The sequence below is a fragment of the Balaenoptera musculus genome, chromosome 16, assembly GCF_009873245.2.
Source record: "Balaenoptera musculus isolate JJ_BM4_2016_0621 chromosome 16, mBalMus1.pri.v3, whole genome shotgun sequence".
Classification (NCBI taxonomy): domain Eukaryota; kingdom Metazoa; phylum Chordata; class Mammalia; order Artiodactyla; family Balaenopteridae; genus Balaenoptera; species Balaenoptera musculus.
The window spans coordinates 62456856-62527666 of NC_045800.1; the positions used below are offsets into that span (position 1 = coordinate 62456856).

The 70811-nt window shown below is 49.0% G+C and overlaps 1 protein-coding gene across 3 annotated transcripts; it reads right to left on the minus strand.

Moving 5' to 3' along the window:
* Positions 1 to 731: 731 nt before the first annotated feature.
* On the minus strand, positions 732 to 43016 carry CHST3 (carbohydrate sulfotransferase 3). Of its 3 annotated transcripts, XR_005016903.1 has the most exons (4): positions 41816 to 42401; positions 8267 to 8488; positions 1707 to 6870; positions 732 to 1129 (listed from the first exon to the last, which is right to left on the minus strand). XR_005016903.1 is itself a non-coding variant. In XM_036829433.1 (3 exons), exons 2-3 carry the CDS (start codon positions 8422 to 8424, stop codon positions 5577 to 5579), a joined length of 1452 nt encoding a protein of 483 aa, XP_036685328.1. In that variant the 5' UTR covers positions 8425 to 8488; positions 42412 to 43016; the 3' UTR covers positions 732 to 5576. The 3 variants fall into 3 exon arrangements, 2 of the variants coding, with proteins under 2 accessions (XP_036685328.1, XP_036685326.1); XM_036829433.1 differs by lacking the exon at positions 41816 to 42401 and adding an exon at positions 42412 to 43016 and having other exon boundaries at positions 732 to 6870; XM_036829431.1 differs by having other exon boundaries at positions 732 to 6870.
* Positions 43017 to 70811: the final 27795 nt, after the last annotated feature.

Consider the following 70811-nt stretch of genomic DNA (forward strand, 5'->3'; position numbering starts at 1 on the left):
ATTTGCACTAAGTTGATATGACTGATACAGCAATGTAATTGCAAATTTAATTGTAAATTTCTTAGCTGAAAGGGTTCTTGGCAATCTCAGATGATTTTTGAGATTTTGTTGAAGGCCAGATGAAATCTTAAGCACTCTTTCAACATGTGAAGTGAATCAATGCACAGTTGCTCCGAGTGAGAGCATTGCCTGCCCTTTCAACTGACTTGAATCCATCCCTAAACGGACTTTTTTGGAACAATGCTTGTCAACTACTAATTACACCTTTCATTCTAAGGGAAACTGGGGTACAGATTAAGGGAAGTGACTTGCCCAAGGTCACAGGGCCAGAGAGTGGCAAGGCTGGGACTTGTCCCCAGGTCCCCTGACCTTTAGCTAATGTTCTTGTCCCTGCCCGACAATGCCTGGGTATTTATCTCTCAGACCTCATCCTTGTAGCCAACTCCAAACAGTTATCACCAGCTCTGCCATTCTGGTAAAAGAACATTCATCACACCCTCTGCACTTAATTGTGCTTCCCTTGTGCCTTTCACCCCTCAAGAGTAGGCAGTTTTTCTGACCTGCTTCATGCTGGAAGTTACCCCTTTCCTACTGCTGCTAATTTTTTTCCCTGTTACTTTTTTTCCCCCCTATTCCCCTCCCCACTCCAGCTTTATTGAGATATAATTGACGTACAAATTTTCCTGTTAAATTTTTACAACCCAATTGCTGCTGAGAATAAACGCAAAAAAGAGGACAGAGACACTTCAGATTCTGCTCATTGCGCGTTTTCATTTTTAATTAAATAAATCAAGTAAGCCATCAGGTGATGGGTTCACATTCTGTTCTGCAGAGAAGATCCTGACTGGTGGTGGCCACCAGCTTTCTGAAGGCAGCCCCTGTGTTTCCAGGAGATTGTAGCCACGACAAGAACATCTGGGACATTGATGGCAAGGGGGCTGGGAGCAACATTGCCAAGCAGGCTGAGCTACATGTTACACATACACACGTGCGGACACATATGTACATACCATGGCCACGAAGGGGTATCCTGTACTATGCGGCCATGACACATGACAGAGGGCCAAAATTCTTGGCAAAAAGAGTTTGCAGGAACCAGGAGGGAGCAGGGGAGCCAGGCAGACTTGGCCTAGAAAGTACAGATGAAAGGGAGACTTTAGGGGGTGACCAGTTCAAGCCCAATGTTAGAAGAAGCCAGGAACATAGGTCATTTTATCTGACAAATAAATACAAATAAAATACCTGGTCTGCAATATGAGCTAGGCCCTGAAGATGGCACCATGTAATCTTGGAAACACATAACTAATTAGTCCCCCATGCACAGTATGGAATGACAAAGGTCACAAGACCCTAGGATCTTGAAGTTCTTAAGACATCTGAGCTGCCAATTCTGCTTCATCCTTTTGAGGTAAAGAGCAGCTTCCACTCTTCTGAAACGCTGGGCAGTTGAAAGGCCATGTGGCTACATTCAGGAAACCCTGGGCCGCCTTCCTCCCTTCTAGCTGGACCATGTGCTAGGAATCTTCACAGGCAAACCCATTAACTTTGGAACTCAGAGGACGCTCCTTTAAATTTGTGCAGACTAACAAGATCCACTTCTTGGAGCTCGTCAGACTGCACAAGTTTAAAGAAGGAGCATCCTCTGCAGGCACCTGTTCCCCCACCCCACTCTCCCTGCCTCAGGAACCCATCCCTCTGAGACCCACCTTTGCTTTCAGCCTTTGGGGATGGGAGTGGGAGAGGACTGCCTTGGGGACACAGCCATCCAGTCTTCTGCCCCTGTCCTTCATAATCCAGGGCCTCATAGTCAATCAGGGCTGGAAGAGACCTTCAGGGTCAGGACCAGACCATCTGATGCTTACATCTCCTGTCTGCTCTCTAGGCCAAGCATACGTCTTCTGGGACAGGGACCTCCTGGAGCTCGTTCAGAAAGCAGAGGTGGAAGGGAAAGATGTTCTTGTAATGGGTTGGTTGGGTCCTCTGCTCTTAAGGGTTTGGTCAGCAGCTGCCCCATTAGACCAGCCTCTGGCATAGCTCCCAGGCTGAGGGTGCTGGCAGACAAACATTTTTTTTTTCCTGTTCATTTAGTTACTTATTTTCAAATGAGTGCATCACATAAAGGGACAGAGGGCTAGAATTTGCTTATGTCTCTCAACCTTAGTAATAAGTTGGTGATAACCTGCAAGGGCCGTACTACAGAGATCTGCACATCTGCTTCTTCTTTTTCCCTCTTCATGGGACTCAGGAATCCTGCCCCCCCAAAAAATCCTGCTCCCAAAGACCCTTCCCCCCATGTCCTCATCCACTCCAAGGTTTATAAACAAGGCCCAGAGGAGAAGCCAGGAATGGGCAGCAGTGGCGACAGCCTGAGGGTGTTGGACACTGCCCTGTCTCACCAAGGCCTGGAATGTTCTGAACTATTTTTATAGGCTGGGCTAAAGAGGTCTTCATGAAGAAAAAGAAAAACGAATAAACGCTCATTGCTGAATGAGCCTCTTGTTCCGGGGAAGCTGGCGGCGGGCGGAGGTGAGGCCTCAACACTCCCTCTGTCTCCAGGCAGGTGGGTGCTGTGGAGGGGAAGGCTCATGGGGGCCAGAGGGAGCAGAGAAACCAGGGCTGGCCTTGCTGGAAAAGGAGGCACTAGCTCCCAGCTGGACCACCTCCCCTAGCGCAGCTCTCTGCTGAAAACCCCTCATGTGTTACTCCAACCAGGTCCCATGGAGTGTAGAGTCAGTAGTGATCCCTCCTTCTCCTCCCTAAACCCCAAGGGTTCCCAGAGCATTGCTGAGCCCAAGGCAACACTCTCTTGAGCTGTGTCCTATTTCAGATACCTGGACAAAGATAATATAGCAGGAAGGGCCTTACTGTCACATCTTCAAATCAACAAGAGGAAACCGAGCTAAAAAAATACCCTGCGGCCATCGTGACTCTCACGCTCTCAGTTTTGTCCTCTCGTGTATTCTGAATCGTCTTGGAGTGTCCTTGTATGTACGAAGTGAATGGTTTCTATTATTATTGTCTTTTTTGATTTGGGTACAGCTTTGAGTCCATGCAAAAAATAAAATATTTTCTGTCTCTTCTTTTTCACAAAATAAATAAATTAAGTCAACCTGCAGTGTACAAATTGTTAATGTCCTGAGAAGTCCCAAAGGTCCATTCTCGGCATAGTCCTCAGAGCTCAGGGGTGGAGGCCTTGGCCCCAGAGGCATAGGAAGGGAAGAAGGAAGAAGTCTGCAGTCCACACTAGGAGGGCTCCAGGAACCAGAAAGGGCCTTGGATAGAGGTGCCTGCCCCCTACCACCCCCAGGTGGGGAACAGTGGAGGGAGCAGGGCAAGGGCTGGGGAAGAATGGCCAGTACTTCTGGGCCTGCCAGAACCATCCTGGCCCCACTCTGCCCCAGGATCAAGTTTTCAGAGCTGGAGTCCCTTTGGACCCCAAATTAGAGCCATTTCCCGGCACAATTTATTCTTGGAACAGAAAACCTAGAGACTTCCTCGACTGGCTGAATCCATGGTGATGGAGACCCAGCAGCTCAAACGCACTGACTGTAATGGATCCCACAAGATGGCCACTGTCCTCACCTTTTCAAAGGCTGGCTTCCTGCCAGGACACACCCGCCTCTTCCCTATGGCAACACTAGCTGGACCCAGATCCTGTATTTCCCTGCTCCCCATAATACTCAAAACAAAACTCAGCCCTCTGGGCTTGACAATGAGATGGATCTGATACAGAGGTTGTCCAGGAAATCAGAAACAGCCCTTAGTGAACTGCTGATGCTTTCTGCAAGTTCTGAGGTGGTACTGAGTTCTGCTCCCCAGTTTGGGGTAGGAATGGGGGAAACGCTTCCACTGTGGGGACATCTGCTGCTTGGTCATAGGTCCCTGACGCCCCAGGAAATATGTTAGGACCTGGGAGAGATGTTCAAATCTGGCCTCTTCTTGGGGAGGGGGTGAGGATTGCTAATTTATGCTGCCTCTGGACACTCAGCAAAGAACGCCACTGGTTTCTGAGATTTGTTCCACGTGGGATCAAACAGAAAAGCCCGTGGGGCACTGTGGGCTGCCATGTGGCCACCTCGGCTCTGGTCCTTCTGGGGGAAGGCTCCTCCTCCTCTTCCTCCAGCAGGAGCCAAAGTGCTCCCCACTGGTCTTCCCGGCCCCCCTCAGCCCCTCAAGCCCACAATGCTTCCAAGCAGCACTCCTGCAGAAACAAACCTGAAAACACAGCCACAAGAAACCAAACCATAAATAACTTTAAAAAAATAAAAAATAAAAACACTCACCCCATCCCACATTGAGCAATACTCTTCCCAGAGCCCTAAATGAGGAATTCCAGACACTAACCACATAACCATGACGACCAACCATGTGGCTGACCTCTTTCCCCTGTCTTCTCAGGGGATGGGGTATCCTGATGTGACTTCTCCCTCAAGAGCACTCTGTATTTCCTTCTGGGCCTTGCCCCACAGAGGCCTGGCTGGAAATGACAGGACTCACGAGCTGCCTTTTGCCTCCAGGGACCACCGATGCTCCTGCCCGTCAGGCTTGAGGCAGCTTTCAAAACGGACCTGCTCTTGGGGAGCCAATTGAGCTAGGACAGGGCCTTCGGGCTGCAATCACACGAGGGTCAGCCATTCCATTTCAAATCATGCTGCCTGCTAGCAGCAAGGACATGAATGGGTCAGGGGAGGTAGCCACGAGAATCTAAGGTGGGCAGAGGCCATGGACTTGGCAGTTCTGTATCCACCGTTCAGCCTCAAACTTGGATGGGGAACAGGGTCATGGCCCATGACCATATATCATTCCCCCTTCCCCGAATAACTCTAAAAAGGTAACCAGAGGCTTTTCTTTAGGTGTGTGATACAGATAAAGCATAAAGCAACAGGGAAGATTTTGTGTGTGTGTGTGTTTGTGTTTTTATGTTCTTCTGCCTGTGCGTGTGGTGTGAGTGTAGGTATTTGTCTATATGTGTATGTTTGTTCTGTAGCTCTATATAGAGCTAATTTCACCTCTCCCCAGGGACCCACCCAGATGCTACACTGGATTATGGAGAAATTCAGAAACTGAAAGGTTGACACTGAGTACAGCAGGGGGTCTGACTGTGACTAGTCAGTGTCTGAAACCCCTTTCGGTTGTTAAATATTTGTGGACTCTGACCCACAGGGTCTACAGGCACCTATGTGTGTTTCATGTATATTTCTGTGTGTGTATATGTATGTGTGTGTGTGTGAGAGAGAGAGAGGGAGAGAGAGAGAGAGGGAGAGAGAGAAGAGAAAGGCTTGTCAATAGGCTCGGGCCTGCCTGGGCCTGCTCAGGAGACCACAGCCCCCTTGGTCTGGGTTTGACAGCCCTCAAAAGGACCGGCCACTGTCCTGTTCTCAGCGGGAAGCTCCAGGCCCACAGCTGGGGCGGGGAAGCGAGCGGGCTGGGGGCCTACTTCTACAGCGCAGGCGCCACCTACGCCCTGCACGTCTTCCTGCCCACCCCTGCGGCGGCGCTGCAGTCTCCCAGCTGGCCTGGGTGAGGCAGGCAAGGCGGGACTTTCACCAGGAGGGGTGCTCAACGCCCCGGGTCCCCTACGTGACCCAGAAGGTGCCGCGCTCCTGCAGCAGGCTGACGGAGCGGTTGGAGAGTGAGGCGGCGTCCTGCACAAGCTTGTAGCCGAAGAGGCGCATGGCGGGGCCGCAGGCAGCCTGTACCACCTGCGCTAGCTTGAAGGGCATGCTGAAGCGCCACTTCTCAAACTGCTCCGAGGAGTTCTTCTGCGTGGAGTAGATGCCGTCGTGCGCCGCCTGGGTGTTCTTCTGGATCCAGTCCTCCACCTGCGGGGTCAGGGGAATGCCTGCAAAGCGGTACATCTCCTGGGCCTTCTGCAGCGGCCTAAGGGCCACGTCCTCGTAGCGCACCAGCATGTAGCGGCCCCGCAGCCAGGCCGGCTGCCTCAGGCCCAGCTCAGCGGACTGGCGGATGCTCTCACAGTTGCCCTTCAGCCGCTGCACCTCCTCCTCCCTCAGCTGGTCCTGTCCCTTGGCCAGCCACTTCTTCCAGGTCTCGTACTTGTCGGCGAAGGCCACCATGCGGGAGGCTAGCACAGCGCGGGGGTCGCGCACCAGCTGGATGACGCGGAGGTCCAGGCGGGGGTCCTCGGCCAGCGGCTGCAGGAACTCCAGCTGCCGTATGCGGACGGCCTTGATTGCCATGTGCTCCTTGCGGCGGCAGGCCTCGGCGGCCAGCGTCATGTTGAGGAGGCCGCAGCGGCGGTTCTTGCAGGGGTACTTCTCGAAGACCTTCTTGACGAGGGGCGTGCAGACGGGGTCCTCGCAGAGGGAGCGGCTGGAGCCCCGGCGGAACACGAACTGGGTCAGGTGATCCTCGGGTGCCGGGATGATGAAATGCTCCAGGAGGTACAGGTCACACAGGAAGAGCTGCTTGAGCACGTCGCGGTATACCAGGGCCGAGCCCGCGGCGTTGGCGCCGCCCTGCTCGAAGGACACCGTGCGCTCGATGTGCCACAGCGGCTCGAAGAGGTAGAAGATGTTGCCCTGCTGATTGAAGAACTCGCCCACGAACGAGGAGCCCGTGCGGGTGGTGGCCATGAGGAGCAAGTGGCGCCGGGGCGGGGCCTCGGCGGGTGGGCGGGACTCCGGCTGCTGCTCCGGCTCCCACTCTGCGGTCTCCTCCGCAGCCTCCTCTGCCGGCGCCACGCCCAGCTGCAGACTGAGGTTTCGCAGGCGGCTCTGCAGCTGCGTGAAGGCCGAATCCAGCTCACTCAGGGACAGGAGGGATGCGTTCTCGGCCAAGACTAGGGCTGGGTCGGTGCTATTGGCATCTACCAGGGATTGGGGGATCTGCTTCAGTTTGTCCGAGACCCTGTGAGAACAGAGGGATACCGGGGTCAGTGACGGACTGGGGACTCCATCCCCTGTGCCACCCTGAGGAGCATCCCAGGATAATCACCCAGAAGCCGACTTTGAGGCAAGGATTTGAGTGTAAGTAGTTTATTTGGGACTTGATCACAGGAAGAACGGGTAGAGGGGTAGGGAAGTGAGGCAGGGAGGAGAGGAAGTCCATAAGGGTGAGCAGGCTACCCCTGTGGCCAAATCGCTCTGCTGGAGGAACCCCAGGAGATGGGGTAGATAGAACACACCTTAGGATTCTCTACCCAAGGGGTGTGAAGCTCCCAGCTGGCCTTGACTGCGGGCTGCTCCCAGAGGCATTTACTCCCCAGGACTTGTGGCTTGCCAGTGTGCAGGTGGAGAGAATGCCCTCAGGTGGAGAGTTGCAGAAGCTTGCAGTAGGACCCAGTAGGCACAAACTGGAGCAGTCCATGCTAAGGAACCCAGGCAGGGCACTGACATAGTGCCTACTACATAGCCCTATTCCTAACCTACCCATCCTGGTTGATGCTTTCTTGCAGGGGTTGTGCTTGGGAGAGAAGGTCTGTGAAATGTTTCTGTGTCTAGCAGGCCCACTAGCAGGGCCACTGCACACAGCGGTACACTGCCAACTCTAGGGGGCAGCATTCCCAGCGTAGCCGTTGTGAGTGCACACCCCTGGAGTTGAACAGTGCACAACCTGGGCAGCTGAACATGGCAGCCCTGCCCACCAGGGTATCTGTACCAGGACCCTGCCTCACCCTCATCCATGACTTCAGATTGGTATAGGAGATATGCTGTTAATGTGAGGCATCATCCTAGGCCAGGAAGTTAATTAATAGTAATAACCACGGCCAGCAAGTACAGGACACCAACTGTGTGTCAGGCACAGGGCTAAATGCTTTTACATGTTCTTATTTAATCTTTACAACAAGGCAGGCCCCATCATTAGTCACATTTTACAGAAGAGGGACTTAAGACAGAAAAGTGAAATAATTTGTCTAAGCTGTCACAGCTAGAAAGGGCCAGAATCAGGGGAATTCCCTGGCGGTCCAGTGGTTAGGACTCCATACTTCCACTGCAGGGGTCATGGGTTCGATCCCTGGTGGGGGGACTAAGATCCTGAAAGATGTGCGCTGCGGCCAAAAAAAAAAAAAAAAAAAAAAGTGCCAGAATCAGGATTCCAACTCAAATTGCCTGAGTCTGGAGCCCAAGTTTCACAGCTGTGCAGTCATGAGGACATGGGCATGACCTACTGCCTGGGCACAGGAGAGGTCTGATGATTACTGGTTGAGGGATTGCCTTTGTAGGTCGACAGAGAGCCCTATAGCTACCTCTCTGCCCCCACCCACCCCACCTTGATAGGGAAGACTTGTGCTTGCATCCCTCACCTTGATATGATTTTATTTTCCTTTTCAATGAAGACAAAAACCACCACCACAAAAGCCAGGAAAAGGGCATATTTGCTCCTCATTCTCAGGCTGTGCAGAAAGTGTCGGCAGTCCTGGGGCAAAGTGAGTCCTTTCTCCATGGGGAAGGGTGGGGCCATGGGCACTCAGCTTGGGGCCATCACTCAGGACCTGGCTCGTCGTTCAGGTGGGGGACACCTGGTCCTGTGGAGAGATGAGCGGTCAGGACACCCTTGTCTGTAGATGAGAACAAACAGGAGCTTTTCCACCAGACTTTTGGGGACCACAGCCCTGTTGTGCCAGAACCCCAGACCCACTCTCCCAATGGACTATGCCCCAGAGACTTGAAATGAGGTCATTCAAAATACCAATGAACCTTCTGATTCGTCCATGTCACTTCCATCCTCACTTCCTTTGACCTCACACATGACTGAAAGGCAAGTGGATGAAAAGAATACTCCTTGCGATAAACATGTTTGCAATAGCAAAAGAGTGAAACAATCTAAATAAAATATGATGGAGCAAGCAATGGATTATTATGCAGCCACAAAGAATAATGTGGTGGATCTACTAATGCTGACGTGAATAATCTACTATATATTGGGCTGGCCAAAAAGTTCGCTCGGGTTTTTCCATAAGATGTTACAGAAAAACCCAAATGAACTTTTTGGCCAACCCAATATGTTATAATTTTATGTATAAATAATGTATATATATATTATAGATAAGCAAGCTGCAGACATAGTGTGTTTATATAGGATAGGGTTTCTTAGCCTCAGCACTATTGACTTTTTAAAAAATTTTTATTGGAGTATAGTTGATTTACAATGTTGTGTTAGTTTCTGCTGTACAGCAGAGTGAATCAGTTATACGTATACATATATCCACTCTTTTTAAGATTCTTTTTCCATATAGGTCATTACAGAGTTCCCTGTGCTATACAGTATGTCCTTATTAGTTATCTATTTTATATATAGTAGTGTGTATATGTCAATCCCAATCTCCCAATTTATCCCCCCGCTTTCCCCCTTGGTAACCATCAGTTTGTTTTCTACATCTGTGACCCTATTTCTGTTTTGTAAATAAGTTCATTTGTACGCTTTTTTTATATTCCATACATAATCAATATCGTATGATATTTGTCTTTCTCTGTCTGACTTACTTCACTCAGTATGACAATCTAGGTCCATCCATGTTGCTGCAAATGGCATTACTTCGTTCTTTTTTATGTCAGCACCAATAACATTTTAGATCAGATAATTCTTTGTCGTGGGGATTGTCCTGTGCCTTGTAGGATGTTTAACAGCATCCTTGGCCTCTACTCATTAAATAACAGTAGAATCCCCTTTGCTCAGATGTGACGATCAAAAATATCTCCAGACATTGTCAAGTGTCCTCTGGGCAGGGGGGAGGTGCAAAATCATCCCAGGTTGAGAACCTCTGATGTAGTATGATCCCATTTGAAAAAAAAAAAAATTAAGGGAGAGAAAAGTGGACTGTGACACAGTCACAAGGCCTGTAACAAAGGGACGGGTAGGTCAGGAGAGAAGGGTGGGGTGAGTCTTAACGTTTGCTGTGTAACATTGTGCACTATTAGAAATTTTACCATGCAGATGTATAATTTTTGTTTTTGTTTTTTTTGGCTGCGTTGGGTCTTTGTTGCTGCGCGCGGGCTTTCTCTAGTTGCGATGAGCGGGGACTACTCTTCGTTGTGGTGCATGGGCTTCTCATTGCGGTGGCTTCTCTTGTTGCGGAGCATGGGCTCTAGGTGCGCGGGCTTCAGTAGTTGTGGCTCGCGGGCTCTAGAGCGCAGGCTCAGTAGTTGTGGCACGTGGGCTTAGTTGCTCTGTGGCATGTGGGATCTTCCCGGACCGGGGATTGAACCGGTGTCCCCTGCGTTGGCAGGTGGATTCTTAACCATTGTGCTACTAGGGAAGTCCTGGATGTATAAATTTTTAAAAATTAAAGGTTTTCCACCATAGCATGTGAATTCTAACAAAATCCTTCACATGGCCTCAGCCTTCAGGTCTCAGCTTTGTCAGGCAGCTTCCCTGGGATAGGTTAGGGCCCCCTCGGCCCCGCCACAGTACAAAGACTCCCTTTGGCACCTGAGACTTTGTCATAAAGCAGGCCCACTTGTAATGACTTGTTCAATGCTGATCATCCCTTTGTGGAGGGCGGGGAGTTTGTCTGGGTCCCTCATTATCCCTTAGCACTGGGCCAGGCACACAGGAGACACTCATGCATGGCTGCTAAATGACAGAATGGTTAAAGGAATAAATGACTCTTAACGCAAAGTGTATATATTTTTTAAAGCTGGAGTAAAAACACCATTGCCCATTGGAGCCTGAATCACCATTTCTTTCACTCGTCCTCACCATCACACACACACTGTCCCGTACCACAAGCCCCAAGATTCCAGCACAACCTCCTCTTCCAAAAGTCTATCCCTTTCTCCACGAGGACCCTCATCCATGGGAGACAGTCTGCTCCAAGTTTGGAAAAATCTTATTGTGACCTTGTGCAGGACATCCAGGACCATCCTTCTTTCTGGGAAAGATGGATTTCTTCCAAGCTGATGACATGGGGGAGTGGGAGGGCAGAAAGGAGGGTCCCAGGGCTGTACCTTCATCACACAATGGAAGTGGCTTTAGGGACAGCCAGAAAATCTACCCTCTGGAGAAAGCAGTGAGGCTTGTGAGAAGACAGATGTGTACCCTGGCAGCTGCAGTGGAGTTCCTCAGCTGTGCAGGGCAGAGTGGTGGTGGGGCAGTGGGCAGCTCTCCCTGGCAGAATGCTGGGGTGCTTTGTGAGTGTGGGTAGTTGGAGAGGAGCCAGGAGGGAAGAGGGCTGCAAGGCCAGTTCAAGGGCAACTGAATATTTTTGCCTCTTCCTAATTGTTCTGGGCCATTTCCTATGCACTCATTAAACAAATATTTTCTGAGCACCTACTATGTGCCATTCTAGGCACAGGCAATACAGCAGTGCACAAGCAGACCTGGCCCATGCCCTCATGGGGCTTACACTCTGGTTGAAAGAGTCAGCTAGAAGGATATGGGTAGATGAAATTTATTGAAATTTATAAAGTTACTACTCTATGCCTGGTGTCATGCTAAGCACTTGATTTGCATTTCCTCATTTCACAAAAGCCCTATTAGGTAGCGACCATCCCATTTTACAGATGAGGAAACTGAGGTTGAGAGAGATTAATTAATTTGCCCAAGGTTCCTCCAGCAGTAGCCTGATCACCCCTCCCAGATCTACGTCATTCCAGCCTCTTGATGTTCCACAGTGACACCCCCCCCACCCCCGCCATAGCACATGTGGTTGGGATTTCCAGCTGATGGTCTGTCTGTCTCCCATTCCCAGACTGCAAGTTCTCTGAAGTCAGGACCAGCGTCTAGAATGGCACCCACCACATATCAGCTGCCCAGCAAACCACTGGTGAGTCAACCCGTTGAAGCTGGTGCCTGGAAGGCTGTCAGCATTCATTTGCAGAATGCCGGGCAGGGCCATGTTCCCCATGCACCCAGTTTAGCCTGTGGTGGGATACGAGGCCACCTATCTTGCTGGGAGGGTGAGCCCCAGTACTGAGTCTGCAGAGCACAAAGCGTTGAAATCCTGGCTTTCTTCCCTCTCGGCTCTCAGCTGAGGGTTGCCTGGGTCTGATGATGGGTCTGCCTGGGAAGCAGAAGGAGCTAGGACAAAAAGTCCTGGGCTCTCGTCCTTTCTGCATGTCTACCATGCTGTGTGGCATTGTATAAGTGACTTAACCTCTCTGGGCCTCACTTTCTTCACTGGTAGCATGGAAAGGGTGGTTCCTACTGCATAAAGTTGCTGTGAGGAGCAGGATCTGGTACATGGGAGAGGGAGAAAAGGCAGGTGTGGTCCAGGGGGAGTTGCGTTCACTGTCCTCTCTCTTTTGGGTCTAACATCTTTGGTAAGATTTAGAACTTTGGCTGCCTCGATGACAAAGATCCTGAACCTTCTCCTCCCCTCCCTTCCGGGCACTGTTTCTATTTTTGAGTCACTGTCCCAGCCCCGTCACCCCCCGAATAATACCAGATTCCTGAGAACCTTCACGACATTGCCCTAAAAGGAAGACACAAGGGTGAAAACTCCCTCCAAATGGAACCGCAGGCAGGCTGTTGGCTCCTTTGCCCTGCCCAGGCAGGCTACCCCTAGGGTTAGCTTTGGCAGGCTAGCAGGCAAGTGGGCAGGCAGGCGAGAGAGGTTTAGACCCGGGGGTAGCAGAGGGTCACAGATGCCAGGAGGTCACGGGTCATGAGGGACGAGGACAGGGCTGGGATGGGGGTCACTCAGGTAGAACCTGGCCTGCAGGAGGCCCTTTGCAAGAAGTGTGTCTGTGATATCTGTGACACTGGACAAAACTCTGTGCTACCTCCCTCCCCAAACCTGTGGTGCCCCCCTTACGTAGCTCATGGGAAGAATGAAAAATCTCTTCCTTTTCTTGACGGATGCCATCTCCCAGGGGAGTACTTGATACCTTTCCTCCCCCCAACACCAGCAAAAGGAAATTGTGACAGCCAAAGGAAAAGGTGGTACGTCCCTGCTGGGATGCCAGTGGAGGTCATATTTCCAGGGCACCAGGGTCAGTGCTGAAGAAGGCCAGGGGCATGTGCCAGCCCAGCTCTGCCTGGATGCAGTGGGGAGTGGGGCAGCCGTCCTGGGCCCAGTTATACTCAGTACTCAGCTCAAGTGTCCCCTCCTCCGGAGTCCTTCCCTGACCACTGACCTAATGTTGACCATCTCCCCTCTCCCTATCATGTTCCCTCTCAGCACCCTGCTTTATTTCCTTCCGGGATGGAAATGTGCTTGTTTGCTGCCTGTTTCAGTCACTGGAATGTGAGCTCCCTGAGGGGAGAGCTCTCTGTCTGCTTCATCTTTGTATGCCCAATGCCCTGCTCCATGTGCACCAGGCATAGTAGGTGTCTCATAATTTTTGTAGAATGAATAGATGGATGCCTTTTCCAAAGCACTTAGCCCACTGTGAGATGCTTAATCATTCTAAGTTGATGGAAAATACAAAGAGGAAGAAGAAAAAGCCATTGTTCCCTGGGTGAAGCATATGTGTGCGCTGTGACCTGTGCTGTGGGTGTGCACTGATTATATGCCCTGAGTGTGTACTACAAGCATGGGCTGAGTGGATACTACACGTATATACTACTTGTGTGTGCTACGAGTGTGTACTATGGGCAAACCTTGGCGCTTGGGGCTTCACATACATCAGTCTCTTTAATTATATCAACCCGGGATGCCTTTTTGAGGATAAAGAAACTAGGCCTTGCGGCTTTCAGTTCCAAGTGTCTCCAGCTATGTGCTAACAGTAGGGAGGGCAGAAACCAGCGAAGGCATCCCAGGCAATCTCAGTGAGGGAGCACTGGAAAGAAAGCAGGCTGCGATCTGAGGCCCGAAACTCTAGGCACCAGCTCCCCTACCCGGCTCTCCCCTCGGAGGCCTTTCTGCTCAGGCCTCCCTCGTGACCTGGCAAGGGGCCTTCACAAGAGAACAGTTTTCTACTTGGATGGCTCCCAGGCAGGCCCTGGGCCCGCCGCTGCCTCCCGTGGGGGGGGGTGGGGTCCCAGGGTCTGCTGTGAACGGCGCTCTGATAAGGGATGGGCCCTGCCCGACGTTGCATCAGGCAGCAAAGCTCCACTCCCCTCCCTTGGCTTGCTCGGGGCCAAGAGCACAGTGGGGACTGGGGCCTCAGCTGTGGCAGGCCCTGCTCACAGCCTTTCCACTGGGCAGGAGGAGGAGCCGCCTGAGCCGAGGGAGGCCAGGAGCTGAGACGGAGGAGGCTCCTGGGCAGAGGTGTGAGCAGTGAGGCCCATCGTGGGAAAATTCTGAACTAACTCATGAGCTGCAGCCCTAGGGGGCCGGGAGGCTGCCCCAGCCATGCCGTGTCGCCAGACACCTGGGAAGGGAGCCCTCGGGGGGCTTTCTGTGAGTTGTCTCTGGATCCCCTAGAGTGGAGACGGAGGGCAGGAGCACACGTGCTCATAGGTGACCTCTGCTTGGGGGATGCAGGAGTCCATCCAGTGGCCTGTCCAGGCAAGGTTCTGTTTCACAGAGGGACGTCCAGAGGTGGCTTGGGCTGTCGAGCTTAGTGTCTGACAAGAGAGTAAATGGCCAGGAGCCGTTGGATGAACCAGTGAGAGAAGGAATGAGAGAACGAGGAAGTGGATGGAGGCCTGACTGATGGATGGTCCCCTGCGCAGCCCGGGGCTATCATTCCTCCCCAGGTCCCTCACATCCCAGGGCTCCAGCTTCCTCTCCCAAGAACAAACCATCTAAAACTTCCTTTTGGGCACATGTCCAACCTCAGCCAAGATAGAGCCAGAGTACGTGCTCCAAAGGTGGAGGTATGTGTCACCTGAGTGGCAGTGAGCATCCAAGAACTCGTGAGAAGCTGTGGGCCAGAGCCACGAGGTGGACCACGGGGCTGAGGCCAGCCTGGTGGGCGTGGGGCCTCCACAGACTCGGAGGGAGCCAGCCCCGGCCGGGACAGACCCCGCTGCCCCTCGGCCCCGTTTGGCTGTGCGGGGGTATCGGGCAGCACACTCTCTACCCCCATCGCACACAGCCACTTCACCAGGGCCTGCTCAGCTGTGTGAGACGCACATCCTGTGCAGAACGCTGACGGCTGCGCGGATACGGACCCCGAGAACAGTTCCAGCCTCCCTATCCGCACAGGTACCTCCCGTGCCTCTCACGCTGAACCCTAGGCCCTGGGCCACGTCGGAGCCGACCCACTGGCTCTGGGCTTTCCAGCCCTCGCCCAGTCAGGAGCTGCAGCAGAGGCTGGAGTGCAGGCGGCCCACAGCCATGCAGCCAGGCAGCCTGGTGAGGAGTCTGTTGGCTTGTTTGGAACCGACCTGGACATGGGCCGAGAGTCGTGGCCAAGGATGTGCGCCCAGCTCTGGAAGTCCAACGTGTGAGAAGCGACTTGCGTGTCTCAGCAGACAGGGCTGGCTGAGTAACTGCGGTGCACTGGCTCAATGAAAGCAAGCCAGGCAGGGGTTAAAAACGCTGATGCGCAGCTACAAAAATGGAGCATTAAGTGATGATTCTTTTCACTTTCTACCCTTTTGGATTTGAATTTTTGACAACCATGCACATGTACCACTTTAATTAATAAGCTTTAAAATCTCATCTGAAGCTTAAAAAGAGAAATGTAAGGTTACTTTGGAAGCGGCGTGGAAAATGCATTGGAAGAAGGAAGGACTGGAGGCCGGGAGAGCAGCCTGTCCCTTCTGCACTGGTCCAGGAGAGAGGAGGCAGCCTGAGCAAGCAGGGACGGAGTGGACAGAGGAAGGACAGACGCGTGAAACCTTAGGGAAACCCGCGTGGTGCCTGTGACTTGCATAGCGTGGATGAGCCCTGAGGACAGTATGCTTATGAAGTGAAATAAGCCAGACACAAAAGGACAAATCCCGTACGATTCAACGTACATGAGGTACCTAGAGGAGCCAAATTCGTAGAGACAGAAAGGAGAAGGGTGGTTGCCTGGCCCTGGGGGGAGGGGAAATGGGGAGTTGGTGTTTAATGAGGACATAGTGTCAGTTTGGGAAAATGAAAAAGTTCTGGAGATGGATAGTGGTGAAGGTGGCACAACAACATGAATGCACTTAATGCCACTGAACTGTGCACTTAAAAATGGTTAAAATAGTACATTTTATGGTATGTCTATTTTCCACAGTAAAAAAAAAAAAAAAGAATTCATAAACAATAGGCAGGGTGAAGGAGGGCAACAGAGGACTCCAGGAGGATCCCTGGTTCCTTCCTTGGACAGCATTCCTGTTCTCTGCTGCACCCACAGCGCCTGGCACGTGGCAGGGCTCATAACGTTTGTGAGGTGAATGAATGGATTCATAACTGTGTTTAAGAATTGGCTGAGTTTCTTGTAGTTTCTCTTCCCCCATGTTAGTGAGGAAGATGATTAACATGCCATTGATTTTATATATAGAGAGAGAGAGAGGGAAAGAGACAGAGACAGAGAGACAGACATAGAGACACAGACAGACATTTTGGAAAAGCCTGAACAAATTATACAGTGACTGTCTTGACTTCTTTGCTTTTACATATTGACTTTGAAGCCCTGTGACCTTAGGAAAGGAACTTAAACTTGAGTGGTTTCATTATTTATAAATGGGACACTTACAGCATCTACTGTATACTCAGTGGTCATGAGGAATTCAATAAGATGCTAGTGAAATGCTTAATCCAAGCCCAAGTTGTGATAAATGGTCCTACTAAGGAACCACTCACCCTGTCTTTACAGATGCAGCAGACTCTGTGGCTTGTGACTAGTGGCAAGTACTGGAATGGTTGCAGTGGGGTGGGGGTCTCAGTCCCCTAAAAATACCAGGGTGATAACCTGATCTGACCACAGCTAGAAACACCCCTCAGGCAGAGCCAACATCTGCTCATTTATGGATAGCGTTTGGCTCTGGGCGTCTCATCCTCACTCTCAGCCTCATCTGGGGATAAACTTGCTGACTTTCCCCGTCCCAGGCACTGCAGTCACCTGTAGCCCTGAAGCAGCAGAGCAGCCGGGGAGAGACCCAGAAACACCCCAGGCAGAACCCTTAAGGATGCTCTCTCCCCAGCTTCCTTATAGGCCAGAGCTGCTCACAAATTCCGTACGGCCACGCATCTCCAGAAAGTGCCGAGTGCGCTGACAGGAGTGTAGCTGCAGAATGACAGAAGCCACGGGGTACAATGGACCCCTGCGGAGTAGCCAGCTCCACTCTGGCTGTGGTGAACAGAGGCATCAGGCCTCAGATCTGTCAGGCTGAGGTCAAGTTGAATGCCAGTGGATTTTGCCCCCAGGACAAAATCATGCTGTCAGCAGGGACTCAGGCCAGCAGCCTTACACAAAGCAGCTCGGCTTTCCAACTCTAGCTGTACTTGCCTTCAACTGTGCAAGTGTGCATTTCTTTCGGAAAGGTCCGAGAGAAATCTGTCCTATATACTACCCCACCAATCATGAAAAACATGGCTTTTGCCCTAAAACTGCAGAACGTCAGGATTGGAAAGGGCTTGGAAATTTTCTTATCCACCCTTCCTCATTTTTCATCTATAGCAATTCAGGTTCAGAGAAGGGAAGTGCTTGACCAAGGCATAACTGGATGGTGACAAAACTTGAACTACGACACAGGTCTCCTGCCTCCCAGGTTAGTGATGGCCCCGCCAAACTTTATCACCCTGACTCTCGTAGCTTAGCCCACTCAATAACCTTCAGCACAGGGATGTCAAATAAATGGTACACATTCCACTCAGCAGTCCTATGCCTGGGGCAGACATCACTAATCAATCATTGTCCTCTTTTCAGCTGAGACTAAATGTAGCCTCATAAGCCTTCTCAGTGCAGTGCCAATCCATTAGAGCTGGCATGTGAGATAAAACCAGTTTGCCCCTCCAACTTTACGGGATCCTTACTGGCTACCAAACAAAAGTCCTCACCCCCCTTTAGCTTACCATTCTGCTGTCTGACATCACCCCTCAATGTCAGCCAAATTCCAGGTCTCCTCCTACACAAACCCTCCATTCTAGCACATGTGCCTTGTACATCCATCCTCCAAGCCTTTCATTTAACACATAAAGGCCTTTACTGAACAAAACACCACAGATTACAATTAATGGTGAGGTCACTAAGAATAGTTAAAGCATCAAAATTTGCCAAAAAAAAAAAATTGCTTTTGAAAAGAACTGCAATGGATGCAAGGTTCTTATAATTCTACCTTTCTCCCTCGCTTGGCTTGTGCTTTCATGAACGAGAGTGGAGGTAGTGTTACAGAGAGCCTAGGACACTGCACAGAACGGCTGCCAATCCATTCCACACCACAGCTGGCAAAGATCTTCATACGGCTAATTTTATATTGTTACTCACATGCCTTTATATGTTTTTATGAATAAGAGCCAAAATTTTAAAAGTCTTAGGGCTTTCCTACAAAGTGTTTTTTGGATTTTGGGAAAATTTGGGCAAGTCCATTGGAGTGTGTCTTGAGTGTGAACATAATCTGCCATGGGTATTACAGCAGAAAAAGGTTGAGGCCAATTGCCTAAAGAAACCATATAAAGGCAAATCAAAATGATGCGTGGTGCCACTTTTTCCCATACTATATTGAAGAACCAAATGTTCCATAATATATTGTGTGGGTGAAATTCTAGGGAAACAACTGGCAGAAACTTGGTGCTTAGCAGGTATCCACATGCCCTCTACCTTCCCCAGCCCCTCCTGCAGTTAGGTTGGGCCAGTGACCAGGTTCTGACCTGTGGGGATGTAGGTTAAAGTGATATAAGCCACTTCAAGTCCTGGTCCTTAAAATGATCCCACACATTCCCCAGGTCCTCTCTTCTCTTGCTGTGGCAAGACTGGAGGCCAAATGTTCCAACTAGCTTAATACAAGGTGGAAGCAGCCCAGATACTGAGCCGCTGCTTGGAGAGTCACCCCACCTGCATCAGATGTGATGCAAGTACAAAATTAGCCTTTGTGGTGCTGAGCCACCATGACAGGATTTCTGAGATAACTGGGAAGAGAAAAACTCTCAATGCATAAGCCCAGGATCCCCTTCCTGCTTTCTCCTACTGACTGACATTCCTAAGGAGACTTTCTGCACCGGAGAATGTCCATGTAAGGGACAGATGGAGAGGAGAATTTCTTTTGCTCCCTGGTTTTTTTTCCAATCCTACTGTCTTCAATGCAGAGGATACAGAATTTGGATCGTCCAGGGTGGTCCGCAGTCCCACAGTTTCCTCAAGCCCCCATTTAATCCTTCCTGTTAACAGTAGGCAGGAGCTTTATTCCTTGTGACTCTTCTCTTTTTCACCAGGGAGTTCTGCCCACCATCCAGGCGCCAGATCTGTAGGGGAGGTAGTGGTAGGAGAGAGGGGAGCAGCCTGGGTCTTAGCCCACACTGACTACTGCTATTGTCTGGGCTGATCAATGGCCACGAAGGAGTCCATCTATACCCAGCCCTTGGAGAGGAGAGACGGAGTCTGAAGGTGGGGAGAGAGGTCCAGGTTGTCAATGTCTAACTGCTCTGAGGGCTAGACAGGGGGCACTTGAAATCAGACTTGGTTTGGGTGCCAGCTCTCCCATTTATTCTCTAGTGACTTTTAAAATTAATTAATTAATTAATTTATAGCTGCGTTGGGTCTTCGTTGCTGCGCGTGGGCTTTCTCTAGTTGTGGTGAGCGGGGACTGCTCTTCATTGTGGAGCACAGGCTTCAGTAGTTGTGGCACGTGGGCTCAGCAGTTGTGGCTCGCAGGCTCTAGAGCGCAGGCTCAGTAGCTGGTTGTAGTGCACGGGCTTAGTTGCTCCGCGGCATGTGGGATCTTCCTGGACCAGGGCTCGAACCCATGTCCCCTGTATTGGCAGGCAGATTCTTAACCACTGCGCCACCAGGGAAGCCCCTCTCTGGTGATTTTTTTTTTTATAAGATTTTTTAAAATTATTTATTTATTTATTTATTTTTGGCTGTGTTGGGTGTTCGTTTCTGTGCGAGGGCTTTCTCTAGCTGCGGCAAGTGGGGGCCACTCTTCATCGCCGTGCGCGGGCCTCTCACTGTCGCGGCCTCTCATGTTGCGGAACACAGGCTCCAGACGCGCAGGCTCAGTAGCTGTGGCTCACGGGCCTAGTTGCTCCGTGGCATGTGGGATCCTCCCAGACCAGGGCTTGAACCTGTGTCTCCTGCATTGGCAGGCAGACCCTCAACCACTGCGCCACCAGGGAAGCCCTCTCTGGTGATTTTAAGCAAGGTATTGAACTGCTCTGAGCCTGGGTCAGCCCCACAGGGTTGCTGTGAGCATCAGGTAAGCTTGTGTGAGGCTCTGAAAATAAGGAGGACTGCACACAGGCTGGTCATTATTACAGGTCTGGACCAGTGTGAGCCAGATCCTGTCTATGCTGATGGCACCGTTGGTTTACACTCTGCACGCACATCTCTCTCCCAGCTGGGCTGCAGGCTGCCGCAGGGGAAGGACACTGGCTGATTCACTTTGCCTTTTCCCATGCAACCAGCCCAGAAAATCCTTGCCTGCTGTGGCTTTGCTGCTGCTATTACTACGGGCCAAGGACCCTCCTTTCTGGCATGATTTGGAGGGCCGCTCACCTAATGCATCAGGCCCCAGGCCTAGACACACCTGGATATGGCAGTTGCCAGTTTCAGCCTTCTCAGCTGGGAGGGCAAGTCAATTTCAATTCCTGGGCCAAGGTCGGTCAATTGGAAGTGGCTGCCTGAAGCGTGTTTGAAAAGGTCGATCTCCGCAGGAAAAGAGTGTGGTGACTGCTTGGTGATGTCTGCTGCGGCTAGAGGGGTAGCATGCTGTTGTGCATTTGCTGAATCTGCTTGAGCACTGCTTTTCGACCCTGACAGCGTGTGAGAATTATCTGGAGTTTCAGAAATTGCTGAGGCCCGGGTCCCACACCCAGAGATTATGATTGAATTGGTCTGGGTATGGCTTGGGCATTAATTGTTTAAAGCTCCCCAGGTGATCGAAGATTGAGAGCCGTGCCTTAGAGAGCACCCAGCTTCCTTAGATAGCGCCACCTCCGGGCATCTCAGACAGCAGAGCTGCTGCCGGTGTGCACCCTAGCTCAGCAGCAAGGCCATACTGACAGGAGGGTTGCTGATCTCTTGTTGACCAGGGGTGGATGCCGGGTGAACATGCCAGTATTCTTGTTTTACTTGGGATACGGTACTTGGGAAGCTTTTAGGCCTATGTTTGAGTGGTCCATTTAAAACCAGCTCCCTTATACCGTGGCATACTGCTCAGCAATAAAAAGGCATGCACTACAGATACAACAACTTGAATGAATTTGGGAGGTATTGAGTGAACAAAGCCAATTTCAAAAGGTGACATACTGCATGATTCCATTTATACAACATTCTTGAAATGACAAAATTATAAGACAGCAAAACAGATTAGTATTGCCAGGAGTTAAAGAATGGTGAGGGCAGAAGGGAAGTGGGCATAACTATAATACAGCAACATGAGGGGTCCTTGTGGTGATGGAAATGTTCTGAATCTTGCCTATATCAGCATCAGTATCCTGGTTGTGATATTGCACTAGAGTTTTGCACCACTGGGGGAAACCGTGTAACGGGTTCAAGGGATCTCTCTGTATTATTTCTTAAAACTGCACATGTATCTGTAATTATCTCAAAACCAAAAAAAGTGTAATTAAATAGAAAAAAAGAAAAGAAAACCAGCCGCCACAACAGTAGGCAGGTTTTAAAGAGGTCGTTGGAAAATGGAGCTAGAGGTGGGTGATAAGATGGAGCAGAAATGGCCTTCCTGGGGCAGGAGTGAAGGAGTTGAGTCCAATCTGGAATTCCGAGTTTGGCTTTTTGGAACACCATGGACTGGCCACCCTCCTGGAGTCTATTCATGTGCAAGGACAAGCTTGGGGGCTTTCTGAGGAAGTAAAACGATGAAGAAGCCCATCCTCACAGTAGGGGAAGAAGAAAGACGGGGACAGGACTCTGGAGGGGATGACACGACATCTGACCCTCTCATCAGCTGGAAGGCCTGGTGTGAGCTTCAGATAGGAGAGGAGCTAGGAGGCCACTCGGGAATAGGTGCTCAAGCTGTGCTGCCGCAGGGCTCAGAGACCCCAAGGAGGCCTGAGCAGGTGGGTCAGGCATGGCCTTGAACTGAGGAGATCTGGGCAGCCATACTAACTGTGCCAGTTACCTTGCACTCAAGGGTTGGTGATACCTAGGGATGCCTGGTTATCTCTGAACTGCTCACGGGACCTACCACTGGGCAGAGCAAGCTTCAGGCTGCTTTATGGCAATTCTGCAGCTCCCAGGCAAGAAGGAGGAGGAGAAGGGTTTGAATAACTAAGGTGGAATTTTTGAAAAGTGAATATATTTGGGAAAGTACCTAGTGAGCCTCTGGGTGATAAAAGCTCACATTCAACCAGTAAATTCATTTGCTGAGTATTTGTTCTGGGCAAAGCATGGGAAGAGGCATTGGGAATAGAGGGAGGAAAGGAGTCTCTGCCCTAGGGGAGCTGAATCATAACAGAAGTTAACACCTCTAATGAACCAGGGACTGTTCCAAGCACTTCACACACATAAATATATTTAGTCCTCAGAACAACCCTGTGAGAAAGGTACCACGGTACCTTCATAGATAATAATCACCACCCCCTGTTAAAGCAAGCGGTGGCCAAACAACTTGCCCTCAGTTATAAGGTGGGATTTGAACCCAGGAAGTCTGTCTCCATATCCACGGACTCAACCACTGTGCTGTAGCGGTGAGCGGGCAGATTTAGCCAAAAGGCAGGAGCTGTACAGCAGGTGGGCAGATCAGAGTCTTGGCCAGGACCTGTACCGACTTGTATGACTCTGAACGACTCTCTGGACCGCTTTATATCTCACATTCCTTCTCTAAGACATGCAAGGCTGCAGGAGAGCCTTCGAAGAGATGTGCTTTGGAGGCACTGGGCCACTGCTGGCCTTCCGTGAAATGGGAGCTTACTCGCCACCCCAGACAAGCAGTTGTCACTGGCTGCAGGTGACAATGAGTAGAGTGCTGCTCCTGGCCCCAACCCTGCAGTTCTGCACGGCAGCTGGGTTGCTGCAGTAGGGCCAGATCCCAGAGGCTGAGTGGGCCTGAAAGTCTGAGGCAGCATCATGAAATGCAGAGGGAAGAATAGGCTGGCACCCCATGGGCTCAATTCCTTCAGAATCAAGTCCAAACTCTTCCACATGGTGCTCCACCTGGAAACAGCCTGGCCCACCCTAGCATTCCAATTGGTCGTCACATGTTCCCCCATGCAGCCTCCCCCGCTGGCCAGATGTACCCATCACTAGCAAAGGACACAAAGACAGAACATGGCAGAACTGGGATTTGAATCCATGTCTGTTTGGCTGCAAAGTAGGGGCAGTGCGGTAAGGTGGAGAGAGCACAGATTCAGGGGTCAGATGCACCTGAGTTCCTCCTGTTCCAGCTCTGCCATCCACTAGCTGTGGGACCCCAAGGGAGTGCCTCATATTTCTGTGCCTCGTCTATAAAATACGGTTAGTAATAGCCCTGTATTAACACATTACCACAAACTTTGTAGCTTAAAACAGCACATATTTATTATCTTCCAGTTCTGAATGTCAAGTCCAAGATCAGTTTCACTGGCCTAAAATCAACGTGTCAGCAGGCCTGCATTCCTTCTGGAGTCTCTGGGAGAACCTTCTTCCTTGCCTTTTCCAGCTTCTAGAGGCTGCCTGCTTTCCATGGCTCATGGCCCCTTCCTCCATCTTCAAAGCCAGCAACGGCTGGTTGAGTCTTTCTTAATGCATTACTCAGACCGCCTCTTCTGTAGTCAAATCTCCCTATTATAAGGACCCTGATGATTACACTGGGCCCACTTGGATAATCCAGGATAAGCTCCCTATCTCAAAATCCTTAATCACACTGCAAAGCCCCTTTTACCATGTGATGTAACATGTCCACAGATGTGGGGATTCATATGTGGAGATCTTGTAGGGGGGGCATTATTCAGCCTCCCACAAGCACATACCCCATGAAACCGGATGCTGCAAGTTAAATGCTCAGCACAGTGTTTAGCCAGTAGGAGACTGGTGATGCTTAATCTCAGCTGGGCATGAGAAGCACTTTGAGAGCTTTTACAAAATAGTGCCTGGGATTCACTCCTGCAAATCTGGGGGTGGGGGAAGTGTCTATGCTTTGCAATTTTTATAAGCTCCCTAGTGACTCTGTTGGGTAGCCAGGGTGGGGCTGACTATAATAAGCACTGAATTCATGTCAGCAGTTATTCTTATTCCCACAGCTACTTAGCACTGAGCCTCAGTGCCCAGGAGCTGGTCAATAGATGCTTGTTGAATTAGACTGAAGTGAATCACTCCTGGGGCCCCAAACTACCCCTGGGATGGGATGGGAGGGGTGAGAGGGTCTCTCACTGCTGCATCAGGGCCTGAAGAATGAGGTTCTGTGGGCAGACAGAGGCCTTGGCCTCTGAATCAACCTCACACCCAGAAGTAGCTGCCGGGGGGGCTGGAGTCTTTCCTCCTCTCCGAAGTCCAGTCAAGGGGGCCAACCGGGCAGAATCCAGTCATCAACGGGCCATTGTTAATGGAACAGAAGGGCTCTGTGCCCATTTAACACTTCTCTCCCTCACGAAGCTGCTCCCAGCTGAGGGCTGGCTTCTGGAAAACTGCAGGGCTGGGGCAGGGCCCCAAGGCTACGAAGGGGAAGGGGACAGGGAAGGATTAGGGGTGGGGGCTGAGTCCCCTGGTTGGAGGAACAGAGGCAGCTTGGAACATAGGCCAGTTTCAGAAGTTAGCAGGCTGGAAAGCTCGGTTGCTGATGCGGGCACTCAGGCCAGGAAGAGTTTCCCATTAAAGCTGGCAATCCAGGGACAGTGAAACCCACCAGACCCCAACCAGAGCCAGGGGACAGCTTTCTCCATGGGGTGGTCACACTTCCCCTACCTTCTTCTGTTTAAAAAAACAGAAAGGTGAAATCCACACGGTAAATGGCGCCTTTCATTGCCTATAGAACGGTGTTTTCAAAAGGGCTGGGGGCATTTTATGTTCTGTGGGCTTGGTATTAAGAGGCAGGCAATTCAACCAGGATTGGGCATAAATGTCCTTTTGCCTAGCAGACCTTTTTTCAGCACTTGATGTTAATAGTGAGCTGGATTTCAGGAGGGTGGTGTTGAAGATCCCAAAGACAGTGCCTGATCAGCATTCTCAAAAATGCCAGAGACCTACAATTCTTGTGCTAGCCATCAGCAATTATTATCTGTTGAATACAGAAAATCTTCTGGTAGTCTCTGCCAAGGGAGCACATTGTCTTAAAACATATTCTAGGAGGGTGAGATCTCAAAGTGGGGTCCTGGGCCAGCAGCACCTGGGAACTTGACAGAATGCACATTCTCAGGCCCCTCCCCAGACCTCCTCCATCAGAACCTCTCGGGGTGGGCATGGCAAGCTGTCTTAACAAGCGCTGCAAGTGATTCTGATGCACGCTCAAGTTTGAAAATCACTGTTCTAGAGCCATACGTTTCAAATTTCAGTTGTGCAATCAATTTGGTAGGTTGGACAAGCTTTTATTTTCTTAAAGAACAGAATTGTATAGACAGAAAATATCAGAGTGTATTAAGGATGCGTAATAAGGATACGCACGGGTTTCATACGACTTTCGTTTCAGTGATGTGTGTGTGTGTCTCTGTCTGGGGCTTTGGTACAAAAGATTGAAAGCCACTGTTCTAGAGCCAGAATGTACTACAGAAGGTCCCCGACTTAAGATGGTTGACTTTTAAGATGGTGCAAAAGCGACATACATTCAGTAGTAACCGTACATGAATTGGGGCTAGTGATATGCCGTACGATCAGCTGGGGCTTTCAGTCAGTCACACGGTCACGGTCACGAGGGTAAACAACTGATACACTTACAACCATTCTACACCCACACAACCGTTCTGTTATAAACTTTCAGTATTCAATAAATTACATGAGAGGTTCAACACTCTATTATAAAATAGGCTTTGTGTGAGATGATTTTGCCTAACTGTAGGCTAATGTAAGTGTTCTGAGCACGTTTAAGGTAGGCTAGGCTAAGCTATGATGTTTGGTAGATTAGGTGTATTAAATGCATTTTCAATTTATGATGGGTTTATCGGGATGTAACCTCATCATAAGTCAAGGAAGATCTGTGATTCAGCTGGCTCCCTTTTTGTAATTTGTCTGAATTTAAAGAGGTTTTAAAGATCTTGGCATGAACAAAAAGATTTGTGCAGTGTATGGAGAAGGTGCTGTGACTGATGCAACGTGTCTAAAGTGGTTTTTGAAGTTTCGTGCTGGAGATTTCTCGTGGACGATGCTCCACGGTCGGGTAGACCAGTTGAAGTTGATAGCGATCAAATCGAAACAATAATTGAGAACAGTCAATGTTATACCACGCAGGAGACAGCCGACATACTCAAAATATCCAAATCAAGCCTTGAAAATCATTTGTACCAGCTTGGTTATGTGAATCGCTTTGAAGTTTGGGTTCCACATAAGTTAAGCGAAAAAAACCTTCTTGACCATATTTCCGCATGCGATTCTCTACTGAAACATAATGAAAACGTGCTGTTTTTAAAACAAATTGTGACGGGCGATGAAAAGTGGATACTGTACAACAATGTGGAACAGAAGAGATCATGGGGCAAGCGAAATGAACCACCACCAACCACACCAAAGGCCGGTCTTCATCCACAGAAGGTGATGTTGTGTATATGGTGGGATTGGAAGGGAGTCCTCTATTATGAGCTCCTTCCGGAAAACCCAACGATTAATTCCAACAAGTACTGCTCCCAGTTAGAACAACTGAAAGAGGCACTTGACAAAAATCATTCAGAACTAGTCAACAGAAAATGCATAATCTTCCATCAGGATAACGCAAGACCGCATGTTTCTCTGATGACCGGGCAAAAACTGTTACAGCTTAGCTGGGAAGTTCTGATTCATCCACCATATTCACCAGACATTGCACCTTCGGATTTCCATTTATTTCGGTCTTTACAAAATTCTCTTAATGGAAAAAATTTCAATTCCCTGGAAGACTGTAAAAGGCACCTGGAACAGTTATTTGTTCAAAAAGATAAAAAGTTTTGGGAAGACAGAATTATGAAGTTGCCTGAAAAATGGCAGAAGGTAGTGGAACAAAAGGGTGAATACGTTGTTCAATAAAGTTCTTGGTGAAAATGAAAAACAAAAAAAAAAGATCCTGGCATGAAAGTTCCCTTGCCCCACACCAGGCCCTCACGTAGGTTATTGAACAGATGAGAGGGGCCGCTTTGGGGGCAGACAGCCTCTTTACAACACTGGCCTAAAGCTAAATTAAATTGTGTATTTCCCCCATGTTTATAAAACTTTCTGTCCCTCCACTGCCCCCCTTTCTTTATATATATGCCTAGAGAAGTATGTGGACCAGATAGCTAACCGGTTACATCTGGATGTAGGGTTGAGGGGTGACTTGTTGCTTTCTTCTCAGTATTCATCCATTTTACTTGAATTTTGCATGTTAAACATCGATCATTATTACAAAAATACAGCCATTAGTTAGGGACTTCCCTGGTGGCACAGTGGCTAAACTCCACGCTCCCAATGCAGGGGGCTGGGGTTTGATCCCTGGTCAGGGAACCAGATCGCACATGCATGCCGCAACTAAGGAGCTCATGAGCCGCAACTAAGACCCGGTACAACTAAATAACTAAATAAATAAATATTTAAAAAATAAAATTAAAAAATAAAATAAAGCCACTACTTAAAAAATGTAAAGCCGAGGAGGTCCATCGCTGTGTGGAAATACAGAAAAGGGATTCCGCATTTGCCAAGGCAGGAGAGTGCTGCCCAAAGGGCCACGCCTCCCCCATTCATGCCTTAAGGCTGAGCCCAGACCCCACATGTCCCCAGAGCCCTCCCCCACATTCATAGTGATTCCCTTAGAAGAAGAGCACTGTTCCCCCCACCCCACATCTGTCACCCTCTTAGAAAGCCCTTTGGCAGCTCCAGGTTCTCCCACCAGCCCTCTGGATCCTTACTGCCACCCTCTCCTTCCTTAATCAGATGAGAAAGGGAGGTTCAAAGAAGCTAAGTGGGACTTCCCTGGTGGCACAGTGGTTAAGAATCCGCCTGCCAATGCAGGGGACACGGGTTCGAGCCCTGGTCCGGGAAGATCCCACATGCCGCGGAGCAGCTAAGCCTGTGTGCCACAACTACTGAGCCTGCGCTCTAGAGCCCGCGAGCCATAACTACTGAGCCCACGCATCGCAACTACTGAAGCCCACGCACCTAGAGCCCGTGCTCTGCAACAAGAGAAGCCACTGCAATGAGAAGCCCACACACTGCAACGAAGACCCAACACAGCCAAAAATAAATAAATAAATTTATTAAAAAAAAAAAAAAAGAAGCTAAGTGACTTGCCCAAGGTCACCCAGCAGGAGGTACAAGGCCAGGATGTGAAGGGCAGGGTCTGCTGAAGGCCAGTCTCAAGGACAGGGCTCTCCTGGCAGCATTCTTCTCTGCCTTGTGCCATTTCTTATCACTTTCCGCTTTATATTAGAGTTAATGTTTGCTGTACGGCACCTGATGAATATGTTGGGAAAGAAGAAAGGAGGGGAGGAGCAGGGAGGAAGGGAGAGGAGGGGAGGAGGGGAGGGGAGCAGGGAGGCCTCTGGTCACACTCAGGATAGGAGTGGAGACGGGTGGACCTTACCTGTGTGAGCCCCTATGGGACTCTGAACATTCAGTCCAGCCAAGAGGCAGCACAGTCTGGTCAGATCACCGTCGCCAGGCCCTGACCCCACAGGCCCCCGCTGCAGGCCCCTGCCCAGCCAGACCAGAGGGCAAAATGGAGAAGGGGCAGTGGGGAGCACAGGTTACACCTGGAGCCTGAAGGAGCCACTCTTGGAAGCTGGGGACAGCCAGGGGCTGGCTGCCTGGAGCTGCGGGGATGAGGGATGTGGGGTGGGTGAACCCAAGGTGACCCCTGAGGGGTGGGGACTGGGACGTGGGCAGCCAGCACCGCTTGTAAGGGACAGTCTTGGGCAGAGCTGCACTCTGCAGGCGGCCCCTACTACTTCCTGAGCTGCAGTTTTTCAGTTGTGCCTCAAAAATGGTGGTGGGGGCTTCCCTGGTGGCGCAGTGGTTGAGAATCTGCCTGCCAATGCAGGGGACACGGGTTCGAGCCCTGGTCTGGGAAGATCCCACATGCCGCGAAGCAACTGGGCCCGTGAGCCACAATTACTGAGCCTGCGCGTCTGGAGCCTGTGCTCCGCAACAAGAGAGGCCACGATGGTGAGAGGCCCGCGCACCGCGATGAAGAGTGGTCCCCGCTTGCCGCAACTAGAGAAAGCCCTCGCACAGAAACGAAGACTCAACACAGCCATAAATAAATAAATAAATAAAAGAACGTGAATTTCTTTAAAAAAAAAAAAAAAATGGTGGTGGAACTGGAAGCCCAGTGGAGTATGATTTGTTTTAAAACTAGACAATTTAAAAGCAGCTTACACACAAGAAACTAATATTGCCGGTTGCCTTCGTGGAAAGACCTGGGTGTCTGGGTCAGGCGTGGGAAAGAGATTTCACCACATATCCTTTTGTACCTTTCCAATTTTATACCATGGGCATGGATTACTTATTTTATAAAATTTAATAAAAATAAAAATAAAATAAAAGCAGGTATCAGTTTTCTACCTGTAGAGGTAGAGGCAAAGTTCTTTTGAGGTGAGACTCTCATTTTGGAAAAGTCATTTGAACACGCTTTTGAATTTAAGCAGAGGCAAAGCCAAAATCTTATCGCAGAAGGAAAATCTGGGGGCAGTGAGAAGCAGAATTGGCCCTACAGTCGAACGTAACAGTCTACTTTCTCTGTGAGAAAAGTGACAACTCTCCAGAAATTATTACTATGGTGATCAGGCCTGAGACTGACAAGGAGGGAGTAACTGGCTTTGGTCCCCTCCCTCCTGTGGGGGGAGGAGTGTCTGGAGGAGCCGCCCTGTACACTGTGGAATCCTGGGGGATTCCCAGACATCCTTGGAGAGGGCAGGTGGACTTGTGCTGACCACATGGGCCTTGGGCATTAAAGGGGACAGGGGATCCCTGAAGGCTGCAGACCCCACAGACCTCTGGGAATCTGGCACCTGTCTGTGGAGAGCAAGGCAGGGTGTCACATGCTGGGTAATCACCAAGGCCAGGCCTCTCGTGGAGGCTCTTTGTTTCCTGGCCCTTCCATAACAGGCACTGCCAGGGCCAGTGTGGGGCTGGCACTTGGGCAGAGAAGGAACCTGCCCCTCGAAGCCTGGGGAGGCGCTCTATGGCTTCAAAAGTGCTCCCAGAGAAATGGTGACTCATAGCTCAAGGGAAATCAGAGCTTTTCTCACTCCAGAGGTTATTCGCCTTGCAACATCAGGATCTGGTGATTGCAGATGAATCAGAAATGCAAGCCTGGGAACAGCCAGCCTGCGTGGCTCAGTGTCAGAGGGCAGGCTAACCCCTCCCTCCTTCTGTCTGTCTCTTGGCAGAAAGAAGACTTAAAGAGTCTCAGTTCCTCTCTTTTTTGGCCAAGGGAGTTCTGGTGCACCAGAAAACCTCTCTAAGCCTCAACGTCCTCACCTGTTAAATGGGGATAACCGTGCCTCCCTTGCTAGGTCGTGGTGAGAGTGAGAGGGCGCCACTGAGCACAGGGCTGGCCACCAGCCCCTCCTGCGGGCTGGGAGGGAGCTGTGAGTGGCAGCAGCAGCTGCATCAGCCTGGCATCCTGCACCCACAGACTGGGCTGAGGAAGCTGGCACTTGGCCCCTTGCTTGACTCATACTCCTTTTCCAGGTTTGGCCCACCAAAACCAGGACAGGCACCCCCTGAGCCCCGGTGCTCCTTCCAGAGGGGAGAGTCTCAGCCCAAATGGCCACGTCAGCAGGGTTTGCTCGGCCAAAGAAGCTGGAGCTCTCTGTCACCTCCTAAATGTCTCCATAACCTCCAACAAGCTCTGGGGCGTAACCCACACTCTGAGATGAAAATTCTCCTGGCACTTCCTGTCTGCACCACACCATTTGGCAGACATAGGTTCGGTACAGCCCACATCCTGTGATTCTCCGATGGCTTTATTTGAGGCTGGAGTGGCTAAGAGCATAGGCACATCTGGAGTTGGACAGCCAAGTGTTTGAATTCTGGCTGTGTGACCTTGGACAAGTCACCTAACCTCTCTGGGCCTCAGCAATGGCATCTATAAAATGGGGCTACCTCATGCAATCAGATTGACACAAATAAATCACTCAACCTGAGGATGCCTAGTACATAAAAAGCTCTCAGATACTCAACTGTATCTTCTAGGAAGGTGGAGGCTGCTGGGACCTGGCATAGCATGAGCACACAGCTCAACCAGGCTTTACTTTTAAAAAGTGATTCCAGTGGAATAGCAGGCACCATTCTTTTTTTTTTTTTTATAAATTTATTTATTTACTTATTTTTGGCTGCGTTGGGTCTTCGGTGCTGTGCGTGGGCCCTCTACAGTTGCGGCGAGCGGGGGCCACTCTCCGCCGCGGTGCGCGTGCTCCTCACTGCAGTGGCCCCTCCCGTTGCGGAGCACAGGCTCTAGGCATGTGGACTTCAGTACTGCGTCTCGCGGGCTCAGTAGTTGCGGCTCGCGGGCTCCAGAGCACAGGCTCAGCAGTTGCGGCGCATGGGCCCAGCCGCTCCGCAGCATGTGGGATCCTCCCGGACCAGCGCCCGAACCCGTGTCCCCCGCGTTGCCAGGCGGATTCCTAACCACTGCGCCACCAGGGAAGTCCCGCAGGCACCATTCTTAAGGGAAGAGCAGCTCTAAAAACTCGACACAGCTGTCCCCTTCCCACCCAGAATTCCAATCACAGGCCTGGCATGGAGGCCCTTTTGGAAGCTGTTCACGCTCATCATCACTTCCAGAAGCTCCTGCCTCATTCGGGTTTACGAGTGGGGGTGGTGTGGAGGCCGCAGGCAGGGAGGGGAGCAGTGGGAAGATGGGGCTACAGAGGTTGGGGAGAACTCAGGGCAGGAAGCCGGGGAGCTGACCTGGCCCCGCTGCCTGGGTGTGAGGGTCCCCTTGCAGGACTTCGGGCACGAGGACTGGCAGGTGGGAAGCAGACAGCAAGACTCAGTGATGTCATGTTTTCCCAAAATGACTCAGTGGCTTGTCCCTGAGCTCTGAATGGTGAGCTGTGTGCTGTGGCCTTGAGGCCTCCTCATCTCCTTGCCTTCCAGGCTTGCCTGCATCTCTCCTTCCCCTGTCACCTCCCACTCTCCCAGCCTAGGGACCCATGGCTACAGCATCCATGCTCTGCTCCTGGCTGCGACTTCAGCCCAGGGGATGTCCCCATGCTGCCTCTGTCACGTCTCTCTAGCTCCGTGTTGAAGAAAGAGCTAAGTGCCAGACAGACCTGGGTTTCATTACTACCTCTGCCTCCACCTGGCTGAGTGACCTTGGGCAGGTTACTCTGCCTCTATGAGCCTGTTTCCTCATCTATAAAATGGAGACTTTGCTAACAATTTTGCTAGGTTGTATGGGGCTGAGTGAGAAGGTCTGTAAAGTACCTGGCACACAGCAGGCGTTTAGCAAACAGAAAGTATGACATCCAAAGGCCTCTATGATCTGACCTCAATTTACTTTTCTAGCTGCTTTAAAAAAAAAAAAAAAAGGATAATAGCTCACTCTTCTTGATGCTGTGTGCCAGGTACTGCTCTAAACACTTGTACAGAAACACATTTTATTCTCCTGTCACCCCCGCGTGATGGGTACTATTAGTATCTCCATTTTACAGATGAGAAAACAGGCACAGAGAGGTTAAGCAACTTGGCCATGGTCACACAGCCAATAAGTGGGGATTGAGGGTCCTCATGCAGGCAGCCTGGCTCTAGAGCTTACACATGTAACCACAACTCCATCCTGCCTCATCTCTTCTTTGTGCATCCTACAAATTGAAGTTCAGCCCAACTGGACTCCTCACCAACCTTTCCATTCAATCTGAACTTTCCCATGCCTGTGCTTTTGCCCAGGTTCCCTTCTTGCACTGGAACCCCCACCTCCTCCATGAAGCCTTCCCCAAGTCCTCCCTCATGTCCACCTTTGTGGGCTCATCACAGTTGGACTCAAAGGTGGTTATTTGTGCCTAGGTGTCCTCTCCTCTTCTTGCCTAGAGGCACCTTCTGCTACCCCCAGCCAACCTGGCATGGTTTCAGGCATGAGCAGGCACCCAGACAGGCGGTGCCCTGGCCAGAGCACCTAAAGTGTGCTACCTGGGTGGTGTGGATGGGAACCCAGCACGCAGGGCCCTACTACTTCTGTGAGGACAGCTCAAAGGCTGCAACTGGAACCACCCCTGGGAGGCAGCCTGCCAGCTGGGCTTCCTTCTCTCTGCTCAGGGGAAAGGACTCAGCCATGGGGGGCCTCCATTGCTTGGGGGTCAGCTTTGAAGCCCGGAGAGGATGAATGAATGTCCGTCCGGAAAGGGGACAGGACTGAGAACCGCTTGCTGGTGGGGTTGAGTAGTGAGGCCCATCGTGCAACCATCCACCAGGCCACCTAATTCAAAGGGGCCTCTTGGAGGGTTTCAGGCCCATCCTTGGGATCCCAGCCCAGTGCCCACAGGGTAGTAACTGCAAGAGGCCATCTGCCCAGGGGCTCACTCCCCCGTTCCCCCCGTGCCCCACACAGGGCCCCTGGTCCACATCAGCTGCCGCCCTCCACACACCATGACTCCCACCACCTCTGCCCAGACGCTGATCACTCCCTAGGCATCCTATCCTGGGAGCCTGGGCACCGTCCAGTGCCTCCTTCCTCCTGCGGCCAGGTTTCACACCCATCACTCATGGTCTCACAGTCAGGCATGGGTACTCAGCGCATGCCTGGGGCTGTGCTAAGCACTGGAGACGCAAGGAGAACAAGGCAGACTCTGTCCTGCTCGCAGAGCTCACTACCTGGTGGAGACCGCAGACCATGAAAGCAGCCGGGGCAACGTGTGAGGACGGGGACGTGCAGGCAGCCATAGGGAGGGCCGCTGACCGAGGCTCCTAGAAGGAGACATCCAAGCTGAGGCCTGAGGATGAAGGGAGCTGACCATGAGAAAACAAGGAAGGAGAGAGTGTTCTGGGCAGCTGGAAAGGCTACAGAGAGCAGGACACGTGCATCTGGAAAGAGGTCAGTTTGGAACCTGGAACACCAAGTATGTGACAAGGGCTGGTGAAAGAAGAGACTGGGGATGCTATTCACTGGGAGATCACAGGGCCCAAGGAAGCCATTTGGGGACTTCCCTCGTGGAGCAGCGGTTAAGAATCTGCCTGCCAATGCAGGGGACATGGGTTCGAGCCCTGGTCTGGGAAGATCCCACATGCCGCAGAGCAACTGAGCCCGTGTGCCACAACTACTGAGCCTGCAAGTCACAACTACTGAGCCTGCAAGCCACAACTCCTGAGCCCACATGCTGTAACTACTGAAGCCTTGCACGCCTAGAGCCCCTGCTCCGCAACAAGAGAAGCCACTGCAATGAGAAGCCTGGGCACCACAACAAAGAGTAGCCCCCGCTCAGGGCAACTAGAGAAAGTCCAGCGCAGCAACGAAGACCCAACGCAGCCAAAAATAAATATATAACTTTATTTAAAAAAAAAAAAAAGGAAGCCATTCGGCATCTCGAGCAGCTGGGCGCTTACTCCATGGTAAGGTTTCTGTCTTGCCGGAATGGCCTTCGGGGAGACAGAGGCCCCCGATCTGCCAGTTCTTCCTTGCCAATAATTTAAATCCCTTCTGCTGCCATTGGCGTCACTTTCTGAGACCTGCCATTGCCAAGGGGAAGCAGCAATCAGCAGATGGCCGGCCTTGCAAAAGAGGCTGTTGTACGAGGGCAGTGCCCTGCCCAGTGAGCCTTGGGGAAGGCCGAGGCTCAGACTTCGGCTTGCAGCGCCCCTGAGGCCAGCCTCCCCAGCACTGCCCAGTCAGATACCAGCAGCATGCCCTGGCCACAGTTACGAAACGACTGTCCTGGTGAGCCATTCCACCTCTCCGGCTGTGGCCCCAGCAAGACGGACACACCCAGGGTCAAGAGCACTGACTCTGAAGCCAGGCTGCAGGGCTCAGACCCAGCTCTGCACTCATCAGCAGTGGGGTGCCAGCAACTTATCCCATCTGTCTGGTTCTGTCTGCCCGTCTGTACAACAGTGAGCACAACGGTACCTATCTTGAGAGCATCCTGTGAGAACTCGGTGAGTGCGGCCCCAGAAGGCACTAATTAAGCACAGGGCTGTGCATGCTAGCTGTTAGTGCTAATATTTCCTGTGTCCCCAGCCCCGAGGCACCTGCACCAGATGGAAAAGGAGGAGGAAAACTAAAAGGAAAGTAGCATCCCTCAGAATAAGAAGAGGACAGGGTGCCATACCCCTGAGGTCACGGGGGGATGGGGTGGGGGGGTTCCAGTTCTTCATCCTGTGAGGATGACTTCCCCTTCCTGGTTCTAGGTTTGCAATCTTGGGCCTCTTCAGGCGTGTCTATCCTAACCCTGCAGAGACAGGCCCCAGGCATCCTCCAGAGGACAGCCAGGGGCCACAGCCCCAGCTGCCCAACTCGGAAGTTATGAAATTCTTTGTTGAAAATCAGTGCAATCTCAGCCAGGATGGTGGCCCAGTTTGTTTTCAAAATACTTCCTCAGATAGCCCTATCTTGGCTCAGACATGTTAGCACTTTCCAGAATCCTGCAGACAGCTGGAGAGGAGTTGATGGTAGCTGGAGAGAAGGGGAGGGGAGGGAAGTGGGGAAGAGAGCGGGAGAGGCCTGGGGCCAACGTTCAGGTAGCTGCACGGGCCTACATGGGCACGGGCATCGCACAGCATGCTTGGACAGGTGCACACAGGATGGGAAGCGGGTCAGACTGTAGAGGGGGTCTTTCAACCGTCTAAGCTGTGGAGGCTTCTTATGAACCAGAACTTTCCTAGGAAACCCAATATGTAGAAAAGATAAATGGGGGACTTCCCTCATGGCCCAGTGGTTAAGAATCTACCTTCCAATGCAGGGGTCGCGGGTTCAAGCCCTGGTCGGGGAACTAAGACCCACATGCCGTGGGGCAACTAAGCCCATGTGCCGCAACTACTGAGCCCACATGCCACAAGTAGAGAGAAGCCTGCACGCTGCAATGAGGAGCCCACATGCTGCAACTAAGACCCGATGTAGCCAAAAATAAAATAAATAAACAAATATTAAAAAAAAAAAGATAAATGGGGGGAGAGGCCTGGATCCCCCCTCCCATCAGACCTCTGAGGGGTCCTCGTTGAACTCTGGGGCTCCATGGAACCTAGTTTGAAAACTGATGCTGCTAAAGGAATCATACCCTTCTCTGGGGGGAGTTAGTACCCACATTGTTTTAAGATAATGAGCTTCTGAGCTTCCCTGGTGGCGCAGTGGTTAAGAATCTGCCTGCCAATGCAGGGGACATGGGTTCGAGCCCTGGTCCAGGAAGATCCCACGTGCCATGGAGCAACTAAGCCTGTGCACCACAACTACTGAGCCTGTGCTCTAGAGCCCGCGAGCCACAACTACTGAAGCCCGCACACCTAGAGCCCATGCTCCGCAACAAGAGAAGCCACTGCAATGAGAAGCCCGCGCACCGCAAAAAAGACCCAACTCAGCCATAAATAAATAATTAAATTTATAAAATAATGAGCTTCTTAAGCGAAGATGAAATGATGTTTCTAATAAATTCTAATTTGAGTCTAGTACAGAGAATGCCACACATCCTGAGAATCAGGACTCAGAAAGTGCAAAGTGATTGATCCTATTCGCTGACAAGTTTGTGAGCACCTCTCTGGGAAGTATTGTGCCCTTGGGCCTGAATATCTGGGGCACAGAATATGTGGTGAACAATAGTTAGAACACCTAGCTATGTACAGGCACATTTCTAAACTCCTCACAGATACAAATTCACTTATAGCCCCATTACTTATAACCCATTACCATCCCCCTCTTACTGATTAGGAAAGTAAGGCCCAGAGAAGTTAAGTAACTTACCCAAGGTCACACAGTTACTAAGCAGTACGGTGGGCATTCTGGCTTTAGAATATGTACTCTTCACTATTACATAATTTGCCTTTTGGGATGCGTGCATCCCTGTGCTTATGTATCTGTGTGTATGTGTGTGTAGTATACACTTTGGCCCATGATGATGTGTGCTAATCTGTATGTGGGTGTGCAGCCTCTTCCCAAACAAGACTGCAAGCCGTGGGGCTTACCCCTCAAATTCTCTCTTGGAAGCCTGACAGCAACAGGCCAAAGGGGCTCCTGCGTGGAGGTGGGACCCAGAGCCTCAGGGTGGTGCCTGTTCCCCAGATCCCAGGGGTTTCAGTTTGCTGACCCAGCTTGGCATAGGCACATCAATGGGAAGGCCCCCCGGCCCCTCCCTGGGACTGAGTGGAACCCTCAGCTGCCAATCCCACCAGGGAAATACCCCCATCCTAGCACCCTGGTTCTCCCCTTCTCACTGGGTGCTGGGTTTTAGAGTGGGTCAACTGAATAAAATGAAGTCATTAAGTTATCACGAGTTTACTTCATACTCCACAGACAGAGAAACTTACAACAGTGAACTCACACCACCAGAACCCTAAACTGATAGGGCCTAAGCTGATAGGACTCCGGTCAAAAGCAAAGACCCCTGACATTCTGGTTAGTCCGGGAAGCCCTACACCGTAAATGGGGTTTTTAGGGTTTCTTCACATGGGAGCCCACCTTGGAGAAAATTAGCTTTGGTCCATCCACTCTAAACTGATGTTTAAGATGTAAAGCTTCCTCAGATGCCACAAAATTGGAAAAAGCCCCACCATCCTCCATCAACAAAGTCAAACTCACCTCGAGCAGGGCCGAGGCAGGGAGACTTCCTCAGATGCAGCAGGGCTGTGCTGCAGCCCCTGGCTGTCTCTTCTCCCACAGGCTCCTCTTGTCCCCAGCCACCAGTATGCCAGCTTCCCAGTGTCCCGAAGCACAAGGACAGCCGGCGGTGGGTGTGTTCCCTGACTTTTGAGGCTCCCTGAGTCAAGGAGGAGGGGCTGGTTGGGGAGGAGGCCGGAAGGAGGGAGCTGGTAAGGCAGCCGGGGAGCCAGGTGTAAGCACAGAGGCCAAAACAGAGTTTCCCAGGCTAGCTGTTTACTTGTGGCATTCAGGAGAGGCTGAGCTGGGAATTGGCTTATTTATTTTACACGCTTTTCCTCCAAATCCTTTTCAGAGAGCCCTCTGGAATCAGAGCGATACATTTCCCAGAGCCTAAAAAAACCCACGGTCCCTTAGCACACAGCCATCTCTGTGGGGCAGGGGGGTAAGGGGAGGCATGGGGGGAGGGTAGAGGCATAGAGAGGGAGTGATGGGCCGCTAGAGACCTGAAGTTACCGGTGGTCAGGGGCTCCCATGGCCTGCATGCCCCTCCTTCCAAGTTTGCAGAGGGGGGGATGTGCAGGAGAACCAGCCCGATTTAGGTTGATGAAGACGAAAGCTGAGACTTTCAAGCACAGAACAAACTGTCCAGCCTGCCAGAGGCCACCCCACACCCAGACGTGGAATCTCCATGCTCAGGGCAGGACAAGCAGTGTTCTTCCACCTGTTTAAGCGAAGGGGACAAGTATTTCTGTTTAAGGAATGAAAAGGAGAGCTGTTTTCCTTTCCTCCTGCGTGACTTCATGAAGGGCAGAGGCCTCTCTGAGTGTTCCTCACTGCAGAGTCCCTTGGCTCCCTGCTTTACCACTTCCCAGCAGAGGCTCTCACAGCCCCTCCCTGGTCTTCATCCATCATCTGACAACGTTCCTAAGTACTTCCGTGTGTCACGCACTAGGACAGAGCCAGGGGTACAAAGATTAATAGCCCCCGCCCCTCGGATAGGGCAGCTTCTCCCCACACCCAGTCTCCCAACTTCCATCCTGGACAGTGAGTCCACACCACAGTGAAGCAGGGAGAGGGCTCCCATATCTTTGCGGCTCAGCACTGCGAACGCTCTGGCACTCACCCAGGTGGGCTCGCTGTGGAAGGTGGGCAGGGGCCAGCTGGGCAGTGCTTATCTTCTGCTCCTTGTTTAAGGTTGCCAGCTTTCCCCATGCCATGAACACCTGTATCAGAGGATCTGGGGGTAGAGATGCGGGTGGGCAGAGCTGTGAGGATTCTGCCCCAACAGGGGTAACCCCCTTTCAGCCTTGGGGCTGGGGAGATAGAATACCAACCAGGCAGAAAACACAGCTGCCCCCAAGTGCCTGCAGGGAGTCCTGAAGGCAGCATGGCTTGCCCTTCCTCCTTAGCTTTGTGACCTTGGACAGCCACTGCACCTCTCTGAGCCTCATTTCCTCACCAGCAAATCGGGAATGATAACCACTGTCCCTCTGTGGGGCCTGTGTGAGAAAGCATAAGCTGGGGGCCAGGTGAGACACGTGGTTATCACAGCCCCTGGTTGCCCCGGCTCTCCCCATCCATCTCTCCTGAGGACCAGACACCACCACGGAGTCTAGCCCTCCTGGGCATGTGGTGGGTGGTGGGAAGGACAGCCGTGACATGCCCCTTCATATTCAGGTGAGGGCTGATTTCCCTGTGTAATAGATGTCTCCCCTGGCAAGGGCCGAAAAGGGAAAGGAATACAGTAATCCATTTGAGGATGTTTACCTGGCAATTCCTTCCAAACCCAAACTTGTGACTTGTATGGTCACGAGTGGTAGCTTTGTACCCATTTCTCACATAAGCAGTGAATCTGCTCTCACTGAAATTACTCCAACATCTCCCTGCAGTCACTCCCAAACCCCCATCGTTTCCTGACTCCAAATCCACACGGAAGGCTCTAGCAGCCTGGTGCCACCCAGCCTTTGATTTCCATGACCCATGGTGTAACCCAGGATAGGCAGAGTGTGTGTAAAAAGAGGACTGTAGTCAGGGGCCCCAGGACCCAGTAAGTGCATCAGTGTTGCTTCCTTGTTGCTATGGAGAACCAGTTAGGGGCCTTAGAGACAGCTGGGCATGGTGGAAACAGCATGGGTTCCAGAGTCAGACTGTCCAGTTTCAAATCCTGGCTTTGTCCCTCACCAGCTGTGTGACCGCCAAAAAGTTACTTAACTTTTCTGAACCTCAGTTTCCTAATCTGTAAAATGGTGACAAAACGCTAACTTCATAGGGATGTAAGGTCTTGATGAGATAACATAGAGCTCTTGATTCACAGAAGACATAAATAAGGTGGAAAGGTGATATTGGGAAGGGATTGGCTGCAGTGTTCCACCTGAAATTGGGGGTGGCCAAGCCCAGATCACTCTCTTGCTCATCTGGGGCCACAATCCTGTGTGCTGCCTACATACTTTGCTAATTTCAGCATTCAGATCACTTAGAAGCTTCACGTGCACACCAAACCTAGTCACAAAGGGCCGGGGGTGGGGTGGGGGAATGACACATTTCTTTGTGATTACATGGCCAAGTTGCACCACATCCTGGCACGTTCCCAATTCCATGCAGGTAGGGAATCATTCTCAGGATTGCTTGCGATCCCAGTTCCAGGAACACGAGATGTTTCCACTCCTCTGGGAAGCTCATGCCAGCTGGTGCAGAGGAACCCACCCAATAGTCAGTACAGGGACTGTGATTGCCCCTCTACCTGCTGCCACCACAGAGCCAAGCCACTGCTGGAGGACACAGCTCCTAGACCCTTCATGAGACCCATCTCCTTCCAGGCCAGTAGGAGCCAGGAAGAACACTCCACGACACTCCCAGCTTAGCCAGATGCAAAAATAGAGACTTTCTTACTGCCCCTCTTAGGGAAGCAGAGGCCAATGTTGAGACTCAAGTCCCCAGTGCCAGCCCACAGGGCACAATAGAACCTGCTGCTTGAGCTAAACAGATCAGGCAGGGCTCCCTGGAACCACTCAGGGCCCCCTCCTCTGCAGATAGACCAATTCCAACCTAGCCGAGGCCACCTGGCTTGGCTCATAGAGTGTCCTTAACATATATGAATTATTGGTGTCATTATTCATCAAACAACTATTTATCAAGTGCCAACAATGCTAGGCACTGTACTAGATCCAGGACAACCTTTGAAACATCCTGGAGCCCCGGACACCAAGGGCATCCGAAAACAGACACAACTTCAGGTGCAATGAAAATAAATATGGCTTCAGGACTGCCCTGCTTTCTCCATGACCTTGGAGTGTTAAACATCCCCTACCACGTTTTACATATACACACCCAGGGCTGGAATCTCCTCAGCCCACCCCCCCTGGAAGTCCCTCTGAGGAAGTACATCCGCTAGGGGGAAGGGTCTGTGCTTCCCTCGCAGGCCCTGTCACTGCCACCACCCAGCTGTCCAGGGCAGCACCGCCTGCCAGCCTTTTCTACTCTGCTCACAGACCCTAACACGCCGGGTCTGAGTTTATGAGTCACTCCCTCCTTTCTCCCGGCCTCGCCTCCGGAAGGGCTGCGCACACCCAGACACATCACCCAGACACCGAGTTTCCACGCCAACCTCGCTCCTGATGAACCCGGAGAGCCGACTGAAATGTCTGATTTCCCCTCCCCACTACTCAGCCTCGAGGTCCCGGCCACGACTTTTCAAAGACAAGGCAGCCCCTCTCCTGCCCGTCTCGCTTTGGGGTCACCTCTCTGTGGGGCTGCAGGGGCAGCAAACAAAGACAGTGGATTTATTTGAGGCTGGAGGACATGCTTGGTCTAAAGATCCGAACGCCCGCACTTCCGGAATTGTACGGTTCGGTCTGAAGCGTGTGCGTGTGTCTGTGGCTCGATGGGCGATGAGTTGTGCGTATGTGGCAGTTGTGAATCTGGGTGCAGTGGGTCTGGAGGTGTAGGTGCCTGCGTGGAGCTTTCCCCGCGCCGAGAACTCCCTCTCCCACCTTCGGTTTCGCCCCCTCTTCCTCCAAAGTTTGGCGCGCGCGCCCGATCGGGGATGGTGGGGTGCGCACCTCTGGGCCATCTCCCGGGCCCAGAGGCGGTTCCGGGATGCCGGTGCCCTACTTACCCCGCCACCGAGCCTCCTCCAGCGGGGGCGGATCCGACTTTCCGAGGCAGGGGTCCGGCGCGGGCAGCATCCGCCCGCAACTTTGCCCTCCTCTCGGCAGGACCAGGCAGAAGCGGCTCCGGCCGGGGACGGCGGCGGGGAGGGAAGGAGGCTCGGCCCCGCCGGTTCGCACGGTGGGCGGGAAGCGGCGCCAGGAGGGCGCCGTCCTGCGCAGCGAGCAAGCGGTCCTGCCTGGCGCCTTCCCCGTTCGGCCCGAGTCCGCGAGCGGCCGGCAGTGGCGGCGGATTCCTGAACTGCGTCCAAGGCGCCCAGGGAGCCCTCCTCCTCCTCCTTTTCTCCCTCACCCCACCCAGCTCCCACCCCTGCGCCCCTGGCAACTTGGGAACCTTTGGCGAAGTTGGCGCAGCTCGGGCTGCGCGACGGGCCTCCGGGTGGAAGCAGGGAAGGAGAGGGAGGAGCTGAGGGGGAGCGGCCGCCGTCGCCCCAGCCCCCGGGGAGCTGCGCTCTCCAGGACCCCTCTGTGGGCCTTTGTTCCCAGCGCTGCGCTTCCGCCCGCCTCTCCCCTGGGACTCTCTTAAAGCCGCTGGGATCCCTACCCGCTTTCAGAGACGCTGGGAAGAGCTCCCCTCCTGGGTTGGGAGGGGCAGGGGAGGGTTGGAAGGGAGGTGGCCTGGAGATCCTCGTGGCTTCACTCTGCCAGAGCCCCTCAAGTCCTTCCGGCCTCCCATCCTATTGAAACGGAGTCTTTCTAAAACCTGAGTTCCCTTACGAGTTTATGATTAATGTGTCTATCCAAAACTTTATTCCCTTTCTTGTCCCCTCTGACTTCAATCCTGTGCTAACTGAACACTAGTCAACCAGAGTCAGTTGACTAAAATTGCTGCTGTTGAGAACATTGTTAATGTGCTAAGGCTGCTGTTGTGAGTAACACTGTTAATGTACTAAAGTTGCTATTACAGATATCATTAATGTATGAATTCAGGTTGTTTCTCCAGGGCAAGATAAGTTAACAGACCCCCTGAGGCCTGGACCACCTGGCCAGAGAATTCTAAACCAGAGACATCCTGAGTCCCGGAACCTGAATGTCACAGAAAGCACAATATAAGAACTATAGTCAATATCTTGTAATAACCTATAATGGAAAAGAATCTGAAAAAGAATATATATGTATATATACATATATATACACATATATATGTATAACTGAATCACTTTGCTGTATACCTGAAACTAACACAGTATTATAAATTAACTATACTTCAATTTAAAGAAAGGTTAAAAAATGTCACGGAAATGTCCCAAGATGATTAATCCCAGCCTCTTTGTTCTTCCCCTTTATAAAACCCCCTCACTGAAAGACCAAATGGAGCGGATCTGAGGCGTGTCTCCCACTCCCTTGCTGGGTGCCTTGCAAATAAACCCTGTACTTTCCTTCACCACAACCTGGTGTAGTATGTTGGCTATGCTGCTTGTTGGGCAAGCAGACCCGAGTTCGGTTCGGTAACAATTTTGGCCACCATGAAGGGACCATCAACTGGAACTGTTTTTGTAAAAGGGAAGGAAAATGACATGAAATTCTTTGTGTATAGGCTTTTATGCTATTGTATCAAAGTTAGCCTTTTGGAACTGGTTTGGCTTTGAGCCTTTTGGAATTGGTTTGTCTTTTATCTTTGTGTGTGTGTGTGTGTGTGTGTTTGTGTGTGTGTATGTATTTGTGCTAAAGAAGGTACACTATTTTAATTGGTGGACATTAAACATTAAACGAAAGTTCAGTTCCTAAAAATAGCCCTTTAGGATGCATCCTACAAAATTGGACCACCTTTTGTTCTGGTACCATGACTAAAGCCGAAAAGATGATTTTTTTTTAAAAATTAATTAATTAATTAATTAATGGCTGTGCTGGGTCTTCGTTTCTGTGCGAGGGCTTTCTCTAGTTGTGGCAGGCGGGGGCCACTCTTCATCGCGGTGCGCGGGCCTCTCACTATCGCGGCCTCTCTTGTTGAGAAGCACAGACTTCAGTCGTGCAGGCTCAGTAATTGTAGCTCACGGGCCCAGTTGCTCCGCGGAATGTGGGATCTTCCCAGACCAGGGCTCGAACCCGTGTCCCCTGCATTGGCAGGCAGATTCTCAACCACTGCGCCACCAGGGAAGCCCTGATTGATTTTTTTTTTTTTTTTTTTTTTTTTTTTTGGTAACACTGTGTGAACACAGTATTCTTTAGACTCTGGAGAAAAATGCCCAAGATTAGGCTCGTTTGATAATCCATAACTAGTTTTGCCAGCTTGATAAAACATCTTTTCAGAATTCTGACCCTAAGAGAGCAAGTTCTAGGAGGAACTTGCTTTTCTCTCCCTGTGCCTTGAGATGTAAATGTTCTACCAGGGCTCTCAGGAACTCCTGTCTTATCTAGACATCTCCAATTCCTGAGACTGATAGGAAAAATTGGGGGTGGAGGGAAGAGGCCTTTTTAAACTTAACTTATTCCAACTGTTAGTTATAAACTAGTGAGTTTTATATTGTAATACCTGATTCATGACTAAGTTAAAATGAAGCTATGAGATCTCTAGTTGTGTCTGTCTATATGTCTGTGTGTACATTATACATATATGTCTCAACTTCCAGACCTTATTAACAAAATTAATTTCTTGGGACTTCCCTGGTGGCTCAGTGGTTAAGAATCCGCCTGCCAATGCAGGGGACATGGGTTCGAGCCCTGGTCCCGGAAGATCCCACATGCCGTAGAGCATCTAAGACCGTGTGCCACAACTACTGAGCCTGAGCTCTAGAGCCTGTGAGCCACAACTACTGAAGCCCGCACAACTAGAGCCTGTGCTCTGCAACAAGAGAAGCCACCACGATGAGAAGCCCGAACGAAGGGTAGCCCCCACCGCTGCAACTAGAGAAAGCCCGCGTGCAGCAACAAAGACCCAACGCAGTCAAAAATAAATAAATAAATTTTTAAAAATTATTAAAAGAAAAAGAAATATACAAGAAACTAAACCAAAGAAATTTCAGGTTTATGTGAACTGGGAAGTATTCAGTATTAAATTAACTTTGAGCATTAAAGTTCATTTTTGCTGGTTTAATTAATCAGACATGTCCTTGGAGCCATCAACATTAAGTATGATATTTTTATTGTACCTAGGTTTACTGGAGGTTAAATAAGATCTTATTATATCTATTGCAGAATTTGTCAGCAAGAAAAATAACTTGGTATGATGAAATTTTTTAAAGTAAATTAAATGTAAATGAGATAAGTTTTTTTTTTTTTTTAATTTATTTATTTTTTGGCTGTGTTGGGTCTTCGTTTCTGTGCGAGGGCTTTCTCTAGTTGTGGCAAGCGGGGTCCACTCTTCATCGCAGTGCGCAGGCCTCTCACTATCGCAGCCTCTCTTGTTGTGGAGCACAGGCTCCAGACGCGCAGGCTCAGTAATAGTGGCTCACGGGCTTAGTTGCTCCGTGGCATGTGGGATCTTCCCAGACCAGGGCCCGAACCCGTGTCTCCTGCATTGGCAGGCAGATTCTCAACCACTGCGCCACCAGGGAAGCCCCCAAGTTTTTTTTTAAAGGAGAACTCTTTAGGAATAATTCTGTCTTATGACTATCTACTTAAAAGTAGTTTCTTCAGATATTTGGTAGCTTGAAACTTTAGAGTTTTGCTAAATTAAGTTAAATGATGGAAGTTTATTGAATATTTTACAAGTTTGCTAATCTACAGAGTGCTAATGTAAAAGACAGTTAATAGTTGCTTATTTCTTAGTTTTCACTAGAAATTAAGGTTTTCAAGAGTTGAGAATTCTAATTAATATATTTAATTAAAACTAAAATTTAATAAGAAAACACCTTTGTATGCAAGGAAAAGAAGATATAAGAAATGGAAATGCATTTTGTTAAGAGAAAGAAAGTAATTTGGTCCTAAAACTGGTTATTTCCAAATGGGAAAGAAAATATGGGACAAATTAATATGGGTATAGAAAGTTGTGGAAGCTGTGCAAGAGGGAAAAGAAGAGTCTTTAGAAAGGAATTCTATGTGTAGTCAGGACTAACGAAGATTAGAAGGAGTTTAATTGAGTAAATGTATTCTAATATTAAAGGTAAGATGGTGCAAAACCTGGGTTTGTTTTCTCTCTCTATGAAGAGAACAAAGTTTTTTTGGACTGTTGAGCTGCTTTTGATAACAGATTGTAAGTTTCTTTCCAAGCTTTTAAGTAATTTAAAATGTCTGTATTTGCTTTTGAAATCTTTTATTGTCACTTTGGTTAAATGAATAAGTATTGTTTCACGGTGACCTATGGTCCTATCTGACCAAGTGTGATACCTCCCGCGCCTGGTGCAGTGCACTGCTGGGCAGAGCCACTTCTGGGGCACAAGGCTAGCGTGGGAAAGGGCTTGGAATTGGAACACAAACAAAAAAGCAAAACCCTCAGCATCTGCACTTGGCATCTGTCATTCTCAACATGTGTAGATGAGAAATCCAAAGAGGATTGAGAAGGACCCACGAGCAGGTCCTCACAGGTGCAAGAAGTCAGAGGGCCCTGCTCATTACCTGGGTCCAGACCATCCAAAGCTTCAACCAGCTGCCAGCTGGAGGGGACCTGGGCAAGGTACTCAAGGCTGTGAGATGAGACCTTGGTATCTCTTATAGTAGAAAAACCCGACTGGGTGCTTCCCTTCTGTTATCAACAGCGACCTGCAATAGGGGACCAGGGGTTTGGTGAGAATTGAGACCCCAGCTCACTTCCTGGGTAAGCTCCTGGAACCCCTCCCTCTGCAGCTCCAGCCACGCTGGTTGCTCTCGCCTCACATCACAGGGGCCCGGCCTCTGCCCCGGAGTCAGTCTGCAGGCTCTCCAACTTGTTTTTAGAGTCGGTATCTTGACACATGGGTTTCTCCAGACCCTCTCCCCTCTTCTTAGAAGGGAGGGACTCCATTTCAACCTCACAAATCTGTCAAGAAGCTACCTTTAACTGCACCTGCTGGTCTTATAAGGGAGGCCTTCCTGCGGGACATACGGAGTCTGGAATTTTATTGCCAGAACTTTGTGATGCCCCTCAAGGGATACAAAGGTGGAAACTTAGACCGTGTCACCACCAGATTGTAGAGAATGAGACTCTGTGCTACTGATGTTGGTCAGGGGTGGGGAGGGTGCACCTGAGTAGTCACTGAGGAATTCCTGTGTTCACCCAATGCTTGTTGAACACATATTGTATATGGGGGCCCATAGAGGTAAACAAGCCTAGTCTCACCTTCTGATTAGAGAAGACAGACCTATGTCTGAACAAGCACTAGTGAATCAGTGTGCTGTGTGAGGTGAGGCTAGGGCTGGGGATGGGGATAGGTGTCCCCAGAGCAAGACCACAGGCTTGCACAACTCCAGGGGCACCAGGCATGGGGAATGTGATGTGACTGTTGGCCCCTGGGACTGTGCAGTGCGGCAGCCTTATTCCTGGAGCTGAAGACCCCAGGCCTGGGCTTAAGAGATGAGCTGAAGTTCTGCAGATAGGAAAGAAGGTAGCAGTGAGCCATGGCTTTCTAAGTAAAGGGACCAGCAACTGAAAGAAACATAGGTGTAAAAGGGTATTCACTCCTCAAGCATGCCAGCCACTACTTGGGCCTTCAGTGAGGGTATCTTGGTTGCAAATGAGAGGTAGAGAGTAAGGGTCTGATCCAGGACACTGAGAATTTTCATCCTAAAATAGTTTCCAGGCTCTACTTCTTCCCACAGTTGCTCTGCCAAGAGAACTGGTCTCAGGTTTGTTTTTTGTTTTAAACAGTGTTTGAAAAATTGAAAGAACTTTCCAGGCCAGAGGCAGAATTGCAGGATGGTTAAGAATGTGGGAGCCTGAGCACCATTTTAACCAAGTGATCCAAGTGATGAAATAAAAATTCACACTTTAAAGGCAAGACAAGAAAAATTTAAACAGAAAACTTTCTCTGTCCTTTGGCCTCCTCTCTCCCCTCTAGCACCTTTGTGCATCTCCATTATGTGTTAACTAGACCTCCCCAATGGCAGAAATACCTGCTCAATCAGAAAGATAAATTTTTCTCCTTCTGACACCAGCCATGTAACTCCTTAGAAGACACCATTCCTTTCTCAATCTTGTAAAGGGTCACGATGACCCACCACTCTCTTTGTCTGTGCAGACATCTTTGGTGAACTTTATATACAAAGCCAATATAACATTTCCCTTAAAGATATTGATTGGTGCAGAACAGACTGGTCAGACAACCTGGGGAGATACTGGGCTGCATCTAATGGAAGTTCTTAGCTTGAATACTTACTTATGACCTTATTAATGTTACTAGCTGTATTACTTATATTCTGCCTATTTTACAAGATTATTGTTCTCTCATTACCACATATGTGACAGCCTCTGATAAAAATAATGATGACGGGGGCTTCCCTGGTGGCGCAGTGGTTAAGAATCTGCCTGCCAATGCAGGGCACACGGGTTCGAGCCCTGGTCTGGGAAGATCCCATATGCCACGGAGCAACTAAGCCCGTGTGCCACAACTACTGAGCCTGCGCTCTAGAGCCCGCGAGCCACAACTACTGAAGCCTGTGTGCCACAACTACTGAAGCCCACGCGCCTAGAGCCTGTGCTGCGCAACAGGAGAAGCCACCGCAATGAGAAGCCCGTGCACCGCAACGAAGAGTAGCCCCCGCTCTCAGCAACTAGAGAAAACCCGCGTGCAGCAGCGAAGACCCAATGCAGCCAAAAATTAAATAAATGAATAAATAAATAAATTTATTTAAAAAAATAATGATGACTAGACAACTTGAAACAGTTGAGCAAATATATAATCCTATAAGATCAATGATTGTAATAGTGTAACTCTAGATATGGGAAGAAACAACAAGAGGGTACCATTTTCTGGACCATAACAGACTAGTAAGACAGGGGATCTAGAGGCTTTTGGCTACTGTTAACAGGGCCTAGTCCAATAATAGCATGTTGAGTGGCCTGTCAACAAAATCTTCTCCTGACCTAAGAATGAGCATTCCTAAGGCCGTGGGACAAATTGGTCACGAAATGCCTCCCAAACCTTGGTCGAAATTAAGGCTGAAAGGAAGGGGATTGTAATATAAAGAATGTTGCCCACCATCCAGTTCTATGAGAATCAAGTTGTTAGTCCCTGCAGTCGCTGACTTACAGTACACCTTGAAATGGGTTCAGGGATCAGGATGAGGCACTTTGTGCTCTAGGAAAACTGACAGAACTGGCCCTCAGATAATTGGATATTTTCAGGAAAAATTTTATGAACTCAGCTTCTTGCATTTTCCCAGACTTAGAAAAGCACTAAAGCCATTAACTAAGATATCTGTTCATCTGAATAATAGTAACCTTCTACTGAGATGTGTGCTTGGTTGCACGTACCCCTTCACCAAACTCACTTATATACTAGCCTCCCCGCTTACCTCTTTGGAACAGTTCTCAGAGCTGTCTGAAAGACTGTCTCCCAGATTATAATCCCCAGGTTGGCTCAATTAAAATTTTCCATTTCTTTCTTAGATTGACTATTGAATAATTTTTTTATCGACATTGACACAAGCTGAGGTCACAAATAATGTGACACACTGACATCATGTGCCTCCTGATGTGATGTGCTGGGATGGACACAATGTATGAATTATTCCTGCCAAAAAAAGAAAAAAATCACCTCAGTCTAATCATGAGGAAACATCAAACAAACCCAAACTGAGGGACATCTACAAAACAGTTAGCCTCTAATATTTAAAATGTCAAATGACACAAAAGACAAAGGAAAAGGCTAAGAAACCATTCCAGGTTGGAAGAGATTAAAGAGGCATGAGCACTGTGGCAGGCAGGCTTCTAATATGGTCCCCAATTACACCCCCTCTTTTATGTCATCACCTCTCCTTGAGTGTGCCTGGATCTGGTGACTTGCTGCTGCTTTTTTTTTTTTTTTAATTGAAGTATAGTTGATTTACAATATTGTATTAGTTTCAGGTATACAGCAAAGTGATTCAGTTATTTTTTTTCAGATTCTTTTCCATTATAGGTTATTACAAGATACTGAATATAGTTCCCTGTGCTATATAGTAAATCTTTGTTGTTTATTTATTTTATATATAGTGGTATATATCTGTTAATTCCATGCTCCTAACTTATCCCTCCCCCATGCCTTTCCCCTTTTGTGACCATAAGTTTGTTTTCTGTTTCTGTGAGTCTGTTTCTATTTTGTCAATAAATTCATTTGTGTTACTTTTTAGATTCCAAATATAAGTGATATCATATAACATGTCTTTTTCCGTCTGACTTACTTCACTTAGTATGATAATCTCTAGGTCCAACCATGTTACTGCAAATGGCAATATTTAATGCTTTTTTATGGCTGAGTAATATTACATTATATAAATATACCATATCTTCTTTATCCATTCATCTGTTGATGGACACTTAGGTTGCTTCCATGTTGGTGACTTGCTTCTAATAATAGAGTACAGCAAAGGTGATGGAATGTCACTTCTGAGAACCCAAAAGACTGTGTTTAGATTACAAAAGACTGTGACTTCTGTCTTGCTAGCATTCCCTCTCTGGTTCTTCTCAGCTTGCTTGGTCTGATGAAGCAAATTGCCAGGTTGTGATCTACCCTATGGAGATGCCCGTGTTTCAAGGAACTGAGGCCCTTGGGCCAACACCCTGACGTGACTGAATCCTGCCAGCAATTCCTGAATGAGCCTGGAAGCAGATCCTGCCCCAGTTGAATCTTGAGATCACTGCAGCCCTGGCTGACACCTTGATTGCAGCCTTGAGCCAAGTAGCCCAGCGAGGCCACATCCAGATTCTTGACCCACAGAAACTGTGAGATGATAAAGGTTGCTGCTTTAAGCCACTAAGTTTTGGGGTGACTTGTTATGCAACTACTTACAAGTAATACAACCACTGAATGTAATGTGTAATCCTGAACTGGATTCTGGAAGCGAAAAAAAAAAAAATCACTATGAAAGACATTATTTTGATAATTGACCCAATATGACTAGGGACAGAATGAATAATAATATTGTGTCCATATTAAATTTCTTGAGTTTGATAACTGTACTGTTCTGTAAGATGATATTTGGTTCATTAGAGATACACACAGAAATATTTAGGGTCATGCTTTCTGCCCCTTCCTCTCAAATGGTTCATTGGTGCAAATAATAATAAAAATATATACTATACGTATTATATATAACATATTATAGAGAAAGAGTTTCGTTTATTTATGAACTTATCTGTTGTGTAACAAACCACCTCAAAACTTAATGACTTAAAACAACAAAAATGTGTTATTTCTCACAATCTTGTGGGTTGACTGGATTCGTCTGGAAGGCTCCTCTGCTCTACATGGCATCAACCGAGGTCACTCACTCTGTGGTGTTCAGCTGGTAGTTGAGGTGGCCTGGGCTGGAAAGTCCAAGAGGCTTCACTCCCATGTGTGGCACGTTAGTGCTTCTCAACATGGCCTCTCTCTGCCCATGTGGCTAGCTTGGGCTTCCTCACAGCATGGTGGTTTCAGAGTAGTCGGGCCTCTTACACAGTGGCTACCTTCCACGAAGAGAGAGGAAGTGTAAGCTGCCTGACCTAAGGCAGCCCAGCTGCATGCTGCCAAGGAATTGTTGAGCCATTCTTAGGATCTGGGGCAAATCCCCTTCTCCGGGCCAGGAAGAGCTAGTTGGCAGTGACTCAGGGAAAAATCCTGGGGGCAAAGGAAGAGGGGAAGGGGAAGAATATAAAGAGGCTTCGCCAGCTGGAGTTAAAGGGCCCGAGGCCCAAGACCCTAGAGTGAGCTCTTCCCTCTCCCCACTCAGCTTCCTGGGCCCCCATCATTTTAACCTAAGAGCTCACTTAAAGATGTCAGGGAGTGAAGAGGGAGGAAGAAAAATGGCACTTATTGGGCACAAAGTGCCAGGAGCTTTACCTACATTATTTCATTGACACCTGACAGCAACCCTACAAAGAAACCATTATTATCCCCTTTGCAAAGAAGAGGTAACAGAGGTCTCAGAAGGTGCGGTGACTTGAACTGACTCATACTGCAAAGGTATTGGATCAAAGGATGTATTTGCTTCTTTTTTATTTTATAATTTTTTAAAACTTTTTTTAAATTTAATTTTTAAATTTTTGGCTGTGTTGGGTCTTTGTTGCTGCGCGTGGGCTTTCTCTAGTTGCGGTGAGCGGGGGCTACTCTTCATTATGGTGAGTGGGCTTCTCATTGCGGTGGCTTCTCTTGTTGCAGAGCACAGGCTCTAGGTGCGCGGGCTTTAGTAGTTGTGGCATGTGGGCTCAGTAGTTGTGGCTCATGGGCTCTAGAGCGCAGCCTCAGTAGTTGTGGCACATGGGCTTAGTTGCTCCATGGAATGTGGGATCTTCCTGGACCAGAGCTTGAACCCGTGTCCCCTGCATTGGCAGGCAGATTCTCAGCCACTGCGCCACCAGGAAAGTCCCTGGATTTGCTTCTTTATTCAACAGACATTTTTTGGCCCAGGATTGTGCTGGGCTTGGGAACACTAGGATGAATGTTGTCTTTGTCAGCTATTGCTGCAGTAAGTCTGCAAAACAAACATCCTGCAAATCTCAGTGGCTCCCAATGACAAGTATTTATTTTCCTCATTCCTAGGTAGGTCGGGGGTCAGCAGGGATTTCTGTTTCAGGCCACAGGTTGGCTGGGCTTAGGTCCAGCCTTTGGGTTGGGTTCAGGTCTACTCTTCACGTCCCCACATTCTACATGGACCAGTGGCTATCCTGGAGCATGTTCTTCTCGAGAGAGATCACAGGAATACAAGAGACAAACCAAACCACCCAAGTACATTTAAAGCCCCTGCAACATCACTGGCCAGAACAAATCCCATGCCCAACCTAAAGGTATGAAGGTGGAGAGGTCTATTTTACCCACCATGAAGCCACGGTGATGGCATAGATAGAGAATTCTGTGATGAGGGGAGTGAATTGAGAGCAGGGATCCAGTCTGCTGCAGGTGACAAGACACAGGCCTTGCCCTCAGGGGGCTCACCGTCTAGTGGTGGAGGTGCTCATAAAGACACAATTGAGGGAAGTGCAGTGAGGAGGCATCTGTGGGTGGCATGGGACTGTGCGTGCGTGTGCATGTGTGTGGTGTGTACGTGTGTGTGCATGAACGCACACAGCTTGGGAGCATGGAGATGGTGGGTCCCTGTAGCCAGCTTGACAGCTAAGAAGATTTTCTAGAGAAGGAGACACCCAAGGTAAATGCTAGAGGATAAAATAAATAGGGGCTCTTGATTGAACTGGAGAGAAGCGACAGGGAAGCGAGGAAGGGCTTTACGGGCAGTCACAACTGTGGGTGCGAAGGCAAGGGGACCAGGAGCAGGACGGTGTATGCCAGGAACTCGAGAAGCTGCTTGCTGTCCTTGGAGCATACTGGGGAGGGCAGCACGTGTCAGGAGTTGATGAGAGGCAGACGTAGGCAGGACCCCAGCCACGGAAGGCCTTTGTCAAGTGCTGGATGGTATCTTCCCCTCACCTCCAGAGCACTCCCCACCCTCCTCCACTCCGCTCCCTCTCCCGGGTCACTGGCCTGTACAGACTACAGCCAAAGCCTCTCTCATTCTGGGAAGATGGCAGAACGTAGTTCTAGCCTCTCCCCAAGTTCCCCCTGTTATGGACTGAACACTGTCTGCCCAAAATCCGTATGTTGAAGCTCTAACCCCCAAAGTGCCTGTATTTGGAGATAGGGCCTTAAAGTATATAATTAAAGTTCATTGAGTTCGTAAGGGGTCTAATCTGACAGGATGGGTGTCTTTAGAAGAGGAAGGGACACCAGAGATCTCACTCCCTCTCTTCATGTGCTCACAGAGGAAAGGCCAGGTGAGGACACAGTGAGAAGGTGGCTGTCTATAAGCCAGGAAGCAAGGTCTCACCAGAAACCAACACTGACAGCACCTTGACCTTGGACTTAGCCTCCAAAACTGTGAGAAAATAAATTTCTGTTGTTTGAGCCACCCGGCCTGTGGTTTTTTGTTATGACAGACCTAACAGACTAATATGCCCCCCCACCCCCCCAAAAAAACCTAACTAGAATAAAAAAATCAGAAGAGCCACAGACAATTTCTACAACAAAACTAGGTGACAAATTAAACCCACAAGCTCAAAATACCAATTGAGTGGGGACAAACCATAGTTACTAGACTCATGTGATACTGGTTTCTGTGTAGCAGAAAGCAGAAGGAAGACACCTGGGCTTCTGATGGTCCTGAGAACAGTTAAATTCCCAAATCACCAGCTTCTACTCAAAAGCATGGCAGGCCAATTCAAAAGCAGCTAAAACTAGAAAATACTTCTGCAGTATCCAATTTGTATATAAGTGCCAGGGAACCACTGTACAGTGAGGTCTGATGGTGCTACAGCCATCTGGGTCCCATAAACTCACTTTTGCTTCCCCTATACACTCCTGAAACTAATAGACTGGAGCTCTTTTTTTTTTTTTTTTTTTTTTTTTTAAATTATTTGGGCTTCTTTTTTTTCTTTTTTTTTTTTTTTTAATTTTATAGCTACTTTATTTATTTATTTATTTATTTATTTGGCTGTGTTGGGTCTTCGGTTCGTGCGAGGGCTTTCTCTAGTTACGGCAAGTGGGGGCCACTCTTCATGGCGGTGCGGGGACCGCTCTTCATCGCGGTGCGCGGGCCTTTCACTATCGCGGCCCCTCCCGTTGCGGGGCACAGGCTCCAGACGCGCAGGCTCAGTAGTTGTGGCTCACGGGCCCAGCTGCTCCGTGGCATGTGGGATCTTCCCAGACCAGGGCTCGAACCCGTGTGCCCTGCATTAGCAGGCAGATTCTCAACCACTGCGCCACCAGGGAAGCCCTAGACTGGAGCTCTTTTTAATGACAAAGTCCCACACTGGGACTTGGAGAGTAGAATCCAAACTAATCAGGACAGGCACATGAGGGACAAAGAAAGAAAAGCTCCAGACAAACGTGGGGTTGGAGGATGGAGGATCAAGGGATCTCAAGAAGTACAAAGTCATGTGTGTGTGTACATACATATGTATTATATATACACACAAGCATATGTATACATTACTGAGGCAGATTTTATTTTCTGAAGATGGCTGCAAAAATTATCTCCTCATCTCACATGCCCTTCTTTTTTCTTTTAAATTAATTAATTTATTTTTGGTTGCATTGGGTCTTCGTTGCTGCGTGCGGGCTTTCTCTAGTTGCAGCCAGCGGGGGCTACTCTTTGTTGCGGTACACACAGGCTTCTCATTGCTGTGGCTTCTCTTGTTGCAGAGCATGGGCTCTAGGCACACAGGCTTCAGTAGTTGCGGCACGCGGGCTCAGTAGTTGTGTCGTGGGCTCTAGAGCGCGGGCTCCAGTAGTTGTGGTGCATGGGCTTAGTTGCTCCATGGCATGTGAGATCTTCCTGGACCAGGGCTTGAACCCGTTGGCAGGCGGATTCTTAACCACTGTGCCACCGGGGAAACCCCCTTCTTTTTTAAAAATATTTATTTATTTATTTGGTTGTGCTGGGTCTTAGTTGTGGCAGGTGGGCTCCTTAGTTGTGGCTCATGGGCTGCTTAGTTGCGGCATGCAAACTATTGGTTGTGGCATGCATGTGGGATCTAGTTCCCTGATCAGGGATCGAACCCAGGTCCCCTGCATTGGGAGTGTGGAGTCTTAACCACTGCGCCACCAGGGAAGTCCCCCACATGCCCTTCTTACAATGTGGCCTTGACTTTTGTCCCTTTAATTGTGGGACCTATGTACCTGGCTGGAACTTTGTGACTGGCTTGACACATAGAGTACCGTGGAAGTAGAGGCCATGTGGCTTTCAAGACTGTCCAAATGCCATGTATGTCCACCTTCTTTCTTAAAATGTTCACGCTTGGAAATCAACCACCATGCTGTGAGGAAGCCCAACAAGCCATATGAAGAGATCACAGGTAGGTATTCTAGCAGACAGCCGGCATCCAGCACCAGACATATGAGTGAATGAGCTGTCAGATGGCCCCAGCACTTTCAAGTCATCTCCACTCAGTCTTCCAGCTGTGACACCAGGCATCACGATGCAGAGACATGCCATCCTGACCATATTCTTTCTGAATGTCTGGCCTACAGAAACTGTGAACACAATAAAATGGTTGTTGTTTTATACACTAAATTTGGGGTGATTTGTTATGCAGCAATAGTAATTAGAACAATCACTTTGTAAACTCAACCGAATGAGGAGCTCAAGACCCATGAAGTTAGAAAACTATCCTTACTCACCTGATGTCTCCTAAAAATACTGAAAAATTCGCTTTACTTTTAAAAGGAGCATCAGAAAAGCATCAAGGTTGGATCCTGTGTAAAATTATGAGAAAAAGGAGAATGAGTTGCAAAATAACATTCCTACAAATAATAAAAGCATGCCAGGAAAACATGTCCACAAAGGAGATGAAAACATTTCAAAAAAAATTAGAGAAAAATTTTAAATGATAGAAATTATGAAACTATATAAATCAAAATTGGATGAGCTCAGAAGTCAGGTGATTAGGGAAAAAAGAAGAAAGTTTTGAAAAGAATGATGATAAAGTCAGAAAATAAATAACTATATAGAACAAGAAACCATTTCAGAAATGAAGATGAAACGAAAAGGAACAGAAGAGAGAATAACAGAGAATATTTTCAAAGAAAACTAAGATAGAAAGGAGGGCATTTTAAAAGCGAGATAAAGAGATAAAAAGATTCGAGAGTGACAGAACAGAGAAAATATAGAAAAGGAAGAGTGAACATACATGTAATAGGAATCCATGAAGAACCCTGAAGAAAAGCAAAACAGTGGAACAAAAAAAGTACTAAAAACTATAATTCAAGGAAATGTTCCTTACAGAGAGCATGGCCTGAAATTTCATCTGGAAGAAGTATCTGTATACCTGGGTGAGTCAACCCTGAGACTTATGTCTAGGAAAACTATTGGACTTTAAGGAAAAAAAAAATAGAATAAAAGCAAAAAGACAAATCACTTATTTTTTTTTTTGGAATTTTTGAATTTTATTTTATTTATTTTTTTATACAGCAGGTTCTTATTAGTTATCCATTTCATACATATTAATGTATACATGTCAATCCCAATCCCCCAATTCATCACACCACCACCACCCGCCTCACCACTTTCCTCCCTTGGTGTCCATACATTTGTTCTCTACATCTGCAAATCACTTATAAATGAAAGAAAAACAAATTGTCATCTGACTTTTCAACAGCAATGATTTATGTCACAAGACAATATACTGACATATTTCAGGAAATGTGAACAAAAGATTTTATACCGAGTGAAACTGACCTTCAAGTATAAAAGCCAAACTGTTACGAACATGGAAGAACCCAAGAAATATTGTTCCCTTGAGCCCTTTCTGGGTAATCCAGGCTTCAAAAAACCAAAAAGACTGGTGAATCCTTTACATTAAATCTTGCGAAATGTCCCAGCTAATAATCAAGTAAGGAATCATAGAATTGAATATCACCATTTTACATCCCTAATGAGTTAAAGGATCCAGGCACTGATCATCTGTGGCTGCTAATATCACAAAAAGAGAGATCAAACATTGTGCATCCCCTGATGGAAGAATAAAATATCACCTATTAAATAGAATTTTCCAGAAAAAGAAGCAGAAGAGGAGGAGGAGGAAGAGGAGTAGAAATGAACTTGGATCCAATCAAGCCTATAATCTAACTACCAATTCAAGGAAATACAAGGGACAAAGGAACGTTGTTAAAATGATACCCTCAAGACTGACACAATCCAGATTGTGGAAAGTTCTGTAGATGAAAGACACAAGTTTTTCAATAACAACCAAGTGAAAATTGCAAAGAGAAAAATAAGAGGTGGATAGGAAACATAAATTAAAAGAAATTAAAGAAAAAAAAGCAACCTAAAGGCATCTGAATCAAAGACAATGTATGGACTTCATTTGGATCCTGATTCAAACAAACAAACTGTCTTCCTAAAAATTTTATAAAATAGTTGGTGAAATGTAAACTCTGATGGCATAGTTGATGGTTTAAGGAACTGTTGTTAAATTGTATAGATGTGATAATAGTATTGTGGTACTATTTTTGTAAAGAAGAGTTCTAATAGTTACATAGTGAAATATCAATAGTAACAGATGCCATGATAGGCGTGATACGTGGGATTTCCTTCCAAATAATCTGAAGAGGAGGAAGCAGTGGGGGGCGGAGTACAGATGGAACATGATTGGCCATGTATTGATAATTGTTGAAGATGGTTCATTACACTAGTCATTCTATTTTGTACATCTTTGAAAATTTCTTCAATAAAAAGTTCAACGAAAGTCTCCCTATTTCTGCCAGTACTTGATATCAGCCAGATGAAGAGGGGAACGGGACACACAGAGACCCTTACGGCAGAGAGACCAAGTGAGGGAAGAGCTGAAGAGAAGGGAAACCTGCTGGGAGCCCAGGTGGGGTGGGCGTGTTCAGGGAGGCGCCTGGAGGGCATCCCTACACTACAGTTTGCACATTCTTTTTTTTTTTTTTTTAATTGAAGTATAGTTGATTTATAATGTTGTGTTAGATTCTGGTGCACAGCCAAGTGATTCAGATATATATATATATTCTTTTTCATATTCTTCCCATTATAGTTCATTACAAGGTATTGAATATAGTTCCCTGTGCTATGCACTAAATCCTTATAGCTTGTCTATTTTATTTATACTAGTGTGTATCTGTTAATCCCATACTCCTCATTTATCCCTCCCCCCAACCCCCGCTTTCCCCTTTGGTAACCATAAGTTTGTTTTCTATGTCTGTGAGTATGTTTCTGTTTTGTAAATAAGTTCATTTGTATCATATTTTAGATTCCACATATAAGTGATATCATATGGTATTTGATTTTCTCTGTCTGATTTACTTCATACTTAGTATGCTAATCTCTAGTTGCTTCCATGTTGCTGCAAATGGCACTATTGCATTCTTGTTGATGGCTAAGTAGTATTCCATTGTATATGTGTACCACATCTTCTTTATCCATTCCTCTGTCGATGGACATTTAGGTTGTTTCCATGTCTTGGCTATGGGGAATAGCACTGCTATGAACATTGGGGTGCATGTATCTTTTTGAATTATAGTTTGGAGCTTGCTCCTTCTTTAAGGAGTAATGGGGAGAAATGGGAGGGTTTCAAGCGGAAGAGTGGCACAACCAGATTTGTTCCTTAGGAAGGTCACTGTGGATGCAGAGTAAAGGAGGGTTTGGCAGCGGGGCGCCTGGAGTTAGAACCCACTCAGCGTCCAGGCGAGGAGCTGGTGGTGGCCTGGACAGGCGGTGTCAGTGGGGATGGAGGTGGTGGGCCTCGTCAAGATTTGTTTAGGAGATGGAGTGAGAGGGCCTCCTGACTGATCGGATGTGGGGGAAGAGGGAGAAGGATGAGCCCACTGATGCCAGACCCTGATCTAAGCCCTTGACATTAATGAGCATATTTCATCTTTGCACAAGCCCTTCGTATGGCTGTTAGCATAACTGACGCTGTCTTGGGCCTGTTCGGTTTCTCCTGTCCTTCCACTGACGCTATCCCGGACTGTACCGTGCAGTAAATCACTTCAAGGGCTTTGTAGTTCATAGATGTTGTTTAATAATCATTTGGACCAGGTGACCTCTATGCTCTGTTAGTCCCCCAACAATGATGAAGACCTTTACTGCCTATTCCCTGCACCCACGAGACTAGTTAGCCATTCATAAATCTTGACTTAGGAATGCACGTCCTGTTTCCAAGCAGGTGCCCCCGTACCCTAGGTTAACTATAAGATGGTCTGAATGGCCCCTCGGCAGTGCAGAGTGCAGCCTCGAATGCTTCCAGGTCATTGTCCGGCTGATCCCACCCTGAGAGCAAGTTATCTTGTAATAAATGGACCCATTGATTAGATGGAGCTGCCTGCCTCATTTTTCCATCCCAAGATGCCTTCCTTCTCAGTTCGATGGGCCATTTTTCTTCCCTCCATCCTCCAACACCCTTAGAGGGAGATAACTGTTGTCTTGCCTGGATTCCTAGAAAGCAAAGCCTGAGGCTAAGAGCTGATGCCTGCTGCTTTGTTAGGAAGAGTGACCCCAGGGAGCAGGTGGGAGGGAGGGACAGGAGTGAAGCAGGGAAGGAGGCAGAGTTGAAGCAAAGGTGTGTGACCCACCGGGCTGCCTCTAGGTGCGCTTGAATGAATGCTCTATCCCCGGGGTGGGGGTATCCTTCAAGAAGGCATATAAAATGCACCTCAGGACAGTTGGACCAGGGGGAATAGGAGGAAGAATTTATCCACCAGCTCCTGTCTCCCATTGGCCAATGTCCACCCCAAGGGGCTACACACACACACACACAAACACACACACACACGGTTATGCAGGAGTGGACACCAAGCAGAGCCCTTGGCATCCCATGCTTCAGTGGCCTCAGAGAAGCCCCAGGACAAGAGGCCGGAGGTGTGCAGCATGGACATGAGGCCAGGTGCTGTCAGGTTACGCCCCCGCGAAGCTGGTCACAGCCCCTGCAGAGCTAGTTGCCACCTCAGTGGTAGAATGAGTAACAGCAGAGGCTAAGAGCATCTAAAGTGTGCCTGAGAGGTATCTCACACCCCATCCTCATTAATATCACGCCACCATCATTATCCCCATTTTACAGGTGAGAAAACTGATGCTCACAGAGGTCACCCAAGTAGTCAATAGCAGAACCAGGATTCAGACCCACACAGTCTGGCTCTAATGACTGCATTCTTATCCATTATACTCAGCTGCATCTTGGAGGCAGTGGCCCTACACCTCCACCCTTAGTGGGCCTATGGATTCCAAAGTCTTTCGAGGTGTGAGGGAAAATAGGCTTAATTACTGGGGAAGAAGGGATGTCATGGACAACATGATAAATATAATTAACACTGCTGTATATGATATATGAAAGTTGTTAAGAGTAAGCCCTAACAGTTCTCAGCATAAGAAAAAAATTATTTTTTCTTTCTTTAATTTTGTATCTATGTGAGATGGTGGATGTCCCCTAAACTTGTGATAATCACTTCATGACGTAGGTAAATCAAACCATTATGCTGTACACCCTAAACTTATATAGGGCTGTATGTCAACTCTATGTCAATAAAACTGGAAGAGGGCTTCCCTGGTGGCGCAGTGGTTGAGAATCTGCCTGCCAATGCAGGGGACACGGGTTCGAGCCCTGGTCTGGGAAGATCCCACATGCCACGGAACAACTAAGCCCGTGAGCCACAACTACTGAGCCTGCGCGTCTGGAACCTGTGCTCCGCAACAAGAGAGGCCACGACAGTGAGAGACCCACGCACCGCGATGAAGAGTGGCCCCCGCTCGCCGCGACTAGAGAAAGCCCTTGCACAGAAACAAAGACCCAACACAGCCAAAAATAAATAAATAAATAAATTAATTAATTAAAAAAAAAAACTGGAAGAAAAAAATGTTTAAAAATGATTGGGGAGGGACTTCCCTGGTGGTCCGGTGGGTAAGACTCTGCGCTTCCAGTGCAGGGGGCCCGGGTTCAATCCCTGGTTGGGGAACTAGATCCCACATGCATGCCGCAACTAAGAGTCCACATGCTGCAACGTAGGTCCCGCATGCCACAACAAAGACCCGGTGCAGCCAAAATAAATTAAAAAAAAAAAAAAAACAAAAACGGTTGGGGAGAAGTCAAGAGTAGGGAAAAAAGAAGAGCAAAAAAATATAATCATATATTGGAAAACAGCTTTGCAATTTATAATTACCCATTAGTTTTTTGAACAAATATTTACCATTACGTGTCCGACCCTATGCTCAGTGCTAGGGAGACAGAGGTAAAACTGATGCACTCTCCTTGCTGGGGAGCTTGCGTGCTGGTGACAAGACAGACGTGCATTAAGCATTCCAGAGCAAGGCAATCAGTTCTGCTACCTGCTGGCTGTGTGACCTTTCTGAGCCTCAGTTTCCTCATCTGTAAGATGGGCCAATAGCAAACTCTGCAGCATAGATGCTTAGCATAGTACCTGGCACAGAGTGTGGTAGTGCTTGTTACCGCTGTCATTATGTGAGAGATACAGAGGAGGGAACATCCCTTGATCGTCAGGCCCCATGTGTTCTGGATCAGCAGCTCCGCTGTCCTCCGTTTCCCAGCCTTGAGTACAGTGTTCCAGCCACCCACACATCGCTGCCGAATGAGCCGATGCCTGGCCTTCTCTCCTCTTGGGGGATCTTGGTCAGAAACTGGGTCAGCAGGTCAGCCCTAAAGCCCTGGAGGCCTCAGCCCACTTGGAGTCTCTCTCCAGGGCCGGCTTAGGCAGTGGGGGCTTGTGGGCTGATGGGATGCTGTCCAAAGATGCCTTCAGAAGGAAGCCAAGGGGCCCAGTTTCCATGGTGATGAGAATGCCCATGGGGGTGGGGGGTCAGCTGAAGAGCACAAAGGACCATCTGACTCTTATTAGAGGCCTGGCAATGGGATATCTGCCTTGGGTCTAAGCTGCCCAAGCATATGCCTCCTTGGCTGTGGAGGGAAGGGGTTTATACAGGGGGCAGCCAGATTCCTAACTCCCATCCCGCTGGAGCACTTCGAATGGCCTCTGCTGCCACGCTCAGGAACACCGCAGGTACCTGCCAACCCCTCAAATCCCTTTGCTTGAAACTTTCCAGGCAGGAGGTGGGAGGAAGGAACAGAGGTGGTTAGCAAACACTTTTGTAGCCCCTCCTACTAGGGACTCTACCAGGAGAGCTTGGGATTGGAGGACCTGGGTTCAAATCCTGAGCTCAGCCTCTAGCTGGCTTCCACTAATACATAATCTCCATGAGCCTCGGTTTTTTTGGCAGGACGGTGGGATGGAAAAAGCACCTGTTTTGGAATCAGGCAGATCTGGGTCTGAATCTAGGCTTTCACCCTTGAATTTATTCAACAAAACTTGTTGAGTGCCCCGGTGGGCCCTTCCCGTTCTAGGTGTGGGGATTCAGCTGTGATCAAAGCCACCTAGCTCCCTATTTTCAGGGGGCTTACGGTGCAGGAGAGACACAGGCCACGAACAATCAAATAATATAATGGAACGCAATGGAGTGTGGTATGATATCCATTTAGGCAAAGCAGGTAGAGGTTAGTGCTTTGAAAAAATATAATGCAGGGCAAAGCACAGAGAAGGATTCTCCCAGGGGAGATTACTTTAAATAATGTGTTCAGAGAAGGAGGTCTGGCCTGGGTAAAGCTCCTAGCCCAAATCTGAGCCTCAGTTTCCTCATCCGTAACCTGGACTGAAGCATGCCCACCTCCCAAGAATGTTGTGGGATCCTGTAACATCACAAAAACCTTTACTGTCCAGAGTAAATGATGCCAGAAAAAATGGCATATTTTTTAACCAAAGACTCGCTATCAGTGATGTGTGTCAGGGAAAGACAGTGAAGCAAATGAGTTCGTCCAGTTTCTGATTTTATTTCCTTTTTTTCTTTTTCATTAAGGTTTCTGTGTATATTGATGTATTAACTCATTAAATAAGTGTAAATCTGCCCCGAAAAACCCAAAATAAAACAACCTCAACAGTGTTGGGTGCTCTGTAAGCCCTCAGTAACATCCTAGGTTCCTTCTTCCTGAGGAGTTAGCGGAGGGGCATGATGGAAGTTAAATTTTAGTGAAATAACATGACAGGCACGCAAAGGGGCCCTGGAATCATCTTTCAAGCCAGAGAGCAGCCACATCCCGGGTGCCAGGCCAGGCCTGCGGGAAAAGCGGCCCCTTTGCAAGCGAACATGCCCCAGGCAGGGAGGAATGCGCAAGCGCGTTACCAAAGGTTACTCTGCGCCTGAGCGACCCTGTGCGGCTCCATTCAGCCCCTCACTCAGCACCGGTCCTTCACCTGTGAGAAGAGAAGGCACACTCCTATTCCCAAGATGTCCAAGCCCAATTTAATGGTGGAGGAGAGGTGGGTGCAGAAAATCCAGAGGCCCAACCTCCACCCTGCCCCAGTTTTGACTCCACAGCACCGAGTCCTGACCCTAATCTGCAAAAGAGACTTCTGGCCACAGAGCATCACCAAAGGGTGAGTGGAAGGGGCCATTCTGAGGTCTAAGTGTCTGCTGGGGAATTATAGTACAGATGTGGCCAGGCTCCCAAATGACAGGGCTGCCAGGCTAACTGGTGATTGGGATGGATAAAAATAATCCATGGCCAAGGGCGGGAGGTGAGGGGTGGGATCTCCCCGTGGAGAACTGGGGCAGCAACAGACGTAGCCTTATCAGGACACTGGTGGCAGAGCCACACTCCCTTCTGCCCGTAGATTTGCAGGCAAACACGCTGCCAGGAAGCCACTCCCTTCGCCCTGAGTCCCTGCCAGAGGGTCTGCCCCCAGGGTGGCCTCTGCTCCCCAGCCCTGTAGCAGCTGATAGTCACTTCAGCCCTGCTGGATGACAGTCACTTGTTCAGAGAGACAATCTGGCAAGAAAGAGGATTTAAAATTCTAACGCTAGTTATTTCACTATTGTCTGTGAGACAATCTGGCAAGAAAGAGGATTTAAAATTCTAATGCTAGTTATTTCACTTTTGTCTGATCTTTGGGGTATGATTAAAGAAAAAAATCTTGAGAGAATATTTTGAGGTCTGTTTATAGGACTTATAGTGTCTTTTGTTTTATTTCATTAGCACTGTTTAGAGGGACTAAAAATTTTATATCCATCAAGTTCTCCGAGAGCCAGATGCAGTGGTGGTCAGAGTTGTCATCCAATAACTTGCGGGTCCCTACTGCCCAATTCTGCATCCTTCTCAGCCCTATCTGAGTTTCCGGGGTCTGGGGGGCCCCTCCCTAGGGCTGCGGTGGCAGCCAGAGAAGATAGCTTAGCCTCCTAATGGGGGCACTTCGGGCATCATTCCTGTGGACAGCGGTATAAGGTCACTTTTGCACCAGCCTGGCTCTTCCTGGCCCCCTGTCCCAGTTCCTTGGGCATCTGGCTGGGTGTGGGGCTTCAGAAGATTGGGAGCAGTTTCCCAGGGGTTAGTGCAGCGAACGTTGCGCTCTTCTGCCATCTTGTGGTCGTTTCCGGGATAGCAAGCGCCGGTTTCCTTGCCTCCCTGATGCTATGCTAGCCTTGGCCACCAGGGGGCAGCCCGATAAGGAAGGTTCCCCATCCAACCCTAGCTGTATAAAAGTTGATCTTTAACAAAACAGCATTGAGCTATACAGTAAGTCTCCTACATATGAAAGAGTTCCATTCCGAGAGTGCGTTCGTGAGTCCAATTTCTTCGTAACGCCAACAAAGTTCGCCTAGGTGCCCCGCTAATACAATCGGCCATGTAGTACTGTACTGTAATAGGTGTATAATATTTTTCACACAAATAATACATAAAAAACAAACAAACACAAAAAATTAAAGAAAACATTTTTAATCTTACAGTACAGTACCTTGAAGAGTACAGTAGTACAGTAGTACAGCTGGCATACAGGGGCTGGCATCGAGTGAACAGGCAAGAAGAGCCACTGACTGGAGGGGGGAGAGGAGGTGGGAGATGGTAGAGCTGAAGGCTGGTCAGCAATAGGAGACGGAGGGCAAGCTGCAGTTTCACTCACGCCGGATGTTGATGGCACAGGTTCTGGTTCCTTGCTGGATTCAGTTAGTTCTATCTACCCTCTTGAAAGAAACGATCCAGGGATGTCTGGGTAGTAGCTCGTTTTTTCTCGTCAGCGATGGCATGGTAACACTAGATGGCGTTCTGAACAGCTGCTGCAAGCTTCACGTACCGTTCTTCGTTCGGATCCTGTGCCTCAAAAACTAACAGTGCCTCCTCAACTAAAGAAAGTCCCCTTGTTGGCGGGGGTGGGGTGGTGGTGGGATGAATTGGGATTGACATATATACACTAATATGTATAAAATAGATAACTAATAAGAACCTGCTGTATAAAAAAATTAAATAAAATTTTTTAAAAAATAAAGAAAATCCCCTTGCCGTTTCCTCCGTCGTGAATCTCTTTGGTTCTTCAGTTACTTCTTCGTCCTGTTGTCGCTCCACTCTCTCCATTATTTTCACTTTTGTTTCCATTGTTCTCGCTTGGTGCTTCTTAGCAGTACCAGCTACATCACTGCTGCTTTTACGCTTGCTTCCGGACATCCAGGGCTTGAAATAAGGATGCTATACTACTGTACTCTATACAGTACTGTACAGCACAGCACACGGGAGCACAGCCTCTTGTAGAGGATGCAGGCACGTGACAATGTATGCCAGACACATGAACTAACTTACGTGATTGGACATGTGAATGCACATTCGCATCTTTGAATGTTCCCAACTTGAAGGTTTCGTATGTGGGGGACTTACTGTAATTGTTTTTTTTTTTTAATTGAAGTATAATCGACTTACAATGTTATATGAGTTTCAGGTGTATAATATAGTGATTTGATACACTGGAAAATGATCACCACGATAAGTCTAGATGCCATCTGTCACCGTACAGAGTTGTAACAGTATTTTGACTCTATTCCCTATGCCGTACATTACATCCCTTGATTTATTTATTTTATAACTTGAGACTTATACTTTTATTTATTTTTTTAAAAAACTTTTTATTTATTTATTTTATTTTTGGTTGCATTGGGTCTTTGTTGCTGTGCACGAGCTTTTCTCTAGTTGTGGCGAGCGGGGGCTACTCTTCGTTGTGGTGCTCGGGCTTCTCATTGCAGTGGCTTCTCTTGTTGCGGAGCATGGGCTCTAGGCACATGGGCTTCAGTAGTTGTGGCACACAGGCTCAGTAGTTGTGGCTCGTGGGCTCTAGAGCGCAGGCTCAGTAGTTGTGGCACACAGGCTTAGTTGCTCCGCGGCATGTGGGATCTTCCCGGACCCGGGCCCAAACCCGTGTTCCTGGAATTGGCAGGCGGATTCTTAACCACTGCGCCACCATGGAAGCCCGAGGCTTATACTTTTAAATCCCCCTCACTTATTCCCCTCATCCCCCCACCCTCCTCCCCTCTGGCGACTACCAGTTTTTTCTCTGTATCTCAGAGTCTGTTTCCATTCTGTTATGTTCATTTGTTTTTGTTTTTTAAGATTCCACATATGAGTGAAACCAGAGGTATTTGTCTTTCTCTGTCAGACTTACTTCACTTAGCGTGATACCTTCTAGATCCATCCATGTGGTTGCAAATAGCAAGATTTCCTGCTTTTTAGAGCTGAAGTAATATTCGAATGTGTACTTACACACACACACACACACACACACACACACACACGTATATCTTATCTATACCTCTATTGATGGACACATAGGTGGCTTCCGTATCTTGGCTGTTGTGAATAATGCTGCAGTGAACATAGGGGTGCAGCTATCTTTTCAAATTAGTGTTTTCCTTTCTCTGGATAAATACACAGGAATGGAATGGCTGGATCACATGGTAGTTCTATTGTTAATTTTTGGCCTCACGTGTATATTGTTTCCCACAGTGGCTGCACCAATTGACATTCCCACCAGTAGTCCTCGATGGTCCCATTTTCTCCACATCCTCGCCAACACTTGTTACTCCTTGTGTTGCCTTGTCTTCCCTCCCCTGACTCGACCCTGGGTCATCAGCTCTGACCTAGACTGTCTGCCTCTTATTTCATCTCCTTTCAACCAGGGGTCAGCTTGCTCACAGCGAGCCTGTCCCTATTCACCCTTCCCTGGTTCCTGATCCCTAACACAAACCCCAAAGTCCTCCCTGCCTTCCCAGGCAGGCTGATCCCCACCAGTGCCCCGCCTGTCCTTCCTGGCTGGCCTCCCTGAACGCCACACACTGTGCTCTGGCTTTTCTGGACGTGCAATTCACAGGACATCAGCTCAGTCACGTTCAGAGCATTTAGGATGTACAGAATGTTGTGCACCTGTCACCTCTATCTAGTTGCAGAACGTTGTTGTCACCCCAAAAGGAAATCCTCTACCCATGATGCAGTCACTCTCCATCCCCTCTCCCCCAGCCCCTGGCAACCGGCAATCGGTTTCTGTCTCTATGGATTTGCTTGTCCTGGAAAGTTCATCTACACGGAATCCTACAGTGTGTGACTTTGGGTCCCTGGCTTCTTTGGAGATTCAGGCACACAGTGGCGCGTGTGAGTGCTTCGTTCTGCTCCGTGGCTGAGCGACATTCCATCCTAACTGGCCTCCTTCTGTTCCAGGAGGGCACCAAGCCTTTTCTTGCCTCCAGGCTTTCACACTCCTGGGCTCTTCCCTCTGCCTGAAAGTCTTCTTCCCTTAGTATCACCTGACAAACTCCTATGCCTTCTCCAGGTTTCTTTCTTGCCCCCTGGCATCAACAAGACCCCTCCCCCAGGCGCCCCTCACAGCCCCTAAGTGATCTTTCATTTGTGCATGCATGAGATTGTTGTTCAGGTCTGTCTCTCCCACTTTATCGGGAGCCTGGTGTTGGCAGGAGGTTATTCCTTCTTGTTCATCCCCGTGTCCTCAGTGACTGTAGTACAGTCCCTGGCCCTTGGTAGGTGCTCCATCACATCTCTGGATTAAATGATTGAGTGAATGGTTTTATTAAGCCCCGACTAGGGACTAAAAGTTGTATATCCGTCAAGTTCTCTGCGAGTCAGGTGCCGTGGTGGTCAGAGTTGGCATCCAATAACTTGTGGGTCCCTACTGCCCAATTCTGCATCCTCCTGAGCCTTATCTGAGTTTGGTGGGTCTGGGGGACCCCTCCCTAGGGCTGCGGTGGCAGCCAGAGAAGATAGCTTAGCCTCCTAATGGGGGCACTTCGGGCATCATTCCTGTGGACAGCGGTATAAGGTCACTTTTGCACCAGCCTGGCTCTTCCTGGCCCCCTGTCCCAGTTCCTTGGGCATCTGGCTGGGTGTGGGGCTTCAGAAGATTGGGAGCAGTTTCCCAGGGGTTAGTGCAGCGAACGTTGCGCTCTTCTGCCATCTTGTGGTCGTTTCCGGGATAGCAAGCGCCGGTTTCCTTGCCTCTCTGATGCTATGCTAGCCTTGGCCACTAGGGGGCAGGGTTCTCCACACTAGGCCACCAGATAAGCTTCCCCTGTAAAACCCCAGGCTTATAAAGGTTGATTGAAAAAAAAAAAGAATTGAGGTATAATTTTTTATTAATTTTTTTAAAATTTCGTTGTTCCGCACATCCTGTGGCATCTTAGTTCCTGACCAGGGATCGAACTTGTGCCCCTTTGCCATATGAGCATGGAGTCTTAACATCTGGACCGCCAGGGAAGTCCCCCTAGAATTTTTGGGTTTTAATTGAAGTATAATCGACTTACAATATTATTGAGTTTCAGATGTATAATATAATGATTTTATACATTACGAAATGATCACTAGTTGTAGTCTAGTTCCCATCTGTCACCATACACAGTTATTGCAGTATTTTTACTCTATTCCCTATGCTGTACATTACATCCCATGACCTATTTATTTTATAACTGGCAGTTTATAGCTTTTAATCTCCCTCAGGTATTCTCCTCACTCCCCACCCCCAACCCCCGCCCCGTGGCAACCACCAGTTTTTTTCTCTGTATGTATGATTCTCTTTCGGTTGTTTATGTTCATTTGTGATTTTCTTTTTAGATCCATATTTGAGTGAAATTAGACGTTATGTTTCTTTCTCTATCTCATTTTACTTAGCATTATACACTCTAGATCCATCCATGAGGTTGCAAATGGCAAGATACCCTGGTTTTTGGTAATTGAGTCATATTGAATTGTGTATATGTACCACATCTTCTTTATCTTACATCTATGGATTGACACTCAGGTTTCTTCCATATCTGTGTTATTGGGAATAATGCTGCAATGAACATAGGGGTGCATCTATCTTTTAAAATAGTGGTTTTGTGAATATGGTAGGCGGTGCTGTCCCCTAGCCCAGCAGCTGCAAGGCCCTTGTATTGAGGCCCTGTTTGTAGGTGGGGATTTGTCACTGTGTGGCTGGCCGTATGGCCTGGGGCTCCAGGGGCTGGTGCTGGTCTGCTTGTGGGTGGGTAAGCCCCTGGCACTAATAGCCTAGTGGGAGGATTCCAAAATGGCACTTGCCAGCACAGTGTACTTGAGATAGAAGGAGCACTCAAAAATGGCTTTTGCCAGTGTCTATATCCCTAGTTGCCAAGATTAGCAAGTGGTCTGATCCAGCCTCCTTTCAAATTACTGCCTGTGGGCTGAAACCACAGCATGTGAGATTTTGCATGTGCCTTTTTTTTTTTTTTTTGACTGTGCCACATACGGGATCTTAGTTTCAGACCTGGGCCAAGGATTGAACCTGTGCCCCCTGCAGTGGAAGCACAGAGTCTTAACCACTGGACCGCCAGGGAAGTCCCTTGCATGTGCCTTTAAGAGCAGAGTCTCTGGGCTTCCCTGGTGGCGCAGTGGTTAAGAATCCGCCTGCCAGTGCAGGGGACATGGGTTCGAGCCCTGGTCTGGGAAGATCCCACATGCCGCAGAGCAGCTAAGCCCGTGTGCCACAACTACTAAGCCTGTGTTCTAGAGCCCTCGAGCCACAACTACTGAGCCCACGTGCTACAACTTCTGAAGCCCGTGTTCCTAGAGCCCGTGCTCTGCAACGAGAAGCCACCACAATGAGAAACCCGCGTACCGCAACGAAGAGTAGCCCCTGCTCGCCGCAACTAGAGAAAGCCCGCACACAGCAACGAAGACCCAATGCAGCCAAAAATAAATAAATAAAATAAATAAATTTATTAAAAAAAAAAAAAGAGCAGAGTCTCTGTTTCCTGCTGCCCTCTGGCTCTTCAGTACCCACACCCTGCTGGCCTTCAAAGCCACACATCCTGGGGGCTTCTCTTCCAAGTGCAGTATCCCAGGTCCGAGGACCCTGATGTGGACCTCAGACCCCTTGCTCCTTGGGGAGAACCTCTGCAATTGTGATTATCCTCCTGTTTGTGATCACCTACCCTGGGTTTTGGGTCTTGCCTGTACTGTGTCTCTATCCCTCCTATCTCATTGAGGTTCTTTGTTTATATCCTTAGTTGTGGAAAATCTTTTCTGCTAGTCTTCAGTCTCTTTCTTAGGTAGCTGCTTGG

Excerpts from the sequence above, each read along its gene's own strand:
- CHST3 (XM_036829433.1), bottom strand. The coding sequence starts at position 8,424 with ATGGCCCCACCCTTCCCCATGGAGAAAGGACTCACTTTGCCCCAGGAC. Across the intron at positions 6,871-8,266 it reads GAAAATAAAATCATATCAAG|GGTCTCGGACAAACTGAAGC; the intron begins GTGAGGGATGCA and ends CTGTTCTCACAG.